This window comes from Eurypyga helias, unplaced genomic scaffold (assembly GCF_000690775.1).
Source record: "Eurypyga helias isolate BGI_N326 unplaced genomic scaffold, ASM69077v1 scaffold10189, whole genome shotgun sequence".
In the NCBI taxonomy this organism is placed as follows: Eukaryota; Metazoa; Chordata; class Aves; order Eurypygiformes; family Eurypygidae; genus Eurypyga; species Eurypyga helias.
In genome coordinates, this window is record NW_010270134.1 from 1825 (window position 1) to 73913 (window position 72089).

Consider the following 72089-nt stretch of genomic DNA (forward strand, 5'->3'; position numbering starts at 1 on the left):
TATCATCTGGTGGTTCTTTGGGAGCCTGTGCAAAGTAAGCTGGTGTCCAGTTTCAGAGACAGAAAGGACGGTGCAGCTCGGTTGTTTTCACAACTGACACTGCTTCTGTGTCTGCTGTTACGGAGCGACATGTTGGAAGTCGTCGTGATATGAACTTGTAGCTTCAGTCAGAGTGCCCCTACCCAATTTAAGCTATTGGAATTTTCCTTTTCTAAGGCAAAGATGGGGGAGCAGACATGGTAGTAAAGCTTTCCTCCCTCCTGTGGAAACAGTCTCAGCAAACTAGGATAGTAGACAATACATGTACTTTATTTCTATTTCTTACGTAAAAAATATACCTTATAATATCTAGTTATAGTATACACTTCTAAGTATTTACTTATATATACTTATATCTACTTCTATCAGCTAAGGTTAGGGGACAGTAAGTTTTTTCTGAAAAGTATGTATTGTGGTACCAAATTCACATTTTTTTTAATGACTACATGAAAGCATCCCCAGTCCCTGCTTTGGAGAGCTGGTCACTCTGCGTGCACAGCAAAGCACGGAACGTAGTGCGAGGTACTTCACTCTCTCGTGGCGGAGGAGCTGAGCTCACAGCTGGCTGCAGTGTGTAATGCCGCAGTGACCTGGACGGCCCTACTGAAGTCTATCCAAGTCTGCGTTTGGCATGGAGGTTTAGTGTTGTTTCACTTTGATTGCTCATTCGTACTTGTTTTCGGTAATTGTTCTCAAGATTTGGTTGTAATAGCATTTTACAGGTTTTATTATTTCCCCCCCGAAGATCTTCAGCCTTGACCTCGGAGGTATATCGGCTATTGTACTGAATGGCTATGATGCGGTAAAAGAATGCCTTCTTCACCAAAGCGAAACCTTTGCAGACAGACCGTCTCTTCCCTTGTTTAAGAAGCTGACAAACATGGGAGGTAAGCGCTAATGCCTTTTATGTAGAAATGTCATTTTCATGCAATAGATGGGTTTGTGATCACAACGAAACATTTGCTTTAGCCGTTTACCTCTTTATCTCCTTTCATAAAATCCTTGATGCTGCTTTAAAGATGTTATTTGGAAAGGATTGTCACTCTGGGACTATGTTCCAGAGCAAGATGTGTGTAATTTTTTTGTCTTGTTTTCTGTCTTGTTAAATAATTTTATTATCTTACAGGGGGAAAATAAAGCACTGCATAAAAAAACTGTGTCAAAATATTTTTTCAGGCTTACTGAACAGTAAATATGGCAGAGGATGGACAGAACATCGCAAATTAGCTGTAAATACCTTTCGAATTTTTGGATATGGTCAAAGGTCCTTTGAACACAAAATTTCAGAAGAAGCTATGTTTTTTCTCGATGCTATTGATACATACAAAGGCAGACCATTTGATCTTAAGCACTTGATAACAAATGCTGTTTCAAACATTACTAATCTGATTCTTTTTGGAGAACGTTTTACTTACGAAGATACTGAATTTCAGCACATGATTGAGATTTTTAGTGAAAATATTGAATTAGCTGCTAGTGCTTCTGTATTTTTATATAATGCTTTTCCTTGGATTGGTATCTTGCCATTTGGGAAACACCAGCAGCTGTTTAAAAATGCAGCTGAAGTCTATGACTTTCTTCATGAGCTTATTGAACGTGTCTCTGAAAACAGGAAGCCTCAGTCCCCTCGACATTTTGTAGATGCATATTTAGATGAGATGGATTGCAATGAAAATGATCCAGAATCTACATATTCAAGAGAAAACCTAATTTTCTCTGTTGGAGAACTCATCATAGCTGGGACAGAAACCACAACAAATGTTTTAAGATGGGCAGTGTTATTTATGGCTCTTTATCCAAACATTCAAGGTAAGAATTTTGACGTTTGGAGGAACTGGTAAGCTTTCCCATTGCAAATTTAAAATGCTTTTTCAAAGTGGTGCAGTGATCTATCTTCATCACCAAAAAGGAAGCTTTACATTCATTATTCTATTATATCATTTACCAATTATACTGTTGACAAATGTAAAAAGCTTGTTTTATATGGATTAAGAGGATATCAAAAGTCAAGTACGATGATAAAATTTTAGCATACTATTTTGTGAATACGTGTTTATGACGCTTTAAATAAAGTGCTGTGATGCATAATATTGGTTGGCAGATGTACAAATCTATATAGTTAATAATAAGCAAATGCAATAAAATATGAAATGAATAAACTAAAAATAGTAAAAAATCAGCAAAAATGTAAATCAGGTCATGGTTAACAGTTTAGGTACAATTTCTTTTTATCCTTACGTGCCTCAATTCACAATAGATTTATGTATTATAGATGTGTATTTATACTTCTGGAATAATAAAAATAGTATTTTAAAATAAAAATGTGTTAGAGTCATTCTGAAGTGAGAGAGCAATAGGTGTTTGAATGTCAGCCCAAACATTTTGCATAGAAGTTTGGATTTTAGAAGTGAACAGTCACAATTCTTGTTCCACTGCCTCCACTTTGCTATCAAAACCTTAGCAGTGCTTAGTTCCACTAGGGACTTAGAGTATTTGGAGAAAGCAGCCTAGGTAACTTGGGAAGTTAGTATTGATACTTTAACCAAAGAGCATTGCTCTAACATCAATTTCACCTTCATCATAACATTGAGTCTAAATTTAAAATCTATGATAATTTATATAGGCTATTTCATGTTTCAGTAGCCTTTTAAAATTAAGTTTTATAGCTTAAATTAAAAAATAAAAGATATTACACAATAAACAGCAGCTTTTTTTCTTCTTCCTAACAGGGCAAGTTCAAAAAGAAATCGATTTAGTCATCGGCCCAAACAGAATGCCTGCCTTAGAAGAGAAATTCAAAATGCCATACACTGAGGCTGTTCTGCATGAAGTTCTGCGATTCTGTAACGTAGCTCCACTAGGTATTTTTCACGCAACTTCCAAAGATACTGTTGTGCGTGGTTACTCTATTCCAGAAGGCACTACAGTCATTACAAACCTCTACTCTGTTCATTTTGATGAAAAATACTGGAGCAACCCAGAAGTGTTTTTCCCTGAGAGATTTCTGGACAGCAGTGGGCAGTTTGTCAAGAAAGATGCATTTATTCCTTTTTCACTAGGTAAAAGTGATTCTTTCCACTGTTCCTTTTCATAAATCTAGAAATGTATTACATATAAGTGATGGCAATAAATCAGGAATGGACCGAATGATCTAAAATATCCACAGTTCTGATGAAACAGCAATTCTAAAGATATTCTGTATAATGCACTCTGGACATAACACACTGTAGCATAATCTCTTTTATATAAATGAGCTCATCATTGTATAAACTCACAGAAAAGACAGCACAATCTTATCTGAAGAGTCTCTACATTCTGTACCATTGCAGTACGTGTTATTCATTTCACAATTAATGCACATGGTCATTTGCTGTTAAAGTCGTTACACACTGGTAATTTACAAAACCAGCTTTCAAATTTCAGCACTGAGATCAGCACCAGAAATTGAAGATTTTATTCAGAACTAGCTTGGGGGTCAGCATGTCGCACTGCATTCTGTCCTGAGGAAATATTCTGGCAGTCCTAAATCATTATCAGTTTGCCTTTTGTTGCCTGTAAGAGGGGATAATTTACTTTACATATGATTATCAACCTAAAAATTAGGTGTTTCGTGTAAGCTAACTTCCAGGGCTACCTCTGCAGTCCATAGAAAGACATTGCCTTGTGCAGAGGGTGACTTAGTTTACGTACCTGGGATACTATTTCTCAAAAAAAGAGGAGCCAAGACAAGGCCATTCCCATGGAATAGATGCACAACTTCTACGTGGCCAAAGTTAGATTTGATGAAGTCCGTCTTTATCGTGTCTTCTATTACGTTTCTTGTTGCCTGTTTGACCTTAGTGGTTCCAGATGTTGTTATCCGTTCATCTGTGTCTTCCACAACCACATTTACTCCCTGTAACTAGTCATACACGGAATGGGAACTAATACTTAAAGGCATTATCCAGACCATATCTTTCTACTTACCAAGTTATAGTAATTATAGTAATTGACTGGAGGTAGATGTAATTAAGAAAACAATAGAGGACAAAGGCTGAAATTCACAGGATCTTTCTTTTTTTAAACATCATCTGCCTAGATTGGCACTTCACGACAATATAAAGTGGCTAATAGCCTATCTAAATAAATTTGACAGAATTAGTTACAATGCCCTTTGTATAGTGAGAAGAACGAATTCTCTAAAATCTGTTTCTTGCCATAAATTATCACCTATCCTCTCTTACAGAATACTGCCACCAAGTTTATCCATCTAAGTTTCCTAGAACACAGAAATGAACATTCTTATTCATAATTAGGTGGAAATGTAATTTAACACATTTTAAGTCTTTTCAAAACCTCTTTTTAATCCAGGAAGAAGACACTGTCTTGGAGAACAACTAGCTCGAATGGAACTGTTTTTGTTTTTCACTTCCTTACTACAACGATTTCACCTGTGTTTTCCTCATGGTGTGATTCCAGAGCTCAAACCAAGATTAGGCATGACATTACAACCACAGCCATACCTCATCTGTGCGGAAAGACGGTGAAGAGAAGTGTCTGGATTGTCATGGGGAGCACAGTGCACCACGTTGCAGCTGAGGATCCACTTTGCCTTCTATTTCTAAGTGTATTCTTGTCAGAAGAACAAAAATTTAAAGGACTTGCAGACAAGTTCTGACTATTTGTGCACAAGTTAATGGTTTCTTTTAACTTTGCTTTCACAAAACCCCCGTGTTCAAAGTTGATGTTTTCACTCCCGAAGTCTGTTTTGAATCTAAATTCTGATTCGGCTTTGAAGTATTTAATTACTTAGCAAGCCATTTTACTTTGAGAGGGTGTTTTTATAAGCATGGCCAGTATGGCTCAAAATGTTTATACTTGGATTCATACACGGAAATCCCATTTACTTTATTCCAGCTAAGCTGTTCTTTGTAATTCTCCATTAAATTTACATAGCTCAAAAGGTTTTAAAGGTATCTATTTAAATTTCTGTAACTCAGAATGAACTATCTTTTCCAGCCTTGACAAACAACTTATCTATTAAAGCATTTTAATCCTTCCTTCCCCTTGCCCTACCTTCCCATTTGGTGATAATTTTAATCAGATAACTGTATAAATTCGCTTTTAAGCTCTTCTGCGGCTTGCTTCTCATCGAGTAACATAAAGCGTTCAATTCTTGCCATACTTCTGACAATTAGACCAATCGTTTTTGCCAGTTCATTGCATTTCCAGACATGTGTCCTCCGTTGCCTCCCAACCCAAAGCATTATGTAATGACTAATTTTTGCCCAGGTAGTCTGGAAAAAACAGTCTTTTTGTTACCAGAGACACATGCAACTGTACACGGATCAAGAAAATGAGCTGCTCATGATCTGACCAGAGACCTTTTTCTTTTTTTTTTGGAGGGGGGATGGAATAGGGTGAGGAGAAAAAGATTTTTAATGGATTTTAAGCAAAAGTTTTAGGCATAACATCTACTCTTGACTTCTGCCAACTTTATTTTTACTCTTGGCAGCTATTGCTTTATGGTTGTTGGTAGATAAAACATTTCTGCTTGCAGGCTTTACAGAACCTGACACTAAATAGGTTCAGTCCCCACCATGTGGGGCCTCAGGGCAGGGTTCAGAACAAAACACACACTGAGCAAACAGCTAAAGGACAGGATTGAATATTAGACCTGGTTCTTTATATATCTTATGCTTTGACTTGGAGCTGCAGGGAAATTCAAAGGCCAGAATTGGTGGTTTTGTGCTGACCTGATGTTTTCAGCTTATGCTGAACAGAAATGCTTCCTTTCTTTTCAAACAGCAAAAGAGAAGGATCAAACAGAGCTAATTCCAGTCCATTTATATAATAGCCTATTGACTTAGGATGCAGCAAGTCCAAATTAAATTACTCTGAGGGTAGGCAGGCCCACATGTCCCACAGAGAGCATCTCAAACACACGTTCCTGGTGCACTGAAGAGGGAAGGCAGGCTACTTCTCTTCCTGAGTAACTGCCTTTCTGTAGAGAAGATTGCAGATTGAAAAAGGAGAGGAAGGAGATAAGCCCGATTGCTGAGCATTGGGAACACCATGAAAGCTGCAAATAAACCACTTCCAAGATATTGGCAAACAGTGGGGCTAAGGAGTCAAGACTGCGACTTTTGGATACCTGCGTAAGCAGATGTTGGGTGCTTGTGAAATGCTTAAGTAAAAATCGTGGAATCTACTGAATTAAGGTGCCTTCAGTATGAAGCAATACCGAAGAGTTCAGTGCTGGACTCCTGGGAATTCTTCCTATATCCCACCCTCTGCTCTTAGGTCAGCCAGAGTTGTGTTAGTATCTAGGCGTGCCTTCCAGGTTGGAAAATCTAGGGCATCCTTTGGTTAAAACATGATCCAAATAATTCTAATTGAAGTGGGGAGAGGATTAAAAAAACCCAAACCAAACCAACAACAACAACAAAAAAACAAACCCCAAACCCACACAAAACCAAACCAAAACAAACAAAAAACCCCCCCCCCAAAAAACCCCCCAAACATCGTTTCTTGCGGGGGCTACATTCAAAATCTCAAAATGCAGCTAGCCGGTGCTAATTCCCCTTTGCTGATGTATTTCGAGATGTAACTCCTGGCTAGTCTTTAATCCATTTAACAAGAACCATATTGATTATGTGTCATTCTGGTTTCTAAATCAAAATGCCTTACAAAAGCCTCAGAATATCAAGCCAAACTTTTACCATTATCTGCCAACTTGTGGTCTCATTTAAGCTATGAAATACATTTGACAAACAGTCTTTTCTTTAAATCTGTATCTGTATTAGTGATGTTTACATGTTTCATTTCATATCAACTTTTTCATTATTTACCCTCAGACTTTGAATTTATCCTAATGATCCAATTTAACAATTTGAAATACTGATATTAGGTTTTTTCCAGTCCTGGAATTTCTCCATTGTGTCAGGTTTGATTAGGAATGAACATCAGTAGCCAGCCAGATGTTCAGAATTTCCCAGCGAGGGTTTTCTACAGCTGAAATACCTAGTGTAGCTGGCTGCTGTTTAACGTTGCTTTGGGATTAAAGGTTGATATATTAACCAGTATATCTTTTTCTGCTGGTAGAACTTAAGGATGAAAAAAGACATTAAGTAATGTGTCAAGGTAAGGTTGTTCCCATTGCCAAAGTTTTTCCTATCTGGCTTTAAACGTCCTAGTAACTTGGGTTAAAACAGCATGTCCAGATACTGATGGAAAGATTTCCTGACACTGAAGTTGTGATGTCTTTGTTTCTGTATATTAATGCCATTTATTGCACACTTGGTTTCACCATTTTCCTAAGTTTTACTCCCTCCAGTATGTATAGTCTTCTCATTTTTGTCTCTGAAGTATGATGACAGTTTAGAACTAGAAGCACTGTTTCCACAGACAGGTGTATCACAACCACAAGAAGCAGCTTTCATGTACCTTCTCTAACTCCACTGCTGTTCCCTAAGGCGGTGTAGGACTTCTAAGCCCTATGTTGTGGCTTAACCCCAGCCAGCAACTGAGCACCACAACACTGCTCGCTCATTCCCCCATGGCGGCATGGGGGGAGAGAATCAGAAAAGGGAGAAAACTTGTGGGTTGAGGTAAAGACAGGTTAATAGGTAAAGCAAAAGCCAGGTGTGCAAGCACAGCACAACAAGGAATTCATTCACCACTTCCCATGGGCAGGCAGGTGTTCAGTCATCTCCAAGGAAGCAGGGCTCCATCATGTGTAATGGTGACTTGGGAAAGTAAATGCCATGACTCTGAACACCCCCTCCTTCCTTCACCTTCCCCCAGCTTTATATCCTGAGCGTGACATCACATGGTATGGAATATCCCTTTGGTCAGTCGGGGTCAGCTGTCCAGGCTGTGTCCCCTCCCAGCTTCTTGTTCTGCCCAGCCTACTTGCTGGGGGGTGTGTGTGTGTGTGTGCAAAGCAGAAAAGATCCTGACTCTGTGTAAGCACTGCTCAGCAGTAACTAAAACATCCCTGTGTCATCAACACTGTTTTTGGCATAAATCCAGAACACAGCCCCACAGTAGCTACTATGAAGAAAATTCATAGTAGGTCTGCAGAGCCAACCACAGTGTAATACCAGTAGGAAGATTAAAAGCTGCTCTATGTTTTTCCTACATCTATTTTCTCCATCTTGGCTCTGGTTCTGTATACCTGCCTTAAACCAGAAACTCCAGAAGTGGTTCTGTGCCTGTGCTCTTTCATACCATTTCTGTACCATGAGAATGGGTGCTTTCTGCCCTGTTTGTCAGACAGTCATTTCCTCTATCTACTCCTGCACTTAAGTTCAGACGGAGGGCAACCCATCTTGCTATCTACCAGGAGATTGCCGCCTTAACACTGATACAAGAGTTGCAGTCAGTACCACCACAATATCTTAAATCCTCCTTTCTAAATCCCTATTCTTGCCCTTAAGTATTTGGGTTAACCTTGGCCATGCCAACACCCACAGAAACTGGAAAGGGAACACTACGAACATGTCATATATGACACTTAATGCCAAAGAAAATCTTACTCTTTAGCACTTACTTTCCTGACCTTCCACCAGTTTCTGTGATACTGGTGAATATAAGCTTAGTGTGAACCTAATAAATGCACGAAGGTTCATTAATTTATGCCTTCAGAAATTAACTATACGAAGTGAGATTTCATAAAAGTTCAGGAAATATTACTGCTTCTCTGAAAGTAAATAGTTTGAATGTAAAGTGATATATTCTCTATATATCCAGTGCATATCCACACTGTGTATATCCACAGTGTATCCAGAATACACTGTGAGAGAAAGACCTAGATAATCATAATGCTATTTAGTTAGTTTGCCAGTACGTAATAGAAACGGTTCAGCTAACTTGGACTACATGCCAGGACATGGCTACATCTTTTTTCAGTGAACAATCTCTCATGTCTTAGATCTCGATTTCTCTTAATAAGAGAATGCTAAAACAGAAACAGGGGAAAAGGAGAACATTATAGCTGGTGGGTTTTAACATAGCTTGTATTTTAATGTTATGCATACACTGTCAATCATGCAGTGTTTTAACTGGAAATTAACAACTGTCCAGAGAATTGGTAGTATCATCTAGAAAGAGAGAGAAAGTGAAATAAAGAAAAAAAATTATAAATAGGGAAGAATATATTGAAAGCAAAAATACAACATGTTCTAATTTTTGCAGATCATTATAAAGATCATTTTACAGATCATTATAAAGCAAATGTGGTTCATCTGGAAAAATAATTAGTTCTTTTCTTGACATTTCTGGATTGGACTGGAAGAATTTTTCAAACTAGAGTACCAGAAATCACTGAATCTGTAGCATCCAAAGTGCTGTTTCAGACTGGAATTTACAAAGAGCCTCCTCCTTTCATCCTTACACTAAGTGTATTGTAGAATTGTGGAAATTTTTAATTCTGTACAGAGTATCACTGCAGAAAACATGAACTGAACCTGCAAGGCAAACTGCTTTTTTATTGGGCAGAACCAATAGTTTCTTCTGCTATGGGGATATGCCACTGTATTACGGGTAGAAGGAAGTGCCATGACCAGAAGCCCTAGAAATCTTTGAAGAGAGCAAAGTGAATCTGTCTGTAGACCCAGAATAATTTAGGTTATGTGGGACTATGACCTCGCATTAGCTGAGGGACCTTGCTTAAAGAGCCCTGGAGATGCATGGCAATGCCATCTTTAGCCTGTGGGTGGCTGGACAACAGCTGATAAATTTTCAGGTGTTTTGTTGAGGATAGCTGTCACCACAGACACATAAATATCTCCCTGTGTAGTTTCTGTGTATGTTGAGAGAACAGACATGTCATTCAAAATACTGTGTTACTGGCCGGCCCAAACCTCCAAAGTTAACTCAGCATGCCAAGGACAAACGAGGTGACTTTGCATGAAGATGCTTAAGGTGAGCTCATTTCTTTGCCGATCATGTTCGACAAGAACTGTTGAACGCTATAGGTAGGATATCGTATCATCTCCTAGTAGTGTCCGAGATGAGATACTGTGGTTAGCTTTAGAGATGTACTGAGCCAGAGCTGGACACGAAGTCATGGATCTTTCTGCATTTGTTTTGGTGATCCCTCCTTAAGCAGCAGCATTGTGCAGGTAAGTTTCCAATACAAGATCACTCTATTTTCTAGTAATGTTGCAATATTTATAAACTGTAATCCTGAAAAGAATTGAGTTGATTTACATTAATTTCATACACTCACAATGTAATTTATTCTTTTCACAGAGTATGTTTTTGACCTCCTGTGGGCCAGATCCAATATCAATAGAAGGAAGGTCTTTCCTTCTGGACTCTGGCCTTTTTGAACATGTCCAAATATAAATTCAGATGTCATGAGCCAACGACACAGAAAACAGGCACAGGATGAGAGAAATCTATATTTAAAAGCTGTAATTCCAAAAGAGCTTGGGGTTCATGGTGGGTTGTCAGTTAAACATGAAGCTTAACTGTGCAGCCAAAAGATCTTGTGTTGACAGAATACTGAGTGAGGATATGGAAGCTATAGATCTATTTGGTGCTGTCACAAGCATTCCTGGAATACTGTGTCCTGTTCTGTTTGTAACTGAAGGAGCATTCATAGAAATTGGTAGTGTTCCTATTAAGCTGTAAAAATTACTAAGAATATGTTTATGCTACATATTCTGGATTGTTGCGAGATACTTCTGATTTATGAGCTGACCAAATAGTCTGTGATCATATCAGGGCAGCACCATGTCCAAGCTAATATGCTTCCATTACAGAGTGATTTATTATTTCAGAGTTGGTGACACACTGCCCCCATTAGAAAGCTCCAAACTGGAGGCTCAAACACGTCTCCAGAATACACACCAGTTTATAAAATTTACTGTTATCCCCAAACTCCAAACCTCTGCTAGCTATTCAAGTATTAATGCAGCCTGAGCTCATGTATCAATCAGGTTTTTTCTGGATTAAGTATGTTGTTCTGCTACACAATTAGATTCTGAATCTAATTCTGAATCAGGCTGTTTGAATAGTGAAAATAAACTACTAATCTGCATTGCTTTAGCCTGAATTGAGCCAAATGGAGTAGAGGAGGTGGGTTATGTTGATAAGATGGCCCATTCACCTGAAAAGTAGCAAGTTCAGAGAGAAGACAATAAAAGATAGTCAAATCACTTTGAAAAAGGGGTGAAAATAAGATTATGTACATTTTGCAATGATACACTGAATGGGAAAATATAAAGATTAAGGATAAACAAAGGGGGAGGGGGAAGATAATCCTAATGGTGAAGATCATAGAATCATTGAATGGTTTGGGTTGGAAGGGACCTTAAAGATCATCTAGTTCCAACCCCCCTGCCATGGGCAGGGACACCTTGCACCAGATCAGAATTTATCTTTGGGTGAGATAGATGGAATGATGAAAACACAAGATAACAGCCAAGTCCAGTGGACAATTCAATAAGAGCTTGAAAGTTAAACTCAGTGTAAATTGGCCTGTGAAGGTACAGACATGCATTTTCATAGCAGCTAGATGTATGAAGTGTTTTTTTGGCATGGGGCCTCATAATTCAAACCCTTTGTCTAATCAAGATCAAATTAAACTTCTGTTCTAGAAATATTATACCTTATTCTGTCCTTTCATACAAAACAATTTAAGGATCAGCAGATTCTTCCATTTCTAGATTATCCCTTTAGATATTTTTTGAAGGCTGTCAACTATCTCGATGTTAGTAGAATTGGGCAGAACCCATACTCAAAGTGGTCATTTCTTAGGAAGACTGCCAGACTTCAGGAGACATTACATTTGTTACATTCTTCTGCATAAGTAACATTACAAATAGATTAAATCCATTAAAATAATGGAGCGTATCAGGAATGTGCAATCTAATCCAATAGTTTACTATTACTGCAGCAGATGGCTGCTTGCCTAAAATTTTACATGTGATATCTACCAGCCTATAGTAATATACCAGAAAACAGAATAAACTATTCCCTGGCTCTTTTCAAGTGCTGACTTACTTTTCTGTGCTCATACTAAAAATCCTAAAAGACATATTTTTAATTTGTATAAAACATGACTTATCAGAAGCATGAAAAAAACCCTGCATATATAAAAGATGAGCTGTTTACATCACAGTTAATTTGTTAAGATGCTTACCCACATTAGTCCCACATGGCGACAACAAGGTCCACACTCTATAACCTCACTGAAATGAAGGAATGAAGTTCTTCATGTCATAAAAATTATTATATATTCAAAGAGACTGTTAAGAATTAATTGTTGATTGCAATAAAACTCAGTGCTAAGAGCTACAACTCATCTGGAAATCATCACCTGCTTAAACTAATCCTCTCTGTGAGTATATGAATTACAGCATCTTCAAAAGCATCCCACACCTCCCAGTGTCTTCAGTAGGCCCTTTCTTAAGATCTAGAGAGAACCATATAGCTTGACAAATATTTAACATATAATAAGCTTTAGCAAATTAACTTTAGACAATCGTACATTTTAGAAACGTTTTGGCTACTGCACTTCCATTTATTCATACATTGACAACTAGTCAGAATCTTAACTCTGTCTGAGCTTCAAACCTTCTCTATTTTTTAAAAGAATTCTAGATCTTTCCCTCAATGAAGACTATTTCTGGTGGGAGATGCATTACCAGTTAAACACTCAGTAAATGAAAATCTTTGAATACTCACTGAAATAGAGATTCACCTGATATGCTGTTCCTGTTGTTTGAATGCTATTATTTGAGTATTTTCTGTTATTGAGCATATATTCATATTGTTATTTAGAGTGATCCATACCAGATCTCAGCTCTAGTCCTAGTGTTTAAAAAAGGTCCAGAAAGGATCTCAGTAAGTTATGCAGTTCACTCACCTGACCCAATGGTAGGTTTTCTGAAAGCTGGTTTTCAGACTTTTTATTTTTAAAGATTTTCTTAACAGTCCAGACAATGTGAGTGAGTCACAGACCTCTCACTCCTGAGACAATTAGACATGTTGAGCCTGACTCTTCCTTCTTGCAATCTAAAACTGTTACTTCTTGTCCTAAACACTATCAACTCTGAAAACATTATTCTGATTACTTTGCTCTTTGAAGCAGCCTTATTAAGCATTTAAAACCTTAGAATGGTTCACTTAAGTCTCATTTTCTCTAGACTCAGAACAATCTCTTGAATTAATTTAATCTTTCTCCTTTTTAGGCCATGTCTCCCTTATTTCTGGTCAGTCTCATTGGTCTGTACTGGAACTCTCAATTTGTCTAATGGGCAGATACTTTTCCTGGGGTCTCACATCTGAAATTAGAAACAGTATTTTGGTAATGCCTTATTTATGATGAATAGAACAAAATTATTACAAATCCATTTTCAAAGATAAATAGGAGGGCTTCTTCATTCACTTCTCTGAATGACAGAAAGCTCAGTTAATATATGAGTCAGACAAACTGGCAATACCACAGAGATTAATAAACTCTAGTAGGATGAATGTCATGATAAAAAAAAAAAGAGGTATGCTAAGTCACATATAGGAGCAAGTTTTCACATCTAACTGGCACAGGTGACAAAGTCTGCAGTCTGTTCCCACGTGTAATAAGGAATGTCAAGCTTACTCTTCAGATTTTAAAGTAAAATACTTACATTTTAAGCTATGTATTAGTCTTTGGCTTATGTGAAAGTAAAATGAAAAGACTTTGATCTCATTCAAGGTGCAAAGGGTTCTGCTGATCTGGAGAGATGAGTCATAAGTGACTCATCACCTGGGTTTTGGCAAGATATTTAGAACATGGACAAACCACAAGGTGAATGGTAGGAATCATTTGAGACACTATGCTCTCTCATCATTATTTAAAGGCTCTATTGGGTTAACGTTATGCATTTCTGCATTTATGAAACTGCACAGATAAAACAAAAGGCAGAAGGCTTCTCCTCTGTTTTTTACCCTCTTTACTTAGATTTCACAGGTGATAACATTCTGCCAGGTAACTCAGCGTCTGTATTAGAACAGACACCTGTTGCTATCAGCTGTGATCTCCTGAAGTACAGAAATCAAAAGATGACTCACAGTGTACAGAAACCTTCCGGCCAAACCTTTCTGATTGTGCTGTGCCCTTTTTAAAGGGTGTCTGTAGTGTCACACAGAACCAAGTAAGTGTCAGTCACTTAAATACGTTAAGCAAGCATTATTCAATACCCTGACTGTATCACAACAATAGCATTTAAAGTCAGCCAATTTCTGGATGGATGTTTCAATTGCAGCACTGAAGGAAAACAGTCCCACCTTTACCGGAACCACTTAATGCTGTTATTAATGAAATAACTTATTACTAGTTACTCTATTTTTTTAGAGTATTGCAAATAACAAAAATGCAACTAACCAGAAGTATTATTTCAAGTCTAAGCCAGAAATATCTTAGAAAAATGAGAGTAACACAACAAAACCACTGAGATTGCTCAGTTAAGAGTTATGCATCTATTAGCTGGATTTATAAGGATGTGGGAGATCTGTGCTATGCCAGAGGGTCACTGCCAATTAGAAACTCAAGTTTACTGGAATGTTTGTGCTACAGCAGCTTAGTCCATAAGCTTTCTTTCTGTTTCCTCTGAAATATAAGACATTATTCCTTCTCATTTAGCTGACAACAAAAGGACTAATTGCTTATGGTTTTATTAAATTAAGAACAGATAGGGACCAGTTAACAGTTGTGTTCTTTTGCCAGCTTCATCTCTTGGGAATCTGCAGTATGATTCCTACAGCAAGTTAAAGGTTTACTTCAGAAGGTAGAGAAAGGAAAATTCTTCACTGCAAAAAGGAAAGCAATTCATTACCTCATTAGCCTTAACACAGATATGAAGAACAATGTCCAGAAACAATTCTGAAGAAAGCTGGAGGGAAAAAAAGGCAAAATAAACCACTGTCTTGATCATAGTTTTTGTACCTCATGTAACCAACTTCGTATATTTATTTTCTCTCATCTAATCTTTATTGGCCACAGAAAACCCAATTTTCTTAAAATTGCATCACAAGTTATGGTAACTCTATTGTTATTAGTAGTACAATTTAATTTTCATTTCATTTCTAACAATCCAAACATTATGACTTCCCAGAGACAACCTGTTTCTGTATTCTTTTGAAGACAATGAACTGGCCTGAAACAAGAAACAGTGTCTCTCTTCCAAATAAGAACATCTTTTGTGTGTGTGTGCATGCCATCCTTTCATCTCATTTCTAATCCTCATCACCTAAACTAATTCCATGCATTTAATCCAAAACATGTCTCCCAGACTGGGATTCCTGATCTCACACTCACCAGCATATGAGACACTTCCAATTCTGCAACTCTCACACCTTCTCAAATGTTTCTTACGTACCTCAAATTCTGTGTATACTTTTAGAGGAACCAGAAGCCCAGCCTCAACTATGCCCGCTCAGGAGGAAGCACCAGAACTAAAAGTGAGCTCTTGAATTCTGCTAACTCCTTTTGTTGATTCGCCTGCCACTGGTGGTGAATTGAACGCTAGAAGTACAGAGAAGAAATGGTTCTGTGCACACAGCAAACCAGGTCTTGCACAAACTTTGTTAATTCGGACTTACCTTAAGCAATGTTGCCCCAGTCCTTTCATTTTGACTCTTAGACTCACCATCTAACTTTGTCATGGAGGAAGAACTCACGGGAAGAGGATCCAGGTAGTTACTTTTGACTAGTTTAGCACCGCCATAATCTCCAGAGGTCTCCAGACGCATGGAGGGAATTGGGTCCTTACAGGAAACTTTGCAGTCTAATTCTGTATGCACTGTATGCATAGGAGCAAGTAATCCAACATACGTTGTAAAAGAAGGCAATAAGGAGACGAGAGACTCTTGACAGGAAAGGGGCTGAAGACTTTACTTAAACCTGAGAATATTATCCAAAAAAGGTATAGCTACTGTAGCAGCATAAACTTAGAGTAGGCTAACTTGGCCTATTTCTTGAGAAAAAGAAATTGGTGAGTGTTGCTTTAGAGTGTGGGGTTTTGTGTACTTTTCTGTGCTCCTCAGCATCCCTTGGTAGTTGTGAATAGAAATGTGATCATAGATTTAAATTGGTTGTAATTTCTCAGTGGGCTGTTACTAGAATAAAAGTTATATGCCTTATATGGAGATATATTACTGTTGATGAGAGCGCAGTCAACATTCAAATGTCCCTCCATCACCAGCTTTGAAAGATTAAGACACCTTCAGTTACAGTTACATCCACTTCCCCAAACATGGCCTGAAACAACCTTGGATGACATTTGTACATTTTTTTACCCTCACTCTTTGAGTAACAATTAGTCACGTGTTATGTATGCATAAATAACAGACATTTTAAAGTGGATTTTGAGTACATTCATAACTAAACATACCTTTGAAGCAAGCTATTGTAACTTGAAAATATCTAATTGGAAATACAAATTAGCATTATAGTTTATTAAACACTGAGGTTTGTTACTTGTTTCTGAATTTAAAAATTGCTTCAGTATTTCTAAAGAATTTAACTAAAACCTGAGATAAAGTTATGGCAATGTTGTCATCAGATATAAATGCTGCCAATGCTTTAGTAAAAGATAAAATGTTATTTTTCTTTCATTATTCTTTCTTTATATTAGTTTTTGAGAATAATGTTTAGAGGAAACTAAATGGAAAACTGTCATATAAAATAATATTATAATAAATTCAGACAAGCTCATTTGCATCTTTTTTCAGGCAAAGCAAAAATGAAACTAAACAGCATTAAAGTGAATTTTTTTATGTACACACAGGCTAAACATAAAAAGTATGCAACTACAGCACACTGAAACAAGTATAATTTCTGTAGCCTTCAAGTTATCTGTTAGGAAAATATATGAACAACATGTAAAATACAAGTGAATGATCAGTAAGTGCCAGCTTCAATAGTGCAACATTTTATTCATGACAGAAATATCTGGTTTTAACACTGCTCATGATACAAAAAATGCAGTGATAGTAATAATGGCAGCAAAGGGGGATTTGGCACTGAATATATAAAACAGCAAAAGCACACCTCAGTGGTCTTCTAAATGGATCACCAAAAACCTTACTTGTGGAAAATAAACAAAAAATCCTTTCAGTTATTTAAACTGGCCAATCAAAGAGCAGAATCAAAATTTGTTTGTGTAAAACAGTGCAACACAATTTACACAAGGTTATCTTAGGAATGTTACCTTTTTTCAAAGTCAACTGGTGCAAATGTAAACACAAATACGTTAAGATACACTGAGCAACTTGCACACCTGTGCATTTGTTTTTATTCAATTAACCTGCACAGCATATAAATGTTTAGTACTAAAAGGTGCACTTTTAAAACTAGTTATAATTGTGGTTTGTTTACACACCTGTAGCCTAATTTACACTCCTCTGAATTTTTTTTTTCCCCAAACTAGACCTACAATGGTCGTGTTCCTAAAAATACACTTGTGTGGAATGTCTAAGTTTCTTATTCAAAAACTCAACAACTAAAATGTAATATAGTACAATGATGTTCATCTTACTATTTGGCTTCACACAAAGTTTTCATGTTCTGCTTTCCATATGTATATTTCCGGATGTACATCAAACTTGAAGGCAATAAAAGCTATGTCTGTGATGGGAGAAAAAATGCGGGGCACATTAAAATACACCAGCCATTTCAAAACAGTAGTTTGTGTCTTTTTCTTCCTTTTTTTTTTTTTTTTTTTAAGAAAAAAATACACTTAGTTCTCCTAAAGTTTTACATACAAAGAATAAATGAAATACGTTCCTATTTCCTTAAAATTTAATACCGGAAATCGGTGCAAGATAAAAATCTCTGATGTGGTTGACTTGTTTTTAAACAGGAACCTGAGTAAGGGCAGGAAATAGAGCATTATGACTAAAAGAATAAAATTCCTTAATAATTTAAGTAGCTGAACAAGTTTTTAATGTTCTACCACAAAACAGCAAGGCAACAGATGATAATGGCCTTGTATTCAAGGAATTATCATGAACACCCACTGCAAACCTGAATATTTTCTGCAAAAATAAAACATCATATTATGCACAATAATAAAAAGCATCAGAAATAGATGCACCTGGATTTTTTTTTTCTTTCAACCACAAATATCAGAATTCAGCATTTATGTCACAGTCCTTGAACGGTTGCTCTGAGATGACTACGTTAAGCACACTACTGCACTAAGTAGACACCCCACAACAGGCTTCGCTGCAACAATAACATAGTTTTCATATAGGCACAGACTGTTTCTTATTCATGTTCAAAAACAACATGAAATAAACAACTCAAGACATTAGGATTCACCCCACATGTCCTTGTTAACAAAAAGTTCTTGCCACTTTGGTAACTGAAGTCACTGTTTTCAGAAATTGCAGGTACCTCAAGGAAAATAAGAGTTCCATATTAGCAAGGCAGCATTATATCAGGATATTTTATACCAACTAAGGCATAAAGAACTTTGCATCAGGGTATACAATACTCAATCTTTGAATAAAGTTTGATATTCTGTGTGGCAAAAGTGCACAGGAGTGGGATTCCACTAGAGCAGAAAGAATCCTCTCACAGTATTAAGGCCTTTCAATTTTATGTGAACTGTGTCAGGCTAAAGTCAGCACAGTGGAGAAAAAAATAGGCTATCCTCATACTAGACACCACTGAATTTTTCTTAGCACGTCTTGTCTTCTCCTAGGTGTCGCTCATCTTCTTCATCAGCTTCCTCAATAACCTGAATTTCATCTGCTTGAGGTAAAGATGAGATCTCAGTCAGCAGTTTAGCTCCTTCAACTTTATTTTTTTCTTCCTCTTCAATCACTTTCTTCCATATTTTGTGATTTTCACTGAGATGGTGTATTAGCTGGCAAAATACTCGTCTACCTTTTTTTCTTCGAGCTTCTGTAAAATTGTAAGCATATTTGTTTCTTTGAGATTCAAAGTAATATTTTACACATACAAAACAAATGGCATGAGAGACAGTTGAGTAAAAAACATGGATGGTTATTCAGAATATTTAAATAGTGACACGACAAAGAATTTGTGTTTCAAATGGCAAGTTTTCTGGTATTAACAAAAATTTTATTAAAAGACTAAAATTTCTGGGGCAGCATAATTGCAAAATCTACAGTATTTGTACGACACAATTTCAACCATCATTACTAAGTCTGAATCTACTAAATGACAACCATATGTTTCAACTGAAATACAGAAACTTACTTAAAATAAGGTCATCTTCCATTTCTTCATCATCACTCTCTAACTGTGCTCCATCATCATCTTCAGTACTTTCTGCATCCTCCTCCTCTTCATCAACCCACTGCCCTGGAAGCAACCCAGCTGCGTTATAGGAATTACAAAGGGGACCGACTATGTGAGTGATGAAAGATTCTTGCAGTTTTGCAAGCTGTGGAGAAGAACGATCCATGAAGGGGCTGATAGGTAATCCAAGACTTGCTTCTTCATCACCCTGAAAAAGAAATGAAAAAAATTACCAGAACTTCTCACAAAATTTACTTTGAATTTTTACTTTAAGGAACCAAGTAAACATCACATGGATTGTGTCTTTTTTTCTAGAGGCAGTAATAGTCTATACTAAGCGAATGAAAATGTAATTAGGCCAACTTAAAATAAAGGCACACTATGGCCCAGACTTGCATAGCCCATTTTCCTCCTTTCAGCTGTGCTGTGAGATATTCTTGTGCATGGATGGAGGCCTAGTTCTGCGGGAGCTGCTATTCCTCTGCCTTTGCAGGAGGGCTTCGGGTTAGGCAAGGATTTGGCTTCAATTGCTGAGCGGATGAACAGAGAAAATAGGAAAGTAATGAGCTAGAGTAAGGCATTCCGGTAAATGTTTTCCCCCAAAAGTCACAGAAGAATGACATGAACTATAACATCCAGAATAAAGTGGTTTGGTTTTGGTTTTTTTTCCCACTTCATAAATTGGAGGGGGAAAACAAACAAAAAAATAAAATGAATCGAACAGTTGCTCATACACAACCCTGAGTTATTATCACATATCTCAGCACCTCTCTGGGCATGATAGTTTTATGAAAAAGCTTTTCATAAAGGAGCAACTTGGAAGCTCATACAGTAAGCGTAAGCACTTCAGATTATTATTGTCATCGCTTACATCTCCCAAGTGATTCTGTTGTTTACTTCTATCTACGTAGTTTGAAAAATATTTTTCAATCCTTGGTTGTTACCTCATAAATAGTTAACTCCTCTCAAGTTGACTACAAAAAAATAAGAGTGGAAATTTAGAATAAATTTTGGGGGACCTACAGAAGCTGTAAATATGAAAATAGGCAACAAATACACTTCCCATACACACCTGTTCATAAAATTCATTAACAATGCCTTCTGTCCATTTCAGATGCAGCTCTCTAACTTTTGCTGGGCCATTAATATCTGCCAGTTTGATGCATATTTGACAGGCCAGCAGGCGATCATTTTCATTGCTCCATTCTATACCATGACTGTTGATATCATTGACCTGGGTTGAGCACACACATTTTTAAGAATGAAGTTAAAACTATTCATCAATGCGGGTTTTTTTTCAGGCTTTGCGCAACGGACACTTGCATTAATTTTTCTATATAATTTTTTGTCTTACATAGTAAAAAAAGTCATTTAGCATCTCAGATGATGGAAATGTGAGATATGTCACATCTGCTAGACTTATTAGGCAATCCACAGAACAATCTACAATTGATTTCCACAAAGGAAATACTCAATTTACATTTTTTTTTAGTAACTTAAATAAAATAATACTTTAAATGAAAGTTACTAATACTAACAACTACTGAGTAACAGCACTAACACCAGTATATCATGACCAGCTTAGAGCAGACACTAAAATGTAACAAACCTTGGCATTAAATTCTGCAAGGAAATCAAAATGCTTCTTGAGATCTGTGGCAAGGATTGCTTCAATCACTAAGAAACGGAAACGCTTGAATTCTACATGATCAAGATTTGATAAGAAGTTGTACTCTGGTCGTGACAAGAAAAGATTCCAGGCAGAAGCAGCATGGTGATTTTCTAAGACTGATCTGTCATTGTAGAGAACAGCCTACCAAGAAAAAAAAAAAAACAAAAACCAACCACCAAGAGAGAAAGAGTCATAAGCTTCAGAATATTTAATTATATTCTAAAATCTTTATTCTGTAATTTAAGGGCTATTCAGAAATAAATCTTAATTAAAAAACCAAAACAAACAAACAAAAAAAACCACACCAAAAAAAACCCCAAAACAAAACAAAACCTCCCCCCCCCCAAAAAATTGGAAATGATGGTTTGCCTGGTTTCTAACCCGCAATCAATTACCAAAGATTTTTCTTTCCTTAAAAGTCCTTAACAATGTCTTAGTGACATCTACATTCACACTGTAGGCACACACACACAGAGACACTTAAAACGTAGACTTTGCACACTTGGCAGTACTTGTGGAGCACACACGCTGACATAAAAAAACCTAAAATAAACCAAACAAAACCAAACCAAAACCCAGATCTAACTATAAGCTTATAATTCCTCTTACTTCTGGTATTGGGGAAAAAAAAAAAAAAGAACAACTCCAAAGAATATACAAACTGTGGTTAATGTGAAATGTTGTAGGGTATCATTAGTTTTCAGTGTGCTATGTTGATGCTGATAAATACATTTTAACTGCAAATGAGTTAACTAAAGTGTTAAAACAGTAAAGCATCCTAGAAAATAATTAATTGACTATAGATTTAACAGGTTTCTGATTTACTATTATTGTTGTTGTTGATGTTGTTATTATTTAAGTTGCTTGTCTCTAACTTATTAAAAGAGATCCAAATAGCCATGGTAAATATTCTTCCCCAGGTAATATTCTCTTTAGATAAAAATATTTCACCATGCAGGTTAGGCATCTTTTCCTCATTATATTTCCTTCCAATTCTTCCCTGCACCCTGGGTTTTTCCTATCTGTTATTTTGTTTAGCTTTACTCTTCTTTACCTCTTTCATCTTGGCCTTTTAGACCTTGCAGAGCATAGCATCTCCTTTGTTTCTACTCTGTTCTACAGCAAAGTCAGACATGGGAGATAAACGCAGGGATGCCTTCCTGATTTTTCACTCGACTCACCCTCCCTTAAAGGTAATGAAACTAATTTGAAACACAGAGATTGGGCAATGCAGTTAATTGGACTATTCTAGGAACCTGGTTTTCTACAGTAATTGCAAACACCAGTATGATTTCAGAGGACCATCAAAATGTAAGGTATCCATGGATTAGCTGCTTAGACAGCCCTAAGGGCAGCTCTCTATGGAATAATCTTTAACCTGTATTGATTTATTTTCAATTTTGTAAATTGAAAATTATTTCTACACACATACACAACCAATATGTACAAAGCACTTCAGAAGTTATTAGGGGAAAAAAAGGTACTACGCAGGTTAAGTACAAATTCATCTCCCTGTTTCTTCAATTGGGCAAATGATCCTAAATAGGCTACAGTAGGGATATAGATGAGAAGAATTTTCATTATTCTGATTTCAGATACAGACGAGTAGTTTTCTGGATAAAGAACTTCTTACCTGAGGTGCATTTGTAGCCACTAGAAAAGCATTTGTACGACCAGGATGATCATAATCGTGCATGGCAGCTGCTACATATAGAGCCATCAGTTCCAAAGCAGGGATATTTGATGCAAGACAACCATAACTGTCATCAGCAATAGAACAACTTTTTGAAGAAATGTAGCTGGCTTGAACAGGGGCAATACCACTGGCTTCATCTAAGAAAATTGAAATACAAAAATAAAATATTTTAGAATGCTATTCATATTTTCAATATATTTTAAGTGACTCAAACCAACAGATACTTTTGCCACTGTAATCTTAATACAGTTATCCTTGTAATTGTGGACCTGAATCATTGGCAAAGACAGACACACCTTAAGAAAAAAAGTCATACTACTGTTTATAGATAAACACGCAGTTTTAAAGAAAAGTTAAAATGCCAGTAAGTCATAAATCCATCATGGCCACACGAGTTGTCCAAAAGGGTAGATGCAGTCTTACAAATACGTAAAAAGCTTCAGCTGTTTCGTGACATTACACAAGGAGGGCAAAATCCTACATGACATTGTGGAGCCCCTAAGAAGTGTCCCGAAACCTGAAAGCAGAATGTTCCTTTTCCCATACCAATTCCTCACCTAGTACTACATACAGATACACCTCAGGAGCCATTTTTTCCAACAAGATTTCCCATTACAATGCTGAGGGATAACTATCATTCACACTAATAGAGATATTCAGAAGAGCTGGGAACAGTCAAAATCAGAAAAAGTATTTTTAATTCACCACAGACAGAGCTCAGTCTTGTAACACATTTGATGAAGAAGTGTAGACTTTACACTTTGGGCACATATCCACACTTACTGCCCTCATCGGAAGCGGAGAGGCCCTCAGCGGAAGAGGAGAGGCAGGAGGAAAAGATTTGTCTTGGTCCTTGAAATGGTAAGATGCCTTAGAAAACATAAAGGGGAGGAAGTTACTCTCTTTGCAGCCAGAGCTCACTCGTGGTGCAGAAGGCTGGTTCAGAGGAATGTTTCAGCATGCACAAAAGGCAGCCGAGTGGGACAAGGGATGCTGGCCATCTAGTCTGTGTCCCTTGACTGCAGTAGAGTTGTCATTCATGTTAGAAAGCAGCCATAACAGTCTAAGCTTTTAACTATTAAAATGCACTTGTAGGCATTTCTTCCATGGGAGGGAATGAAGAGGCAGAGAAAAACTAGCAAAAACGTGTATCTCTGAGTCCAAACTGCAGATCTTGGAAAATCCACATGGATACCAATGGTTACACATTACTGTTAAGGTCTCTGTCACTTCTTCGCCTGCCTCTTACTGTCATGCAGCTAAAGAGCTCATGATGTTATGCAGAATTTCATTCCCTTCGTAAAATGATGGCACTAAAAGAGCATTCAACAGTTTCTCTCCGACCTCATAAGGCCAAGAAAGGATCAATCAGCATCTCCCTTAGTATTTCTATAGTCTGCCCATTTCCTGAACTTGCAGACTAGAGGACTTACAGTTTAAATATTTGGGGGCAGTGGAAACTACTGCAAAGGGAATAAAACCCATCAAGTTAGAAACATGTGCATGATAAGGAGATTCAGATTTTCAGTCTTCTCTTCCCTCAGGACAAAGTCACTACTTTAAAAAAAAAAAAAAAGGCACTAGTACTTATTTTGTCACTGCGTAATAAAAATTGGTGCTTTTGCCTTAATAGAATAAACCAGGATTAAAAATCATAGTAACATTTGTACTGGAAGAGTTCCAAAGCAATAACTTCTTTTTTTTAATTTTATTTTTCTGTAAAGGAAAAAAAAATTATTTTTATCATTTTTCTTTCCTCCAGTCGAGTCTCCAGTCCCAACCCTTTAAAAATAGAGAGAAAGAAAATGCAATAGTGTGCAATCAGTGGATATGGACAAACTTGAAAATAAGAGAAAGGCAACAGCAGAGGGGCTGATTAGTAAGGAAGACATGACATATGCTGTATGATGTTCTGTACAGTTCACAGATTACTTCTTAAAATTACAGCCCTTTAAAAGCCCCATGACTTGCATCTTGTGTTTGTTTTACTGCACATATGAAACAGAGTTCTTGGGGAGTGCTGTATTTCCCCATTTTATTTTTCTTAAAACACATATATTTTGGTAATGAAGTGTATATTTAGAATAATGAGACTTTATTTATAGTATAAATTTCAGTAAATACTACATATTTGGGGAGATCTAGATTGGATTATCAGGAAGAATTTCTTCACGGAGAAGATGGTGAGGCACTGGCACAGGTTGCCCAGAGAAGCTGTGGATGCCCCATCCCTGGAAGTGTCCAAGGCCAGGCTGGATGAGGCTTAGAGCAACCTGGTCTAGTGGAAGGTGTCCCTGCCCATGGCAGGGGGGTTGGAACTAGATGATCTTTAAGGTCCTTTCCAACTCAAACGATTCTATGATTCTATGATATTTACATTTAAAAGTTAATTCCATGAAGTCACAGAGAACACAAATGCAAGTTTCACTACAAGCAATGTCATTCAAAATTTGAAGTTTTTATTTCCCTTTCAGTGATGCTCTTATGCAGTTATTGTTAGGATAGTCACTTCAACGGCTGAAAGTCTGCACATGATACTTAATACAGAATTATGAAACATTCATTTTTACATTAAAAACTTTAAGGAGAATTTCAATTAAGTTAAATACTTAATTGTTGGTATTTGTTCTTTAGTCTACTTGATTTTCCAATAAAGTTAAGATACAGTAGTCCAATGTATTTCAAATGCTAAAAATATGCTGACTGTAGCAGCATACAGAGGTTTCATTCAGCATAGAAAATTTATGAAGTGAACCCATATAGCTAACAAACTAACCACTACTTATCTAATAATTTTTCTAAAAATCTACTGCATGATATTTCTGAATGATGTGTATTAACACTGTGATATCTCTACTGCCTTATATTAAAATACAAAATATATTTGAGTGATAAGAATAATTAGATATTTTCTTCCAGAATAATCTGGTTTGCCTACTGTATGTTGATTAAAACATTTTTAAAGGAAAAGAAAAAAAAATAACCTATGAGGATACATACCCATATCACTTTCCATTATATGCTCATTATGAATTTGCTGAAATCCAGGAATGGGCCGTGTTGTCAGATACCATACTGCATGAAGAACATCTGTGGCATGTATACGGTTGTGATCTGAAAATTATAAAAATATTTTTAAAAATATTATCTAAAATATAATCAAAAGGAACAAAAAGGAAAAAAAAAAAGAAATCTAAAGTACCAAATTTACTGTAAGGGAGATTTTGATTAAATGCAGTGGAAAAAATGAATTCAAGCTCTTAGTAGAGGCTGTAATATCAAACGTTTTTAAGAAACAAGTTAAACATCAAACATCCTCTCAGCATAATTCATCCTACCCGAGAGTCAGGAAGGGATTAAGTAGCCTTTTAAATCAGTGATGGTGAGGCAGTAGCATTGCTTCCGATCTGATACCTGCAAGCACCTGGGTTGGTGCAAACATGCATGACGCAGGGGGCAGGTGGATGTGGGTGTGCGGAGGAGTGAGGTCTCTGTGTGTTGGGGCAGGGTATGTGTTTTGTTTGTCCTGTTTTTCAATTAATTTGGCTGCCTTAAACAGCAAGACAAATAATTACTGTAAAAATTCTATATATTCTTATTATTCTGTTACAGGCCTAAACCAAATTTCTGTTACACCAACAAATATTCTCCCATTTCCTTCAGTATGCCTGATTCAACTACTCATCCAAATTCTTTAAGATTACATTCAACCTACACATTAACAAATTCAGTTTCTGAGTCCACCAATATTTTTCTGCAATTCATTAGATCAGTTTTAAATTCTGACAAACGTATTAAATAAAATGTACTAAGTTTCAACATTGTTCACCTCTTTAGAGTAAATACACCCACTCAGGGAGATATACTAATATAAAAGAAAAACATATGTAATTGGATAGTACTTACAGGGAATATCTCGGTAGCCATTTTCTAGTGCACAGAAGTAATTCATGAATTCTTGAGTAGGGATTTTGAAAATTTCAAACAAACCAGTGTCTTGAAACAAGGTATAAGTTACCTAAATACATATTAAAATTAATTTTAGTCTGAAAAATATACCTAAGCATATTCTGCTCTTTCAAGTTTTAAAATGTTCCTGTTTTTAAAATTTTGCTTGCTGATAGAGCTGGAAACTACTGAAATTCCATTAAAGATTATCTGAAAGCTATTGTCAGAGATATGTTTAATGTTTTTTTAGCACAAAAATATGAATTTTTATCATCCCCTCAAATACAGAATAATAAAAGCTTTTATATCTTTATGGTTAAATTCTATGCACAACTGATTATTTTTAATAATATTCTCCAAGATTTTCATAATATGCTAGAGAACTCATGCTTTATTCCATTAGTGATCTAAAAAGAAGAAATTTATATTCTTTCTTACTATTCAAAAATTCAAATTTATTAACTATAGTAGCAGAGCCATTAATATAAAAAAAAAAACCTCAACATTGTAAGATTTTCTGAGACTTTAGCAAAGAAATCCTGCTTCTTTTATTCAGCATGACTTATCTTAGGAATTTCTAACAAAATTAGCTGGTAAATGAAAAGTATTTCAAAAATGTACCCAGAACACCTACACATGTATACACTGTGCAAATATATTTTGGTTTACAAGCAGAACTTAGTGACTACAAAGACCTAATCCCTCCCAAGACTGCAAATATTAAGAAAGTGTTTCAAAACAAGTCACTGCGCCTCATTTTTTTCACTTCTTTCTCAGACACTTGAGAGAAAGAAGAACTTCTGAGCTGTGGGAGGTGCCCAAAGGAACATGAGAGCAAAATGAGGGAACATCCGTCCTTCCACCTGTCCCAACCATTCCCCTTACACATGCCCAAGCTGAGAACCTTACAAGTGATGATGGTAAAATACAGTTTTTAATTGGCTCTTAATTAAGATACGTATCAGATGCTTACAACACAACAGACAGAAGGACTGGGACGGTAGGAGGAGGACGAGTAATACGTACACGCAAACACACACTATCAAGAAGAACTGATACAGAAATTCTGGTAAAGTAGTAACCTGCACAACTAAGTACTTACAGGTTTGAACTATCCCCACTGAACTATTTGTGTGAACAATTTCACACAACTGAAATCCCAGCTAATGTGGATCACAGACTACTAGCATACTACAGTGAAAACACCACTCTGTAGTGCACTGTGGCATTTTAGTCTATACGTTAACAGTTGTCACTAGCTGAGGTGACAAAAGACCTGAAAACATTTGATCAAACAAGTCTAACTGGAGATTTAAAACAATACCCAGAATATTGTTTATTATGAAAGAAAAGACAGCGTCTAATGACAAAAATGAAGCTATCCCCATTGTTTTTTCCTGTCTTCAGCACAGGTGCAGACCTATGTTTCCAACCGCACCTGAATACTTCTAATTTGTTTCCTTCCCTCCAGCTGCTTGTTCCTAACACTACCCTTGAACAAGAATAACGTGTATGCTACTTCAGGGTAGGAAACCAAGATACTGGCAATAAAAATATTTTGTGGTCAGATCAGAAGTGAATCCAGCACATACTACAGCTCCATTATTTCTAAATCCAGTATGAAGAAAGAGACAGAAGTTTCCAGATGACACTGATGAATGGGAGAGGCTGGGGAAGAGCAAACAGGATCATACTTTTGCACCTGCCATTAAATTGGCTTCAGCACAACATGAAACTGCACGAAAGAGCTTAGTAATAAGTCAGAAAGAGATAAAAGGGATACTACATGCAGAAAGCAGCATGGAAAAAAAATCCCATTGTTTGTAGGATCAAGAGGCAAAAGACTGCCTAAAAGATCACTTCTCTTCCCCCACAGGTGTAGCTCTGGCAGAAATATTTTACTGAAATAAAGAAAAAAGAAATGGTTGACAAACAAAGTAGTAATTCTGAAAGCAGGAGACAATTTTTCATAGGAAATGGCATATTACTACAAAACCTAGCAAGTGTGAATCTAACCTATTTTTACATTGAGAATAAAATTCAGAAAATTTGGAGCAAGTTGTCTATAGATAAATCACTTTTTATGGTTTACAATGAGATGGAGTACATGAGAAATTATATTCCTCCTTTTCAAGTTAGTATTTATATCTATACTGACTGCACAACTTCTTCACCGTTTAAATAAAATACATAAGCTACACCTTTACACATCGTCCCTCATATAATAAGACAGAACAAACCTGGCTAAGGATCCTTCCAGACTGGTCTCCCATTTCTTGTACAAGGTCAAAAATTTGGAAATTCCAATTGTTCATCTTCTCCATTAGTGAATTGTGCTCTAATAACATAGGTTCTAGTGTAGGACTCTCCTCCACCTGTATGAGAGTGAGATACTTTATCATCTCTAAAATAACAATGAAAACTAATTTGTCAGTTACACTGGTAAAAAAAGCCATGAAAATGATAAATCATTATTAAACTTATTGAATGCTGCTGTAACTACAGGTATGAGACAATCACAAATCAATAGTCAGCACAGTTAATGGCTTGATTTTTCTTATTTCGAGGCAGTAGATTCCAGTGCTTCCTAAGATGGCACTAAATTTTCATTCTTATTTCTTTTTAAACAAGATGAGTTAATAAAAGAAAGCAAAAGCATATGTAGGCTAACAAAACAATCCAAAATGTTAGTAAAGCTTAAACTATTTGTCTCCCTGCACTTCCAGTACACTACACTATATGAACATTCATTCCTAAATCTCACTGAAACTGCCACATCTTTCATAAACTTCCATGAGCATACTGTCAACATTAAATGTACACAAATTAATTTTGATCAACAAAAAGATTAATACAAATCACCATCTTGTCATTTGCTAGTGAAAATTAAGCAAGCTGGAAATATGCAATCGGTAAATGAAAACTTGAATTCCAACAATGCATCGCTTCCCTTCAGAAATTACAGTTTTTAGCAATGCAAAGACCTTTTTACAGCATGATAGAAATTATAGAAAAATACTGTATTGATAAAAGTTATTGCAAGGTTTGGGGGTTTTTTTTGCAATTACATGCTTACAAGCAGATTATTTTGTGTTTGATGGATTATTTCCTTCCTTTCATCCTTTTTCTTCTCTGTATGGTGGAAAGATTCTTTTGAAACACTAGCACTTCCAATTTCACCTTAAAGAAAATACATACATAAATACTGGATCAATAATTTATTTGTAAATTACAATGTCTAATAGTTCTTGAACTGATCATACATATTCTTCACAGGAATATAAGTAGTAGTTTGTTTCTAAACAATTTTTATTAAAGAATTTAACAACAAAAGAAATGTAAAGGACAAAATTTATTAGACAAAAATCTATTTAAGACTGAGAAAAGCTAGAAGCATGACTTTTACTTGCAAAATCCAGTGATTAGTTTAGCTAAGATGGCAGAGAACTTATTTGTCACATGGAGTAAAGCTGTGAGTGGAAGCCTATTCTAAAATCCTTACTTTGAAGCAGGTAATATTTTAGATTTGCTTGATTATACTAGCTCTCAAAATAAAATAAAATATATAGATATGAATTACTTAAAGTACAGGAAAAATTTCATGTAGAAATATAAAAATTTTAATTTAATTAGCTTTAAAAAAAAAAGGCAAGTTGATATCAAATATTTGTCTATTTTGAAATCCCACCTGATTTTCTTTCTTTATATTCTGCAAATTCTGGTTCTGGTGTTGGAACAGGATTGAGTGTCTGACGTCCACAGCTTACAGAATACATGAAAAATATTTACAACATTCAGTAATTTTCTTCTTTTGCTACTGCTGTGTTGTATTGAAAAATATCTGTACATTACTTTTCTTTAAAAGGCATGCTTTTGTAGGTTCCTCCACCAAGTGGCCTTAGTATTTTCTCCTAAATTTGGCACATAGAGATTTAGTCTGTACTTAGAAAATAATCAAACATCACCTCCCCTGGATTCATCTCCATCAATTAATAAAGTAGAGCCAATTACATAGGAAGTATTCAGAAATACAGAATTAAATTCCCAGGTAGGAAGTCCTCCTTTTCTACAATTCTGTAAAATACTGTTACTCTACAATAACTGCTGCTTTCAAGGATGAGCCATTGCAAATCAATGGCATACATACAGCATTCTTTAGTCTCCCCTGCATAATATAGTTACAGATTGTTATGATATGCCTTTTTTTTCAATATTAATATATGTATAGGTCTTGTTATATTTTTTCATTTTAATTGTATTCTTTTCAACACACATGAAGTTACTAAAAATGTAACAGAGTTTACAGTACCTGCTACACATATAACCTACAGGTGTTTTAGCTTGCTGATGAAAATCTGGAGAACTAAATGTGTATCCTGGAGGCTTATGTATATTAATGCTTGGTTTTGTAAGAAAATCAGCAGTATCGGGAAATTCTACAGGTGACCAGCTGCTGAAAGCCCCACTGGAGACAGATCCATGACTAGGTGAACCCACAGGACTCAGGCCGGGAGAAGCACCTTCCAAAACAAATATTACATGGGGTTCACATGACAATCAAAACATTATTGTTTGAAAAGACTGAAATTAAATTACAAGAACCTTTATAAATAGTAAAGAATGTGCAAGTTTTCAAAACACAGTGTATAGCTCACACTGCTGAACACACATAAAGTAGTGACATCTAACCCAAGCTTTGAGATCTACAGCTATGCAGCAATCTAGGCTACACATCTGAACGGGCAAACTATGTGATGTGTTACCTCTGGTTTTCAAGGGTTTGGTTTTCTTTCTAGTTTTGGCAAAATTTAAGCAGTAGCTGAAACTTTCCATATTCTTTTCTCATGCAATATTGCTTTTTTAATATTTAAAAAACAAAACAAAACAAAACCCAAAAAAAGCACCAAACCAGTATTACTAACTGACCTAGATAAAAATCTTTTACCTCATTGTTTTGCAATAAGGAAAAAATATGCTTGAGACATTTTTAAAAACAAAGTAAAAAACCAAAATGTTGTAATCATATTTTTTAAGCAAGGAACTAAAGTGAGCAGATACTGGCCTTTTTTGACAATGATGTACCTTTTGTTATTGGGATGACAAACTATCTAAATCTGCCTAACAAGGTATTGAAAAAAAAATATCTAAGGCTTGCTAATTAGAGATATAAACCAACCAAACAACCACTCCATCTTCCTTAGGTCCATGAAATTCCCCATTCCTGTTCTAACAGTGAGCTTGGGTTTACTTCAGGTTTCTCTCTGTGAAATCTAGGAAAGCAAGGTGGTAAATCTGCACTTTGGTGACTTATGTGCTTGACATGATTTTACAGTAAAAAAAGCCAAATAATTTCTTTCCCTTGTGAAAATATACAAAAGACAGGTTATGTATGAGTGCCCAAAGTAAGTTACAGACACTGTAAACATACTTTTATCAGAAAGAATGAAGTCCACATGAACAAAATAATGAGGTATTCTGTGTTCTTCTTAAAGCTGAACCACTTATTCTGCTGTAAACTATGAAGCAAAAACTCCATTCTAGTTTTTATGTCTATACAGAACCTGATAACAAATTGCTAAGAGAATATATGGTATTGCCCTTAAAAAGGGAATGCATAGATTACACACTTCCAACAGTGCCATAAGCTACACTGATTCGACTCACACACCCTAAGAGTAGAATGTAATTACATTTCACTATAGTAAAAGACAAGATTGTTTCAAAGCCCACGTTACTAGGTGCAGAGGCATAAATTTTTGAAAGCAAATGTCACTTCACTGCTGCAAAGAAAGATATGGAAAGTTGAGAAGCGATGTGTAAATGCCCTTTCAGAACTAAAACAGATTAAATGCTGTTTACTTAATTTCCCCCTTTTTACGTGTACACATTCAGCAGGTTTTAAGGCATGTCATTGCGCTCTGCTTTTTCCACAAGATTCAAAGTAGAAAAGTGCAAAAAGCAGCCCAGCTTTCTATGAGTACAGAATGTGCAACAATGTGTTTACATAAGGGTCTGGCCTGATTTTGTAAGTTTCTTGGTGTTCAGAAGAGTGAAAGGGAAAACAACACAAACCAAATCAAATCAAAACAAACAAACAAACCAACACACACAAAAACCCAACCAACCAACCCACTCCAAACCATCAGTAAATAATACAGAGAAAATCTATGAGGTTTGGGTTTTCAACACAAAACTTAAAAAAACTCATTCATATCTATCAATCCAATCTGCATATTTAAAATTTCATAAAACTAAATTATTAGACCAGTTGTTATTATTGAATCATTCTAAAATGGATAGACAGAAGTGTCCAAAGAAGTAGTTTTCAAGTTTTCACTTAATATGGGCAAACAGGCCAGTTAAAATCTCTGAAATACTGATACACACATTATTTCAGCACCACGGTTACAGTGTCTACTAGCTTATTGCACTGAAAAAACAAAATCTACTCCAACTCCTTCCAAAACGTGTTTACATATGCATCTCCGATGGCTATCAGGTATTTAGGAGTGTCTAAGTGACACTGTTCCATTACAAAAAGCATAATTATTGCCATAAAAGTACCTTATTAACGTCTGTGAACTTTGCAGTTTTCAACAGCACCAACCATGCTGAACATCATAATATTTTGCAGTTACATAGCATTAGGTGGACAGCTGAGATCCCCCCAGTTGATGCTAACTGTAATTTTGCGTATTTTTGGAAGCAGATTAACAATAAAATATTTTTTAAATATATGCAACAAGCTGATGTTATATCAGTAGTACATCTACATGAAAACAGACAAGTGGAACGGGATGTACCAACCACTACCTTGACATCCTGCCACTAAGCTAAACAAATCGCACGATCTTACCTGCTCGTCTGGGACCTATATGGTGAGTCAATGGGATAGATGATGACCTTTGTTTTGGTATTGTCAGCAAGTTTGCACCAAAAGACCCATTTGAATGAGTTCCTTGGCTGAAAATAAAACAGTAAAAATTGTTTTCTTTCCTACTTTGTCTTCTATTTTTATTAAATAAAATGCTTAGAAAATGGCCAGACTCCTCTGTTACAGGTCTACTACCATTCAAGCAAAAGAGTACCAGAAAAAAGTCAAATTCAAGACCAGGTAGAAAAGATATGTCAATTATATAGGATAAATCTGCTGGGTACTGGATAAAACCAACAGAAAACTTTATGCAGTCCTAAATTGAGACAATAAGAGTATTCAGACCACGTGCCATAGGTTTTACTAATTCACACAGTATTTACTTTTCTGGAATGTTTTTACAAAGCTGGCCATCTTCTAACAGATCTGAGAACATTTAAAAGATTGGTTACTTTGGAAATGCCATGACAAACTCACACAGCCACGGCTTGCTTTTCAAATCAGTTTTTCATGTTTGATTTATCATTTTATTTATTGTTATCTTAAAGCTAAAGCTGGTTTTGACCTAAAGTCATACTGTACTTCAGTAGCTACTTGTTAAACTCGATTGTTGAATTATGCCACCTGCTGTTTCAAGCATTTAACTGCACTCAGAAATTCCAATTGCCATGTTCCTTTTAGTAAACAAAAATACAGTATGCAATTAAAAATAACTGTATACATGTGCTTTAAAGTGAAAGTGCTCTACAAATGCAGGGCTGCCTCTTTTGGCAGGAGCAGCTTTGCCAGTTCAGCTATTTCATCTAACCTTATCTGTAAGGTAAGCACCCGTGGGGATTTTGAGATTATTATGTGTTAGAAGTTAAAGGGAACCTAATAAGAATGATCCGTGGAAGACGTAAGGAGACAGGGACAGTGCAATTGTTGGCAAGAACTCTGAAGGGCAGGTAACAAACCACAAAAAAGCAAACACATATTCTAGGCCTGTAGGGGGAAGGGGGGGGCGGATAGGAGCAGTGTGGGAGAACCCGACCAACTAAAAGTGCTAGTCATCAGGGTCAAGGGCTAATTTAAAAGTGATGGAGTATGCGCAAGGGTGTTTTCTCTATTGCTACTTTTAATCAGGTGAGCTTGAGCAGGTTCTTTGGTCAGTAGGAGCTGTACGGAAACCCACTGTAAGCATACACTGCGTCTGCACCGGAAGTGCTGAGCCTCAAACTGAAGTCTCACAGTTCCTAAGTTTAAAGTGATTTCTCTGGTCTTTGGTTATTTCTAGCAGATATAACTGGAGACTTTCTTTCAAACACTGATAACCAAATCAGCATGAAAATCCAATCTTTAAGCTACTACTATCTTCAATTATATCTTATACACAAACCACAATTAAGTTTTACTATGTAAAAACTTGAAGACCATATTTTATTCAAGGGGAAAAAGCCACCGACAAGTGCCAATTTACTTAAAATTAAACATAATATTGATAAATTCTTGGACATGTGTATATAAACTTTCAGCCACTACTAGGAATTACCAGTTATCATCATAACTCATATTTTCTTAAAATAAATGCATCTATTATACTTCCTTTATGACTCACATAAAGTCATTAAAGTGTTGAGATACCAAGTATTAAAAAACAAGAAAGCAAAACCACACACATTTTTGCAATTTCAAACACCTGTTGTACTTTTCTCACAAGATATTGAGCAAAGCCATACATATTTACACATTTAAATAACACTACGTGTGAAGTTTCACTCACATACAACATTAAAAAAAAGAAAGAAAATGTACATTTATTTTAATACTAATTCAAAATGTAATCTTAATTCTGTAAATAAGAGTTTTGTTTGCACCATACTGACTAACAAGTAGAGAAGAGATTACTTCCTTAATCTACCTTACTGCTTGCTTGATGACCATAGGAGTGATAAATGTTCCAATACACACAGCGGTGGCTACCAAATTCAAGAAAGTTATATAATCTTTTTAATTACAAAACAAATTTTGGGGCATGTGGAAGTTGGAAAGTGAAGTAAGTAAAAAGGAAAAGGAGAAAGTCAGTTAAGGTTTAGAGGTCAAACTAGTTTGTTTTGCAATTGTGTATCTTGGACTTCTTTTCCATGCCCTACTAAAACTGGTATGCAGGCCTACTTGCTATGATAGAGCGTGCCAGTCAACCTCGGAATGACCTGATTTCTAGCTGAGATCAAACAGACTTACAAAGTATAGCATATAATTAACTTGAAACATTTTCCAGTTTATGCTGGCAGAATTTGGAGACTTAATTCACAAGATTTTACATTAAATACTTCCACTGCCAAGTTCCAGCATTACAGACGTGAACATTTTAGAAAGGCTACATCTATTATTGCCCTTAAAATGTGGTGAAGTGCTTACCCTGATGTGTTATATTCCTGATGAGATCTCTTGCTATTACTCCGTTCCCATCTACATGTTGATTCTATAGGTGGAATGCCAGAAACTCCTGAAGTTCTTCTCAGCTGTGGTGTTGGCAGGCTATTCCTGCTATTTAATCCCTGTTGAGTAATATAACCATGGGTAAAAATCTGCGTAACTACATACAGGCACTAGAATTTTATTCATTGTTTGTGAAGACAATTGTTAATTTTTTATAGTAAAATAGTTAAGCATGTTATTTCATTTACACTTATTCCTCAAGAAAATAAAAAAGATGCAATCAAAATATTTGCTTACTATGAATAATTATTTTTCATATATTTTTTTTCTTTCCCCAAATTAAAATATGTAAAGATACTTGTACCCTGGAAACCATGTGGTTGAACAAGTACTCTTTAGAGCTTTTAAATATTGAGATAGTCAGTTGTGTAGGATTCTGGATCCTTCTTCTACACATCCCAATCATACGACTACACAGCCTGCTCTCCAGCTCTCAGGACAGCCTAAGATTTCTGTAACACAGATGTTACCTATTAACAGTACGAGTGCTGTGGAACTTGTGAAAAGGGTAATGCACGGGGTCAGTTCTGGTCCACCAAGGCTCCCTGTCTGCTTCCACACAGCTCCACAGCACCTGGGAAGTTTCCCAGGCACCTCACCACTCCCGTCCTGGAAGCTGTGTTCTTTAGGCACACAAGAGCCCAAACACTGGGAATCACCGTTGTAACAGAACACCGTACTGGGTTTGTGTGGTGGGGTTTTAGTAGCAGGGGAAGGGCCACAGGGATGGCTCCTGTGAGAAGCTGCTAGAAGCTGGACCTGCCTCTGGCCAAGGCCAAGCCAATTAGCTCCTTTGTGATTAACATTTAAGAGGGGAAAACAAAGACACCTGCAGTGGGGAGAGGAGTGGGATGTGAGGGAGATACCAGGTCAGTGCAGAAAGGCCAGCCATGGAGGGTCACAGCGGAGTCAGGGGAGGACCTAGATTTTTTCTTTGGTGTGTCATAATCTGGAGTTTTTAAATAAGCACTATTTAATGCACTAGGTAAATTAATATACAGAAAATGCCCCAAACTTAAAGGAAGAGTAGCAAATTTTACAAAGGAGGAAAAGAGAATAGCTGTGAAAAACCATAATCTTTCAATCTCACATAATCTTTATAACCAGTCTTCAGCAATGAATATTTTTTCAATTCAAGCTATTCTAACTAGCTACACAGAAATTTTAAAAAATGTAAGTTACATTTTCACATTCACATAAATTATATTTTTCACACTGGTATACCAATCCTTATGAGTGTTCAAGAACATCCACAAATTTAAACATCTGCTGAATGATTGTGATTCCTACCAAACTGATTTCTGCACATGGCCATGTGGCATTCCAAGGAATTTCATACTCCAATGATCCTGCAGGGTCTTCCACACAGTATTCTGTATATACTGAGCCCTTCCCCAAAAGCATTTGTATTGACAATGGTTCCCAACACAAATTTCACAGCCTAAATCTGGCTCGAGGCAGTTTTTCTGGCTCCAAGTTGATCAGTTTGGGCCAAGCTGCCCACTGTCTGGAAATGGAAGCAACAACAGGGCAGGGATGTCCCAGACCAGCCTCTACAATAAAGAGCCTCAGCTGTCAGTACTGAGCTACCCTAGAGTTCTCATATTTTAGTGTTTTTCCACCACATTCCTTAATATGTCATACAGGAGCTGTAGTCCTGCTGTTGTTTATTTACCCCAGATAATGGAGAAGTGACAGTAGATTTACAAACTGGTCCCATAACATACTGTGCTGCACAGAAAGCAGAGGTGTTTTTCCTTTTCCATAGCTGATTTGCTTCTGTCTGATGGCTAATTGGATGTTCACAAGAGTGAAATTCTTTGGATAAAAAGGACAATGAAAAAGCCATGCTGACAGTAATTGTTAGATCAAGAACATAGGATAATCGAGAAGAGCCCTGTTTGTGTCATATCGTGAGAATTTTATATTTGCTTTTAGGTTCTTTAAGCCTGTGTTTAATTTGAGGAAACATGTTCAGAGTGCAGACTAGTGCTTTTACCTGTCTATCCATCAACCACTTGAATTTGTGTTTTGGTACCTACCTACTCTTCGTTCAGTGTGTTTTCACAGCTGCTCTCTTTTGACCTTAAACATAGTTCACAGTTACTCTGCAAAGAAGCTACTATACATACAGGAGCATTCTTCCCAGATAAATTATCCTTAATAATATTTTTAAAATTTGCAACACACACATGAATGAGAATTAAAATTGTTTGACCTTGAGCAGCTTTCGTTCTCCTTTTTCAGTAGGATCCTCTACTTCAGGACAGGGGAAGAAACCAGGAAATGGTGTGAAGGGACTAGCCTTTGGCCTGCATGTGCCTGAGAAAGCACCAATCAAACTATTAACGCTTCGAAGGGAAGAAATCACTTGTGCTGGAAGGGACGGGTCAGTCAGAAGGTCTGTTAGCATGCTCCGAGCCTCGTTTAGTACTGAAAGATCAACTCCATTTCCACTGCCAGCATTCTAGAATAGATGGAAATGTTGCAAACTATTAACATGTCATGACATTTCACAATGTTCTAAGTTTTAAATAAGCATCTTACCCATTATAGATTTTAAAAAATAAATTAAAAAAATCAATGCTATCTATTCTTATTTTAAAGAAAATACATACATACAGACATATTCAGACACTAATTTTTGCATTTCCCCCCCCACACACACACAATGAAAACAGTATTTCAGAATTCAACATTAGCTTTCAGTTTATTCTTCTCTATTTAAGATAAAAATTTGGTGCCAATTTTTTAATCTCAAATTTTCATTACTTTGTTTCGGAATTAAACTTAGTATTCTAGCTCCTCCAATAATATCAACAGAAATTTTAGTGGTCAAACTGCTGTAAGCCTCTAATAGAGGTACAATTTCCACAGCTTCATTGGCATAATTCTCTGAACATGAACAGCACTAGCTGATTAGATGCCACTGCTAATACAAGAGACGGGGGAGGAACAAGCAACCAGGGAAAAAGGTGAGAACTGGGTAGACCTGAGTTTGGTGACATTGCTGGGGAATCACTCCCTAACCTTATGCTAATGGATATTTAAAAAAAAATGAACAGTCCCATCTTAGTCAGGTTTGAGACTGTTCTCAATATACCACAGAAAGTAGATCCCTGTCAGCTTGGTCAGAACTGCTAAATGACAAGTCTCTGCTACACAGAGCTAGAATTTACTAGAATAACTTAGGTGAATTACGACATCAACAGAAAAACTGAAATCTGACAGTTTATAGTGTACTCTGTATTCAATCACATTTCACAGAAGAATAAATAGATTCATAATATACTGACCTGGTAATACGGCTTGTACCACTGCTTCAAATCCCAATCCCAAAGTATCATCTGTAAGAGAAAAGAAAAATAAAATAAAAAAAAAAGTAATAGTTAATATGCTAATGCTGAAAAACAATGGAATATATCTTGATTACGTGATGTAATATAAAATGTTTCTCTGTTCATGTTTTTGTATGTAACTTAAGCCATTTTCTCAGTTAATGCTACCCTAGTAAAAGTGCTAAAGAAGAGTTTGAAGAAATTCCATGCAACAGAAATATCTTGATTACAGAATAATTATATGGCCTTACTTCAATATTTCTGGATTTTTTATAAATCATTTAGTGTATTATACTAAATGAGGTGGTGACAGTGCTTTCCTGCTTCTATTCACCTCAACTTACAAAAGCAAATGTATCCTAAAACATCCAATTTATTTGACAACTCTTTTCTTTACAGAACCATTCGAACAGGAGCAATTTTGTAAATACAGGGCAGAAAGCACTACACTAACATAATTCATTTTTTAAAAGGCAAAAAGCTCCTCAACATCTCAGGTTAAAAATCAGTAATTTTAAAAGCATTTTCTTGCAGTAGATTTTGCTTGAATATGATCACAAATCTACATGTTCTGAATAATTTCAGAAAATGCAAAAAACCCACAAAAGAACATCAGAAAATCTGAAGATAGTATCAGCATCAAGTAGATCAACAACACTCAATTTTTATTCTATACAGACAAAAAATGAAAACAATGTACAAGAAACACAGATGTCTGTTTTGTTTCAGAAGTGTTCGCTCTTCATGACTTCTTGACAGATTCTAATTATTAATTTGCATAACATGCATTCACAAATTAAACAAATACAAAGATAACACTTTTTTCCCCTCTTTTCCCTAGCTACAGAGCACAAATAGAGAGCCAATACCCCACTTGGTAGTTCACATTCTGCAGTACTGTAAGTTTTCCTGCTAATTTTTATATGTGAGAACTGTGTTTGGTTTTGTTCCTCTAAGACTAACAGCCCTTTCAGGTTGAAAACACAATGTTCCAGGCTGGCGCTTGTCCAGCACAAGGTGCAGAAAGTGTTGATAAAGAAACACAGGCTGACGTGTCAGCAGTATCCAAGCAGGGGCGGCACTTAAAGGCACTTTTTCTCTTCTGTTATCTTCATAGAGATATCATTAAACCGTATTTCAAGTTAATAGTTATGACATCCACTTCGTATGGAAAGTAAAGACATCTATTGTTAAGCATGTGCTTAAAATGGAAGTAAGTTACACTGTATTAGAAAGTCCCATTGTGTAAAGCAAACACACATAAATGAAGAACTAAAAATTTAAGAGTTGGAGGTTTGGGGGGTTTTAAGTGATTAATCCAGCTACCATCTCCTCATGCATCAATTGTTAAATTCTTTCATTTAAAACTAAGCATAGGAGATGACTGTTAGCCTGTCACTGACAAGCACTAAGATTATGACCAGCATTATCTGGCCATACCCATTTTGCAAGATGCATTTTGTTTTAGCATAATCATTATAAAGATGAGGGGGGGGGTTTCTGTAACAAATGAGAATGGGCAGGTTGGGGTTTTTTGTGTTTGGTTTGTTGGAGTTTTTTCCTTCATTGTAAGGTTTCACTTTACAGACTGACACTACTGTATCAAACATAAGTAAATCTTTTGGTCTTATGCTGTCCTCCTAAACTCAGACACAGAGACTGCGTTAATCTACTTCACTGACTTTTGGCTCAACCAGCAACAAAGACCAGACGTCCACATGAGTTTTGTTAGTTGTATCAGCAACCTTTGGTACTAATGGTCCAAGAAGTTGCGTAAACTTGCTTGCAAACTTGCAACCCCCATTAAGGGACACAAAGGTTTCCCTTCCCCCAGCTCTTCTGATATTTTATTTTTATTTTAAATATGTGTTGTGTTAACCGAATTTAATTATTTGTTGTAAACGAAATCATAATAAAATACCTATGCTCTTGCTAACTCCAGAACATTTCCGTACCACACCTTTGACTGCAACCTCTTTTACTGATGCAACCTCCTTTATTCATCCTTTAAGCCATTGGGGGGTTTTGCATACGTGTATGTACACACACGTGCATGCTCACGTCAGCTATACTGTTATAATTTTGGGGGTCAATCTATACAACTGAACAAGTTCAAAATCTTCACTGTGGCTTTCACCCTGTTATAGTAAAGAAAGAGGCTCTAAGTTGCAGAGGCAGAAAATATTCAATGTTATTGCTGTATCTTGTGTCCCATACTCACCCAGTATACACAACGTAAAGCAATGGGCACAGCCCATGCAAAACCTACTTGCAACGCAAATAATGTTTTGATATTTTAAATGGCAGGGCAACATTTTATGCACAATTTTGTTTAAATTAAAAATTTCACAGCTTGGATTCATGACTGAAAATTTTCTGTTGTCATTTAAACCAGAAGATTTAAAGCTTCTCCACTGACACCAATTTCACAGCAAAGAAGCAGTTTTGAAATGAACAGATCTTAAGTTTACCTGTAGGTTGGCAATAGATGGGGTTTTTAAAATTTACTATACATTACCATTAATGGGAAGTCATATTTCCTGAGAAGACAGATGTGTATTAACACAGACTGTATTAGCTGTAAAATTAGGGCTCATTCCACGTGCCACAGAATTTTAGGCACTGAGTAGCAATCTTTTCTACTAAGCAGAGTGGAAAAAATGCAGAGCACTATACAATGAATATTTTTCCACGGTAAATACAGCCTGGTCCGTCTCTGTACTAATCAAATCCCCAGGTCACTGGCCGGAGGGCCTTGCTCCCTGCCCGTCGATGCTCCCACGGCAGCACGCGGTGGCGCTCCGAGCCAGAAAGCGCTCCCGAAACAAGTTCGCGAGAGGGAACCGAAACCAGCCGCGTACTCCTTAACGGACCTGCTGCAGGGTTGCAATGGTCTGAGGGACAAGGGGGGTGATAGCTGTAAAGGATAACAGCTGATAAATTCTCTTCCTTACAAAAACTTCTCTGTTTAAAAGAAGAACGTACTCCTCAGCATCCTATTCCGAAACCCACTGTAGGGAACCCGTACCTTGTTTTGCTCTACCAGCCTGTGTTTAATTACCCCGTGCCTTGCAAGTTAAAGCTGGAATACTAAAAAACCCCAGCATTTTTTGGCATAATTTTTGTTGACAGTTTGACAGTTAAAGCTTTAATTAATTACTCTGGATCATCAACAAAAGTCACAAATTACTCCCAGAGTACATTCATCTTATAACAGGAGTAAAAAGGATACAGCCTCTTTTGACTTCATGTGAACGGACCAACAGACCTTAAAATCGGCCTCAGGCAGAGCCTCAGCAATTTTCGATTTTGCAACCATAAGACTTGTTGCAGAAAGATCTGTTCCCTGTAATACCAAGATTTTGTAATCCATTGCACATAACATTCTTCCTCACCTCCTCCAACAAGAAACACCTGATCTAGGAGGGACTTGAGACAAAAGTTCCAAGCTACAACTGACACCGCTGCTTTGCAACTCACACATTTTGGCTTTTGAGCATCCCCTGTCAGTGCCAACATCGCAGCAATCACACAGCTGGGAGCTCCTCTGAAAATAAAACTGCAGTTGGTTCTGACATTGCAGATGAATGTCTGAAAGGTGAGAAACGTACAGCCCACTCCCATTATCAGTCAGCTTGAAGAAGTAGTTCTCCTATTAGCCTGACTCTAACCCGAATCTCCCAGTTCTTCTAAAGAACAATGTCCTTTCTATTAATTTCTATTTCTATTAAATCAGCCTGTCGAGCTGATCAGGGTTTTGAAGGACAGTTAATAAAAAACAAAACAAAACCCCATGCATAACACAGTACTATGCCTTGTTATTTACCAGGCAGGGACTGTATTATGTTCAACTGTAATAACTGAACCTATTTAGCCTATGAAATAAATTTCAACGCAGTTAAAAGAAGACAAGCCACCTTACAAAACCCCTTCAAGTACCAGTGACCTTTTCCAACTCAACCAGTGATGGGTTTAGGTCAAAATGAAACATCCCTCAAAACAGTCTAAGAGTATCAACAGAGAGAATTTCCATCACTGGAAATATATATTTTTAAAAGGCTAAAAAAAGTTGTTAAAGCTCAACAGATTCTCCACACAGTTCCTATTTTGAAGCATGAACTACTATATTCAGTTCTATGAATGTTTAGTCAAATCTAAGGAGATTTTAAATACATATCACTTACTGGAAATATGCAGGAACATTGACAATAGGTACCAGATATTACCCTTTGTTTATATTTTCTCAAACAATGAAAACAGTATTGCCATATACTCCAGAGGAATTGCCATGCAATTTCAACACAAGAACTTTAGAATCAACTTATCTGATGCTATTTATGATCCTCTATTCACTGGGGGAAGTTGGGGAAGAGGCAAAAGCCCTGATTGTTGAATATGTACCCAACAATTACCAAAACTTAAGGATGGCACTTCTGCAAAGCGCATGTTGTTAGCAACATCAGAAACAATTGTTAAAAAAGTCCACAAGGCAACAGTAATAAAGGCCTCCCCTAATACTTATAGTAGCTTATAGTTCAATCAGCAACAGGGACAAGCAATAATAATTTTTACAAAGAAAAAGGAAAAAGTGCTCCTCTGAGAAGCTTATAGTCTAAATAAACTAAAACCAGATGAGAAATGGGAGAAGACAGTCAATGAAAACCGGAAGAGTTTCAGGGTTTTTTGTTCTTATGATTTTTCTATATAAAAAACTGTTTTTCCAATCGTAGCACAGCCAGTGTTTCCAGGGCCTGTGTGTCTTTCAGAAGTGAGTTGATGCCATGGGGTGTCGAATTCTTCTGGATCTTCTTTGCACAAATGCCACAGCTCCATGTGGATAAAGTCATGTTTGAAGAGTACTTTAAACTTCTAAAGGTTTAAGCACGATAATAGTCTATGAGTTTTATTTTTTCAAGTTAGAAGCCACTAGAATTACTCCAAAAGTACATTAAGCATTTTTAAATAATTTTTTAAAAAACCAAAATTTTAATGCTCAGCTCAAACTATATTTGGCTAGATAAATGTGCAATGATATTTCCAGAATAATTTAACTCATAAAATACAAAATCATATCATCTTAGCCATTTGAGAATTACTTGTGATTTTAAATATAGAATATAACTAATTAACATGCCCTGAACCCTAAGCTCAAATGTGCACACCATCTAAGGGCATACACAACGTTAAGGTTTGTAACGCTGATGTTTGATTGCCTAAACTAGGTAACTGGGAAGTTTTAGTTTCAATGACAGTACTATTCAGGAGATTCAGCATGTGCTTTAGTGCTTGTTAACAAAAGAAAACTCACCCTATTTGACACCACTCATTCACATTCCATGCTCCAAAATTTCAATAGAGAAAATATGAGTACAAAAATGAGTTTCTACTTCTGACTGAGTCTTTCATTGATCAAATATAAAAGATTCCTAGTTGCTAGTAGCATCTGCTTGACACTATTTAGGATTTAGCTCCATAAATAAGTATTTCCATAGCAACCAAGCATAGAATTAACTAAACAATGAAACCAACACCATAGCAACTTGATTCAGAAGTCAACTCTGTAAAAAGTCACCTCATTCAAAAGCAAAATTCTACAACCAGATGAGAAACTAATTTATTGTAAAATATGAAAAAGTTTACTTTGCATTTCCATTTCTTTTCATGACTGCCCTTCTAACAAGATTGATGGTAGATTCATTGCTTTTATTTCTAAATTAAGCTTTTGTAACACCTTACAATCAATCAGCTTTTTAAACCCATGTAATTTAATGGTACAAAAACAAACACAGCAGTATACAACCTAGAAGTCTTGTTTTATTTATTAGGATTTTTCCCCTCTCTGTATAGAAAAGGTAGATTTTGAAAAACAGTAAGCTATTAAGTAGTTAAGTTGTATTCAGCATGAGGCTAAAGGTGATGCAACCAAAGGATGACTGTCAAAGTAGAGGTAGCATTATTTAGATAACACAGACAACATTCTGTTGTGAAATCTTGCAGGCCAAAACAACAGCCACTTGAGTACATTCTTATAATCAAGACAAAACACAGCACTTGGAAAAGCATTCACTGCGATAGTTCAGGCAGTTAGAGTCATGATGGTATTTCTCCACCCACTAAACCTTCCCATGAAAATAAACTGGACAGGAAAAAAACTAGGATATTTTTGGAATCCTAACACTTACCACTCTATACAATTTATTTATCCAAGGTTGTAAAATGGCTAATAGGTTGCGAAGTCTGCAGCTAGGCACAATCTTTGAGCAGAAACTGAGTGTGCTCTCATGGTTCTAAGGTTTGGATACATGTACTGAAGGGAACAGTCACATTCCCTATTCTAGACTGTCACTGACTCGACGAAACCCTTTCATAAAAAGCATTAGCTTTGCTTTTTTAAGAAACCTAAAATCTTCCTTCAATGGAAAGAGACTTGCTTCTACTTAATTGCTTTAGTAAATACTACTCTATAAATTAAACAGTGCCCACAACACATGTAGCTGGACACATAACAACAACACTGGAACATACAGGTGTCTGGCCACCGTAATGTTTTCACCAGACCCCACAGTACACTGATCTTCCCTGCAAATACAAACCTTCAACAAGACCTGTACCTAAGTAAACTTTAACAAGTCACTTAAGAGCCTTCACGTGTTTAGTTACTGTTTTCAGTAACTTTGTCCTCAGCACAGATTCAAAAACAGAGCAAAAATACTCCACTGTTATGCTAAAGTTTCAAATAAGCCTTCAGCAGGCTTAGTCTTAAAGTTAATATTACTCCCTGCAAGGGGAAAAGTATTTTTTGTTTGCTTGGGTTTTTGTTTCTTTTGTGTGTGTGTGTGTGTGGTTTTTTCGTTTGTTTGTTTTTAAAAAGACGTGCTACTTCTGCTTTTGTAACCAGCAGGTCAGTTTCTACTTGGCTGTAGAAAGTTTAGTTTTCTGTTTGTTACGTTTGCTCCGATCTTCCTTTGAATATCATTTGAAGATCTTTAAATGCTTCTAAAAGGTTCTGAAAGGTGTTTTGTCTATCAAGGGAAAGTAGGGGCTTTTTTTCTTCTTATGTAGGTAATGAAAAAAAACTGGCTAAAACCACACTTAGGTCATTTCCTGTTCCTTCTAGGTTTTGTCAGACTTGCACGTCAGACTAAAGGCCAAGCAGTAATTTATGGCAACTGGGGGAGGGAGGGCAGAGGAAAAAAGCCTGCTATGTGCAGATCCTTTAATCGCCCATTATAAGCATTTTCCTTTAGAGCATGTGGTTCTAATCACCATCAAAGAAAAGAAAAAGTGCTAGGTGGATTACTGCTCTGATCCCCTACAGTTGCTTCCGTGTTCTGGCATTCTGTGCTTCTTTTACTGTCATCCAAAACCTAAAACCATTTTTTTAAGTTGTGTGTGTTTTACAAAAAGCAAAATCTAGAAATTGTTCCCAAAACATCCTTTTCACATTTACTGACTGGCATTATTTTACAATTATACATAGTAAAAGCCTTTACTGCTGTGCTGACACACTGTTAATGTATTGGGTTGGAACAGACGGAGAGATCAACTTTGAATTTAATCTTTCCACAACAGAAGGATGTGCACAAATCTTATACTGAAGCATTTTACTGTATGCTGATATATTCTTAATGTAGTACCTAAAGACACTTACTAGGGATGAACCAATTTCCCCTTCTATGGACCTGAATTTTTTAATTATGTGGGGTTTTTCACCCATTAGACTAGAGAGATGAGAATGAATCTCAGATGTTTTTCTTTGCAGCAAACTAAGAGAAACTATTTCAAATTACCATAATGTTTTTCAGCAATGAGCTGAAGAAAAGGAAATACTGCATTTTCCACAAAGATGTTTTAACACTTTATCTTTAAACTCTCATTGAAATACTTAAATTTTTCCTCTCTCCCCAAGTCCTCCTTTAAAACAAGCAGCATGAAATTAAGCTGTAAAACTCTGTCAGCCAAAAGTTAACATGAATGTTGATTCTATAATTCTATGAATGTGAGAATGTTCTTATCAAATTAATTAGACCAAATGATTACCTAGTGCAGTATCTCACCACTGACAAAAGCAGCCACCTCAACATAGGAATATTCTAAATTAAGCAGCACTAATTCTCAGAGTATTGTTCCAGCCTCAGCAACACAGCTCAAGGAGCCACATGTTGTCTACTTTCATGTATTACAAATGTCTATTTATTTTTCACCTTGCAGTTCTCTAATGAACTTTTCAGAATCCACATACACTTCTGACAGATCCAGTATCATATACAAAGGCATTTCACAAGTTAAATACCCAAAAAGCAGTATTACAGGGACTGAAGTTAAGGAAATAAGCTGAAAGAAAATAGTCAAAAAGCCAAAGAAGATACTATGTCATAAAAGAAAGCAAATATTGCTGCAGTGCTGTGGTTGGAAGTTATACACAGGGATTGAACTAACTAAATTCTCAGTAGTTCAAGCTGAAGAATTAAAAGTAATAAATTAAAAACAGATGAGTATGAGTCTGATTATATGAGCAATTGTGTCAGCGAAAGTTAAATCAGTATTTAAAAAACATCTTAATGGAAAAGTTTCTGGTCGAATTGCCAGGAAATAGATTAGATCTCTTGGGGGAAAAATACTGAAAGTCTGAAGAACGTAATACAGATTGCTGTCAGAAACAGAAGAAAAAGGGAATGCAAATTGCTGCATTCTACTGAAAGTGCCAATTTACTTTTCTGTAATGTATTCATTTTAAATAGAAATTCAATTGGCAACTTTGTAAGCACCTGAGAAAAAACTCAAATGACAGCAGATTTGAAAAAACGTAGTTTTTTTTTTCCCATGTAGTAATGTTGTGATACTCTTCTAAATGAAAAAGAAAGCTCAGTGATGCCTTCCCACTTGTAACATTAGATGATGACTAGATTAAACAAAACTACGTGGGGAGATCCACTTTGTCGCCCAAATTGCGAGTCTTGCATAGAGAGCTGTTTAAGTTTATCTTGCACCTGCAAAGTGAACAAAGGAATCGCCACTAGCAGTCTGGGGAGGGCCACACGCCTTCTGCTAAACACATCCCTCTAGGAAGAGAGTATGAAGTCAGACACCTCAGATGGTTGTTACTAATATTGCTGTGAAGAAGTTCTCCATGGAAAGATTCAGGGATGAACAAACTCAGATTTCAGTTAAAAGATGGGGGGTGGGGGGAGGAGGTAGGAGGGGGAGGGAAATCCCCAACATCCAAAACCTCCAGAAGTTGTGACATGCTATGTTTTTTATAATGTTTAATAGCACATCTTCCTGAAATGGATCCACTCTATGTAGATGTAAGTTGAATTTCACACATTGCTAATATGGTAACTAAAGGTACACTTACAGGAAAGAAAAATCATCTTTGTCCCGCAATCAATATCTCCAAAACTACAGGTTCTTTTCTTCACTGGCCTTTCCATAAATTATGTTCCATTCTGCTGTTCAAATTATCACAGGACTATCTCATACCTGAAAACTAACTGTACAGCCAACTATACACAAAGGTAATGGAAAATCCTAACCAAAGGCATATTTTCACTCTAGTGTTCTGAATTCCTCCCTACTAGCCACTTCGCTACCCTGGTCATAGAGTGTAAGTCACCGTTATATACAACAACATTTTTATTGCAAAGGTTTCTGAATACAGGCATATGAAACTCTAGCACAAAACAGAATTGTGAAAAATATTGAAGTTGATCTGTATCTTGGGCTGTATCCAGAGCGGCGTGGCCAACAGGTCATGGGGGGCGATTCTCCCTATCTACTCTGCTCTTGTGGAGACCCCATCTGGAGTACTGCATCCGGTTCTGGGGCCCCAAACAAAAGAAGGGCATGGACCTGTTGGAGCAAGTCCAGAGGAGGCCATGAAGATGATCAGAGCACTGGAGAACCTCTGCTGTGAAGAAAGGCTGATTTAACTGGGCTTGTTCAGCCTGGAGAAGAGAAAGCTCCAGGGAAACCTGATAGCACCTTCCAGTACCTGAAGGGGCTACAGGAAGTTGGTGGGGGGACTTTTTGCAAGGGCCTGTAGTGACAGGACAAGGGTAACAGATTTAAATTGAAAATGTAGATTTAGATTAGATATCAGGAAAAATTTCACCACAGAGAGGGTGGTAAGGAACCGGGACAGGTTGCCCAGAGAAGCTGTGGATGCCCCATCCTTGGAAGTGTTCAAGGCCAGGCTGGATGAGGCTTGGAGCAACCTGGTCTAGTGGAAGGTGTCCCTGCCCATGGCAGGGGGATTGGAACTGGATGATCTTTAAGGTCCCTTCCAACCCAAACCATTCTATGATTCTATGATTTCTTATTCTAAGCAACCTACTTAGGAAAACATAGAAACATAGTATTTTAATGAGTGAAATTAACAGCCTTCCCTCTCCACCCCCCCCCAAAAAAAATTCAAACCTTGCAGTATCAGGTTCAATCGATCTTAAAAATACCCAGACTTAATACTTTTTGTTTTTTCTTTCATTTTGATAGTATGACTCAGTTGAAGAAATATATATAAAAGAAGGAGATTAAGATGGGTCAAGCATCTTCTTGTGACTGTAAGATAATAAGAACAGCTCACCAGCCTTTTTTATAGAAACAGAAGAGTATTGGAATATTCTTTTAAACCGCAAGACGTTTTTAGCAAAATCATCACAATAGTGAAAATTACACAAATGGCTACAGAGAACAACACTGGCAGTGAGAATATCATTTGCCATTTGGGACAAGTATGATTTACAAAAAAGTTGCAGTGTAGCGTGCCCAATAAATCCATCAAATATTTTAACTTTTCCTTGGGGAACACCACAATTTTTTTCATTTCTCAGCCTTTTCTAATAGCCTTGAATGTGCTTGCGATGAAGACTCTTTCAGACTATGTTTTTACAATAGTTATTAATGAAATGAACCTAACAAAAAGTATACACTCATCTGTGACTACTTCTATGTTCTATCAACAAACTAAACTCTCAACTAGCATCTCCTAGAATCTGCATATATTTTGATCTTTTTTTTAAGAAGCAAAAGGGAAAATACCTGGAATTTAAAACTAATAGCAACCATGGAAAACTATGGTGTGCCAAGATCCCCAGCAGTATCTGACTTAGAAAAATACTGTCCCAATTAGGCAAGCAGGAAAGCTTTTATAACACCTGTCAGATCACTGCAACTGGCTATTCCATTTTTAAAACCCCTCATAATCTTTATGAAATGAAACAGATAGTTGCATAGTTATTTATTTTATTTAGCTGAAAGCTATAGCCTTTATGCTTTAAAAGCAGAGTTTTTCCGTTGCACAAATTATAGATGTCTTTCTAAAATTAATACATATAGCAAATATCTTCTACAGAATTTTGTTACAATCTCTACACTGAAACATAACAATTGGAATGTTTTCTGTATTTGAGTATTTTTAATGTATCAGTTAACTTGTGACAGTCAAAATATGTATATTAATCAAATATCCTTGTAAAGCACATACAAATTAAACTAGGACATAGACTGGCCAAAATAAATAATCAAATATTTAATCATGCCTGATACAACACATGAAAGATAAGATTTTATTATAGTAACCTTTAAAGGAGTAAAATTTCTACCATGTAGTATAACAAATTGTGTCTTGTACCACAGGACGAGGAACCAGCAGCTGTAACATCAGCTTTTAAAGGTATCCAAAGAATGTGGTGAAATTGTCAGAGGAAATGGACAAAAACTGGGGTTTCTTTTCCCCTCCCCCACAAAATGAATTTATAGATGCACCATTTAAGCAAAACATTGACAGAAATCAGTAGGACTTTCATACAGAGAATACCATGCCCAAGAAGTTCACTGGACTCTCTGAAACAGACTGCACACCCCAATCAGAGTGAACCAGTCAGCTAGTGTACTTGGATCTAAAAAACCAACAACTTTAACATGTTCTCCCATTAATGCTCCTGAAGAAATCACATTTACACAGGAAGAAAGGGAACGCCTCTCATCTGGATTAGCAATTTGTGAACACAGAGAATGTAAAGAGTAAGAGTAGAAAGTTCACAGAAAAAGAAAGTACTGCCAGTAGAAACTTCCTCAAAGATTCAAGCTGGGATCTCTCTTAATCAACCCACCCAAAATTAATTGAAAACGCAATAGAAGGCTGAGGTGTCAACATGCACAGATGACACGAAATTCCTGAGGACAGTCAGAAATAGAGTTGATTGTGAAAAATCAACAAAATATCTTTATATAGAGAGTAAATAAGCAATAAGACATTGCTGAAATTCAGTACTATCTAATGAATAAATGCTGAGAACAAAAGTAATAAATTTTAACTATTTATATAGAAAGTTAGGCTCCTATTACATCAACAGCAACCAGGAAAGAGATCTTGAAGTCTTCTGCATTAGCCCAATTCTCAAAGATGTTGAATGAAATATTAGAAACAGAACATCAAACAATACAGATAAAACACTGTACTGCATAAATCCATTCTCCCCCTCAACTCTGAGTGCTGCATGTAGATACAGAATTAAAAAAAAAAAAAGGACAGGTTAATAAAAGACATCAAAGATGCAGAGCAGCTTCTACTGTGAGGAGCTACACAGTGTGAGGAAAACAGAGGGTTATACCAACACCCTGTAGTTACCAACGTTATGGAAAAGGTAAATACAGAATGGTTAGTCAGTACCTGTTCACAAGCACATGAATGAGGGCCGTGTAATTAGATCATCTTAAAACAAGCCAAAGGAGGTATTTCTCACAAACTTCATAATTAAATTATTGCAGTCATTACTCCAGGACTTTACAGAAACTAAATGTAACCGAAGATGTTAAAAGAAGTTCAGAGAGACTGACCAACCCATGGCTACTCACCACAGCCCAAACATAGCCTCTAGCTAAGGATGGCCCAAACTGTAATTTGACAGAACATGGCAGAAAACCCCAGAGGGGGGAAAAAACCCACTTCTGAAACAAATGCTACTACTGACTATTATTAAAGATAAAAAGCCTGGGTTGGGTAGACCAGTTTGATATCATCTCTAATTAATTTAAAATGAGTAATTATAAAAATTGAGCCATTTTAGCAATTTTCCTGGTTGCATCAAACTGTGCTATCCTTTTATACCCTTGGGAAGTTTCCTTCTGAGGCCTGGTTATGGAGTTGCTCCACTCATCTATCTCTGTCTTTGAACTACAGGTCTACAGCTTCTTTCTGTAAACCTCATTCTTCCTCCACTCTTGTAGTCTGGAAGCTTCTTCTCTTCCTCTCCTCCCCAACCTCTCCCAATGAAGCAACACACTAAAACATCATCCTGCATAATGCTCAGAAAATCCATCAAAAAGGTAAGTTACAGAACTTTTGCTTTTTCATTTAATGCAAATGCCATGATGTATGTTAAACTACTTTAGTTCTCAAATTCAAAAAAAAATTTTGAAATAAATCTAAATAACCAGTATCTTATTCCCTTGAAAAGTAGGGGTAAGTAGGTACAAAATATTTCTGCCTTCACTACAACTATATTATACCAAATAATTTGTATTTATTAATATTTAATTTATATTTCTATTTCTCAAATGCATGTGTTATTGCGAAGATGTACAGAGAGACATGAATTTCAGAGGCAGTCTCTATAGTAAAGGTGGTTCTTAAAACCCACTAGAGGATCACAAGCATGGTCAACAGCAAAGAAACTTTGAGGCACAAACTAGAAAAGACCAACAGTAATTTGCTTTAACAAAACACAGCTGTACAGGAACAAAAGAATAAACAGACAGCAAAAGTAGTAAATTGCTCTGGCTTAAAATTGCCACGTAGTATTAAGAAGTGATTCTAGGATGAGATTTTGGCTTTACACTGGTGTGGAGACACACAGAAAGACAACACTGTGCGTGTGTGTCCATGGACCCTGCTCATGCAAGAAATTTTCCAGTCTCCAAAGCAGTAGTATGCCTACACCTTCGGAATGAACATATGGATGGAAAAGCACAATGATAGAAGGAACTACAAGGAAGTTGCACAAATCTCATACTGTTTCTTAGCAGTAGTTTTCTAGAAGTCTAGCTATTCAGTTTCTACATGGGGACTGTGAGCATGCAGTCCAGAAGAAAAATGCTACAAACAAATATGTCTAAACACTTGAGTAGACCACTGAAGTTTTCATATCACACACTATTCTATTTCCTCTCTAGCTACAGCCCTTAAAAATGCTCTTACTCTCATTATATAAAGGCTATTAAGGTTCTTTCATCTTTAGGATACACATTCTTTTTTTGGAACCTTCTTCCATAAAGAAAACATCACTGATGGGTCGTAATATAATTTAACATTTTGATGCTGACTACATAGTAGGGTCAGTACTGCCCTAAAATTATTTTAAAATATAGAGGTGACTGTAAAATGTGTTATTTAGACACTTAAAAAAAGTATAGCAGGGTGTACAAAACCCACTTTGAAACATCATCTCATCAGGTTCCCTCTCACAAAACGGTTTGAAAAAAGTAGCAATGCCCTAATTTATGGGTGCTTCTCTTACAAACCATCTGCCTCAAGCAAAACAGCTGCCAGTGATGCAAGCTGGGAAAGTAGCCAATCTGGCTCACATGCAACTATATACCCAAGAGAGCAATTAATAAGTCACAAAACAGTACCCAATTATGCAAGCATTTTTGAATCTTGGGGATCAGAACAGGGCTGAGAGCATATGAGACAGCCTGAAGGAACTCTCGGCATTGAACTACAGTGTAGGGATGCTGCAGCACCACCTGATCTTTCCTTCTTAATCAGGTTTTACACAAGATAAAGGGAGAAATTAAATTTCACCTAAAAGCCAGCAAGCTTTTTTAAAAAACATGAAACCAAATGACAATATTTAAATTGCAAGGAAGATACCTTAAATAATTGCTTAAGGCCTAAGACTCCTGCAGTGTTATATTTTATTCAAAAAAGCACAGGGTACTTATTCAACAAGAGAGTCAATAATTATTTACACAAGTGACACGATTTTACCCTGTGTATGTTAGGGAATTCAAACAAACATTATTTCTATTATCTTCTTTCAAACATTGCGATCTGAGTTTCACATAATTGGTTCTTTTAAAAAAATTAAAATGTAAGAATGTCATAAAGACATCCTGTGCAGCCATGAATTGAAATGCAGCCAGGGATGTTTTTGTGGCAGGTAGCAAGATTGAAGCAAAGCACATCTGAGTAAGTTTTGACAGTTGTATCATATCAACTTAATTTTTTCCATGCTCTTTTGTTCACATAAGTTTTCACTAATTGTCAAAATACATGAAAATTAATGTCTGTGCATGTTTCAATCTCTGGGGGGCCTTCTCTTCACCAGGAAAAGGTCAGACTACGTTAGAGCTAAAAACATTAGTCAGCACTATTTTGACAGTTTAGCTTGAACTCTGTATTAGACGATAATTCCAGGTTTATAAAAAGAACACACACCAACTTGCATGCATAATAGAAAAATCAAAACAGAATCATTATTAAACATGTAATATGCTTTATTTGGTGGTGGTTTTTCTGTTTTGTTTCCTAACATAGGAGGAATAGTTGCTTGCCAAAACATTATTACAGTATCACTGCTTGGCAAATATCGCTACAGTAAAAGATAGTCTAAAATGAAGAATACAACTATACTTCTGTTACAAGCCCCATCCTAACAAAACTTCCCCAAATAAGTGTATAAAAGTTATGTTTTGGATTCAAAACTAGAAAAACTGAGGAAAAAAATCAGTCATATCTCTACCTTCTTGCTTTCTCCCCAGAATAAAATTATTCATAAAGCCTAGTAATTTGTTCACACTTGTCGCAAAAATAAAAGGAGATTCATTATAACTATATTTAATAAAGCAGTATATTAGAAATTATAAGATCAAAATTAGTTTGGTAAATTTTAATTCCAACAATGTAAACAGTTTGAAAGACGTGCACAACAGTCACACAGCTATTCAAACAAGCTACTCGGTAAAAGACACGCTTAGAATACACAAGGAGCAGCTGGAGTAAGACAGAACCTTAAAGATCTCCACATCTTTAGAAACTTCAGGATGACAAGGCAGAAGGGAAACTCCTGCTTGATTACCTGGTACCTGCAATGTTGTCAAAGATTTACAGAAAGGAACTCTGCTCCTCATAATTTTAGCAAATCTTTTGGAAAGGGCTCACCGTTGAACCAAGAAAGTTAAAACACAGAAATGAGGATAAATGCTCCAAAATTAATTTAATAAAATATTGCATGGTAAAAAATGTAAAAGGGAACAGTCAAAAAAAAAAAAAACCCACCAAAAATTTTAATTGAAACTGAAAATGCCACACATTTAAAATGTCTGTGAGATCTTTCTCCCACAAATAATCTCTATCAAGTAGAGCTCACACAGAGGCTTACAATGAAATCCTTAATACCTACAATCCCAAAATTTACAGGAACTGGATCATCAGTAAATGATGCAACAGGTTCAAAAGCTAGGAGGCAAGAGTGGACGGATGTGCAGGAAAATACAGATAGCACAAACACTCTCCTGCAAATTTCTGCCTGCAAGACAGAATCATATAAGCTTCAATTCCTTTGGAAACTGAGCTAAAATACATATTATACCCCAAATACTATTTACTGAATAGACATATTTCTTCCTCTGCATAAATGTTTTTTCAGCTCTGCTAACTTCCAAAACATGAAATATAACAGTTTAAATCTTTCTATTGCATGAACCTAGAATGTCAAAACTGTGAATGACATGATAAAGTGCCAGGCAACCTCCCCAGGAACATTTAAGGGATGTAAAGGAGATGGAGTCTCTCCCCTGCCACTGCACCGTCTTATTCTGTGCCATAGCGCACAGAAACGCTGAGGCCATGCAGCTACCCCCAAGATCCAGTTAAGGACAATAGCCATCTCTGACCTCAACTATAGCACCGTTTTGTTACTTGTACCATCCTAAATTTAGCTTTGTAAGGCTTAATGCATTTTGATTCAAGCTGCACTGTCCATATGTTTGCCACATATAAGTAATGAAACAAAACCAATCAAAACCTTTAAAAAAAAATTTAGATGGATAACTACTCTACAAACTTTTATGACACAAGATTTACCCAACTAATAACTGACTTTAGAAAAACCTCCTACAGGCACGGTTACTTCATTATTTATATAGATAGTATAAACACTTGCCAGGAATGGCAAGTGAACCCGACAGGACAGAAATGCATATATTGAGGCCTATCATGTACTTAAGGGTGGTAACAAAATCATGACACATAAGCTGAAAAATGACCATTTTAGATCATCTAACAAGAAGCCATTTGTCAGGCACTAATAAACTATAAGCACTGGAAGGGCCACATGAACATTTTTAGGCAGCCTTACTAGGGCACAGCTATGAAATTTCCATTCCACTTCACAGTACTTCTTATTTTATGGCCAGTTTAAACCCAAAAATAATCATTTTGTACAATAACAAAAGAAAATAAAATGGATTTTTATGCATTATAAATGTGGTTTCTATAATCTGTAAAAAGAGTAAGGTTTCAGGTTTTTTAATAAAGTCGATTTCATGGAAGTTTAAATGAAAAGTAGAAACAAAGTAACATTATTTAGATGTAACAATACAACTTAAGTGTACAAAATGACTGAAGAATTACCTTCCAATTTTTCTCTCTATGATACCAAGATCCTTTGTTTTGGTTGTGGTGGTTTTTTTTGTTTGAATGGCTCCCCCTACCCCCAGTGTGTACTTGTATGTTTAAAGAAGTTAAAACAATGACAAAGACATTTGCAGGAAAATTAAAGTACTACAAACTGAGGAAGATCAAAAGTATTACATCAGAAATTAACTTTATTCTACAATGACCCCTTTTAAACCTCACAGTCACATTTCAATAGAAACCAGTTGAATAAATTTTATCAGTTAGTTTTTCAATGTAATTGACAACATATTTTTTTAAATACTGCAAGTTTAGTTACATATTTTGTATGTTTAGAGTTGCACAATCTTCCTCAAATCAAGCACCAACAAAAAACTACTAATTCTTAAAATAAAGATTGAAAATATTTAGTAATTCTGCTAACTTTTCTAGCTATGTTATGTTTAACCTTCATAAGAAATAATGAGCAGAATAAAAGCTTTAGCCTATTATAGGCTAATTTATAGGCTAATTTTCTTGTGGAAAAATCCACAAGAACAGCTTTCCAATTATTATTTTTCCCAGACACAAAGCTACACTCAAATTCAGGCCACTGTTTGCTGTCTGGGAATAGTCCTGGGCAACTGGCACTAGTGGCCCTGCTTGAGCAGGGGAGATGGAGCAGATAACCTCCATAGGTCCCGTCCAACCTCAACCACTGTGTGATGCTCGAAACCGCACAATTAAGATTGGTGCACATCAGTTCTATAGTCCCAAACAAGAGCAAACAGATTTTAAAAATTTTGAGCCAGTTCCAATATTTTTCCCCTTCATCATATAATTTTGTGGAAAGTTATAATAATTTGCTTGTATATCCACATGTGAACACACTGAATCACTTTAGAAGTAGGATAGAAATTGATTTCTTAGTTAGGATCTTTTGGGGGGATAGTGACACACCACTTAAGAGGTCACACCACTGATATGTATGTATACATTGCTTGAATAAGAGCTTTTTGCCTTGTTTGCTTTTCTGCATCAGGCATTACATTTTGAAATAAAAAAGGGAATATATAAATACTCACTATTAAAACACAAACCAAATGCAACCAATAGATATTTCCAGTGGTATAAAAATATATAGAAAAAGCCTAGAGGCCAACTTCTCCATCATCAATTTCTTAATTTTAGTAAAAAATCCCAATAGCTCCATCCACCTTTCCTCTTCCACTATTTGTTGCATTGATTCAAAATAACTCTTAAAAAAAAAAAATACTTAATGTCTTATAGTTATTAGATCCACACAGATTATAGTTATTACACTCACACTTTGGCTTTCTCATCATTGAATGAACTTTTTTGGAAGCAGGCTTATAATGACCTTTCTGAAGAAGTTCCTGAAAAGCTTTCCTACTTCAAAATAGTCAGAACATGATATTACTGTGGCTAGTACCATTCTGTAATATCCATGCTGGTCATAATCTTATATACCACTACTAAACACTAAATTCAAACAGCATTATAATTTGAAATTTCTAAAGGTCTGAGGATGTATTCTGACAAACTAACTGCGATACTAGAAATCAAATAATTCAAGTAGCTTAATGCTCTCTCTGGACTCATCAGTAACGTGCTAAGGCTACTGCACTGGCAGATGATGCCCGCAGGAACCTGCTGCTGCTGCTGCCTTCACTCCAGCTCAGATAACAGCAGATTATGAGCCAGCCCTCATTTTCTGCAGCAGAAAAAACTAAGTGCATTTAAAACCTTTTACTGCAACTCTGTCATTTCATACATACATCACCATGGCCATTAGGTAATTTAAAAGCACCTTAAGTCTCTCAAATCTGTATGTACCACAGTTTTACACTGAACTGTAACATAAAATGCCTTGAATTTGGAAAGTGGTAAGTCCCATATCCAAACAGTAATTCACACCTGTGGGAATGTTTTAGGGGGCATGAGGACACAATGCTTGGTTTATTCATCAGCCAAGGGCCAATGATCTCATTCCTCAACCATATATTCAGTGATTCCTCTTTATGACATTATTCTGGACTGATTATGTATAATGCCTGTCAAATATAATGTATTTGTTCAGAGAAACTACAAGACTGGCCAGTAATTATGGAAAAAGTTTATGTACTCCATCAGTTTGACATATGGGATATGGAAGAAAAATAACTCCTGCATACATTAAAAGAAGAAAACTATTTTGTCTGGACAATACTTTCTAGAAAGAACCCACCACCAAGTCCCTTGGCTGTGGTGTTTTTTGTGGCAATAATATAAACTTTTTGTCCTCCTGAGTTGCTAAATTTTTTTTAAAACAACCTGTGTTAAAAAAAAAAAAAAGGTCACTTTCTCTGAAGAGTTTACATCCCAAGGCAGCTCCCCTAAAATCCAGTATTAAACTGAGAAGCTGAAAAGAATCACGTAAGCACCACCCTTTTTGGAACTTGCAGTTTTGTGTTTCTGGGTTTTTTTCTCCACTCAGAGGCAATTTGTGTGTTGCATTTTGTATAAAGACTACTTAAGTGGACAGATTGACAGATAAAAGAAAACAAAAATATTTTGTCTTTGAGAAGATACCAGTCTGCACTTGGACAATACTGAAAGCCATTGCCAAGCAGAAACAAGTTTAGAGGCCAACACCAAGTGCCAGTAGTGCTATCCTGAACAATAATCACTGTATCCCAAGAATGCTTCTGCTGATGTATTAATATTTCTTCTGTGATGAGGGAAAAATGCAGACTGAAACTCATAGGATTACCAGATGTCCTGTATAATTAAGATGTTATGTTGTATTGGTCAAATCCAATGCCGTATGAAAAGCATATAGGGTATGGCTTTTCCTGTAGTTCTGCAGCAACTGCTGTTTTTCCAAACATACAGAAATCAAGGCTACAGGGCATCCAGAAAAAGTTGTTATTAGGCAGATAAATTGTACTTTCCATGCACAGTTAATCTATGTACCCACAATTTAGTTCTCTGTCATTGTCCCAGATTTTAGCATCTAAACTCTAGCAACCCTAAACCACTGCCAGATTTCTGCAGACAAAGAAAGAGTCTGTTTCAGCTCCAGATGTGATTGTGACTAAGGAGCTACTTCTGACCTCCCTCCTCTTTCCCGCTGACCTTGGCAAAATACTTATAAAATGGGACTATTTACATTCATGAGTTGCCCTCTCATAACTGGTTCATTACGGCATCTTCAGTCTGTACAGAAAACGATTACTGGTGGTAAAAGATGCAAATTTGACTTTTTTTATACTATCAACATGCAAATGTTTGAATCAAATAGCTACAGGCTGGTGGGAAAGGAAAAGATGTGAAACTGCTGAGAAATCGGCAAACCACACAGTGAGCTGATAAAATCTGTTGTTCTGAATAGCGTATTTACACCTACATAGTCAGTGAAAGGCTGGGAGAGTGTTTTTCACTCACAACTTTAAAAACTTGGATCACTGGAGTAAATGACATAAACTGCCTGTCACAGCAGTGGAAACAGCTCTCCAACTACATATTAGTTGGACATCAGCAATTTTAGCCTAAATCTAGAATATGTATTAAATGTGAAATATTCTAAAGAAAAAAAAAATAAACAGCTCAAGAGACTTTTATCATCAGTTTAAAACTGTGGGTCAGCATGTGAAAATATTGGGTTAAATCAGGGGGATAGAAATTATGTTAACTGAACCTGTAGTCAAACCAAAGACAAATGCTGAGATTCCTAATATTAATGTTGTAATAAATTAAATCAACTCATTTAACATTCTTACATCTTCTGTGAAAGCAGTAGCCCAAATTTCTTTGTTGTATTGTAAAGAAAGTGCAAAGTAAACTCTTGGAAGTTATGAATAAAGTAACAAAAGCATCAAAATTATTATAATATTTTGAAGCAATCCGATAAACCTGAAGCTTTCAATATATATGCCTCAACTCCAGGAAATGAGAATTACCTAGTTTCTCAACTGGTAGATATAGGTTGATAATGCATGACTCAAGACAGGAGAATTGCTGCAGTTTCAGTAGAGTTGCATCTGCCCTGGTGAAGTTGGACATTTTTCTAACCATTAGGCCCTCTCAGACCCATCCATTAGGCAATTAGTGTAGTGCAAGCTGCTACTTTTCAGCTGCTCCATTTGAAGCCTTTTGCTGTTTCTAAAAAACAAAATACTTCAAGTTATCACCCCTCAGAGAAAATACACTGGGAATGTATTACTACCCTAGAAATAAAAGCAAATCCATCAGCAATTATTGCAGAAGAGCTGATGTACCATAAGCCAGCCGTGCCATAGTAACAGACCCACCCACACGTCTAAATGATTATGGGGTAGAAGGTTAACTTAGGTCATTTTCAGTAAGGAAACAATTCACTATTTCTTTCTATTCCACACATTTAGTGTGACCTCATACGTTCTTTACCGTAAACCTTCCAAACTGTGAGTAGAATACAAATCAATTTTCTAATTAGTTTTCTATAATATTATTTAAAAAAAAACCTTCTCCATCTTCTCCAAGACAGATGAAAGCATTATGATAAATATTTTAAAGACAGACCAAGACAGAAATACAACTGAAACAGACTTATCAGCATAATAACACTGGATCAGACAAAGGATCTTTGTTATTCAGCTATTACAACCCCAAAATGATCCTTTCTCGTCATACTTTCAACACTGAAACAAAATAAGGTATAGCTCTTAAAATTCCTATCAACTATAAAATTTATTGCCTATCTCTAATTACCTGCACTGATTATTTTCTCTGAACACATTCAGCCTGCACCTGGAGAAAAGATAGATGACTGCTGGAGAAAGAAAGGCTTTATCATAATCACGTAGACCGGAAGTGAATTGAGGGCTGTTAGTATTGTTACATTTCAAGCAAAACTGCAAAGCATAAATGCAGGTTTGTTAAAAGCATCACAGTGCTTTACTGTACATAAAACTCCAATACCTGAATTGAAATATATGAAAATCTGCTATACAGTAATGCATAGCATAATATACATATATTTATAGTAGAGTTGTATAGTGTATAAGCAGCACGCAACAGAGTTTTAAACATTAAAAATATTGTGGTTAATGTTTGAGGATCACAGTACCACTGCCACGTGCTGATGCATTATAAAAAAAATTCAATTAATGACTGACAGAACTTCTTGTATTGCAGAAGAACAATTAATTAGCCGTCACATTCCTTTTTGGTGATGCATGTAAGTAGTTCATCATCACTGATTCAAGTGAATGGAAAGCAGTTTTCAAAGTTCGGTGTAGAAAATATATCTCAAATTCTGTCTCATAAGGTAGCCTCAAGTTTGATGCAATATTTCTGTTTAGAAAATTATGTGTATAAACAGAAAAAGAAGCAAAAACACAATCATTGTCAATATACTAAGACGACTGAGTTTTAAGGGATTTACAGATAGGTAAATGAGATTATCCATCAATAAGGAATACAGCAAGTGTGAGTCGCTACACTTGAACGACAACAGATCAGGTCCACAGAAAGAGCACAGTACTCTGCTTCTTTACGGTTTAGCATATGGCCCCATGCTTGTTGAACACAGTTCAAAACCAACCTTTTTCTTTTTTTACTTCCTCTGGCATCGATATAGTGCTTACCACATAACACCTGAATATTCACAACCATTCTTACAAAAGTAGTTACCAAAAGCTTGTAAAATATTGGTGTACTTTACTGATTAGTAACACAGATTAAAAAAAAATTAAAATTAATCTTGGTGAATTTGGATGTCTAACTGAATATTCAGTTTCCTTCACCACTTACACAGATTTTAGGCATTCAAAGTACAGTTAATAGCTTTTGGCTACAGCAGAGTGTTTACCATTACTGCAAACCACATCCATAGTCTCGGGGTGGGGGGGGGTGAGGGAGAAGAACAAACTGAAACCATACATTAAATTAGTAACCAATTGGGAAAAGTTAGATTTTGGTGGCTTACCAAGGATCTCAGACACAGAAATTTCAATGACACAAGTCAGAAAAAACTCTTGTCCACTGCAATGTTCAACTGCCTCAAGCCTAAGCCCATCTCTTCTTTTTTCTAACCTCTGACTCATTCTTTACACTTATTTGGGGGCATGGGCAGCTGGGAACTACACTGAGAAAACAAAACAAAAAACCTTCTCATTATTCACTGTGATGCACCACAAATTTCAGGTTTTGGGGGCCAGGGTGGGGACAGGAGAGCTGTATGGAGGTATGTAATTAGAACCTGCAAAATCATAGGCACTTTTATTTCCAGAATTATTTATTTGTTACATTCCTTCAGAAGCACAGCCCATTCTAGCTATTTTTATTGCTACTCCCTAATTATTCTCAAGAAGGCAAACCAAAACCCCCAAATTCCATCATATGCCATCACACTGATGGAGTGACAGCCACCAGTAGACCTGTCCCACTGGAAAAAGCAATGGTACAAGTCGGGATAATATAGGTAACTTTAGACAGTTTATAAAGATTTAATCTGAGCAGCTCACCTTCATGCAAAATCTAAACAATCAAGATAAACATATATTTAATTATTGTAGTCTTAAAATTCTTAAGGTACCACAAAATGCAAGATCTCTGAAAGGAGAGTCTCAGAGAAGGTCTTGTTGAAACATTTGAAAAAATTCTTAGCTATTTATCTGACTTCTTAGCTGATGGCAGAGGAACAGACAAGTGCCTGCAAGAGTTTCCATAATTATTCAAATGTATACTCAGTTGAAGACATATTCATATTATCTGCACAAAATTATTATTGTTTTAACTCAAATAAGCCATCTACTTCAACATCGGTTAGTAACTGACATTATTGACATTGCACAGCACAGCTTTGAGATACTCATTCTAGCTTTCAAGATATTTTTTTACTGTCATGTTACTCATTCTTTATATAGCAGTTAAAATTAATACGGACATTAACTCCAACTCACTCACAATATCCAACAATTTACAATTATCTGGATTCTTTAGACTTGTGAGATTGTCATTGATCTTAAACACATACATGACAACTTGTAAAAAACAGCAATATTGGGTTTTCTTTTGTTCAGACTGGTTTGTAAGATAGTTTTGGAAAACTTTTCTACTGTATTATTTCTACCCATAATACAACCCTTAATTTCTAACTTTCTTAATAAAGCCTGGTGAATGGGACTACCCGATTTTTAAAGTTCTATGGCATAAATCAAGTATACTAATGATGCCATGAGGAATTCTTGTAGACCTTAGAAGCACATTTTTCTGTTACAGAATATTTAGTAATGGTTCCTTAGTGGTCCAGTAAATCAAACAGCTGTTTTAACACATATAATAGTTAATGAAACTATTAAGAAGCTTCAAAATCAGTCTCAATAGAGAATGTAGCACCTCAGTTTAAGGGAGAGTGCCAACTAGAAAGGCCTTACCAGATGCTAGCCTGTTTAAGCACTGAACCTCAGCTTGCTGTGTGATCCAGAACCTTTCCTCTAGGTTACCTCTACTGCATGGTTCATTGCTCACAGAAAGTCCCAAGATTCACTAATTAATTGGGGAAATATGCATCAAATCTTTCTTCAGGAACAGGTCTACAGATGAACTTTAGAATTATTTCTTTAGCTCAAGTACTAGCAGTTAAACTAAGGATCAGTTGGTTGTAAATCTACCTGTAATCTCTTTATGAAAGACAACAAATTTAATATGATTCACAAACTGAGAATTTTAAACTAGATTTTGTGCTTACAGAGTAAACAGTCTAAAAATTCATAGATGAATCATGTATGTAGTTCATTCATTATATATTACATACTTTACTGATGTAATCCAATGAAGGGAAAAAAACATGTGGTGTCACTTCTTTCCCCAGTTTAAGAGGTGCAAATTTCTGATAATTCTCCCCCACAGAACATGGTTTTTAAAATGAAGATATGGACTTAATGCTTTTAAGCAAAATATACTTCAAAATTCATTCTATCATGGATTATTTCAGCAGCATTAAACAGCAGCATCCAAAATCAACAAAGCTTTTGTACCAGTGTGGGGACAGGAGAACTAAATTAAAATATCAACAAAAGGTTTTAATTTTTGAAGAGTTCTGTCACTGACATTAAAGGCAACTAATGCTGCATTCAGAAAGCATTGTAACATATTGTTAAAGCACATGAACAGTTTTCTCCAAAATTCACAAGATTTAACCATAATGCTAAGTTAAACATCAGTGCAACTTAAGATTCATAACATGTTAAAAGAATTTTTCAAGTTTCAATGACAATTAAAGGCATAATATGATTTGAACACGCAGTACCCGACTGCTATGCTATACAGTGTGAACATAGTACAGGCATCTAAAATGCATGTTTCAGAACAATAAACATTTAGTCTGCTCCCACCACCTTTTGAAACGTAGATTTAATACGTGCGGATAGGTTTACATTAACACAGCAGGCTAACAGACTGAGGTACTGGTTATAGTAATGGGGATCTCTAGTGTTCTGCAAGTTTAAATCCCAAGAAAAGAAAGATGGGACATATGAAGTTGTATAGCCTATTTCTACAGTGATATAAGAGTTATGAATAGTACTCAAAAGTACAGATATTTCTAGTTCATTCATACAAGCTAACAAGGAGTACATTAGAGAAATCCTAGAGAACTACAAGCTAAAAAAAACTTAGGTAGAACTAGCCCAACAGCACAGTGGCTGGAGTTCAACATTGACTCAGTACTTAAATATTTGCTTAGCTCCTTTCCCAGGATTCACAGCCTCAGAAGAATTATGTGCTATTGCAAACATGCCCTCAGCAGTACCTGAACTAGTTAGCTATGTCTACATAAAATTTCACACCAACAGGTACATAGTCTTCTAGGATAATTCCGTTTGAAAGGAACCTCAGAAGGTCAGAGAGTCACAGTATGTCAACAGTAGATGTTTTCTATGAAAGAATAAATGTATCCTGTATCCCCATCTTACCTTTATACCAGAAAAAAGAGCTTCCAATTTTATTTTCCTTGTTGTGATAATTTCCATTTCAAGCCTCATATCTGCTAGGGTTAGAAGCCCAAATCTTAACAAGCAGTTAAGTTTTACATCCGGGATGGAATTCCCTTGCAACTGCTGTAACCCAAAGTGGGATGATAACCACTAGCTATCCCAAGTAGTGTAGTGGGAACCACTGCTGTACAATGTGCAAGAGAACCATTTATTTGGCCACAAAGAACAGTCAGTTTCTGAAATAAGGCAATGAGGCAAAGCTACCAAGAGCAGAAACAGAATAATTAATATTTCACAAAATATGCTATGAATCCACTTGAGGAACAGCATATTAAAGTGGTTGCCTCCAAAAAAGAACAACTCAAAAGCAAATAATAAAATAAAGCCTATATGACCAAACTGCCACCCAAGACTATATTATTAATTACCATATTTGAGATGAAACTAATTCTTTCAAGCATCATGTCCAGCTTACCTACAAACCTTTCTTCTTTTTTTGGAGCCATGTGTGGAGCCAACTATCCCTCAGAAGTGTTTATTCAGAGACAAAAAGCATCTCCACTGCTTATACACAAATATATTGGATTTGTAACTTTATAAATGAACCTTATTAGCCAAATTTCCTATTAATTGTTGTATAACACATGCTAACTAAAATCAAGCTGTATCTGTTGAAGTCTCCTGGCCTTTCAGGAAAAGAAACTGAAGACACTGGCTTTATACATGTTTAATTGTATATCTGGAATAAAAGCAAAAGTCAAATGAGAAAAGTACGAAGAAGAAATTTAGAGAATCAAAGTATATCAAATTTATATTTTCGGAATTTTTTACATAAAACAAAGAGCAAAACAAAGTCTTACTGTGAGCAGTTATCAGTGAAAGATTACTCCTATTGCAGCATCTCATACTAACATTACACATTTTCCCAATTTATTCCATTTCCTTATTAAAACTTAATTTTCCTATGGAAATGAGCAAAAATTCTAAGAAGTTCTGTTCACTCTACACTGTTTCAAAATTTTAAATTGTGATTGCCAGTTTAAAATGTATTGAAAGCCTATAATGAAAGTCTAGATGATGAAATAATGCAACTTCAATATATTGCCATACTGCACTGAAAATTTAACTTTTTGGAAAGTAACACTGGACTCAAAATAATCCAGCAAATAGTTTATCAAAAAGTTCTAAAGAACTAGCATGGGCATTTCTTGGAAGTCTAGAGAAGTGCTTCTCAGTTGGTCAATTAGGAATTTACAGAGAGTTTATGAACCGGAGCCCAGTTGTGGTTTCACAAACTAACAGAACATACAGGATGGTAACTAAGACACCTGAGACAAGAATGGTTGCTACAGGTTATGCTGTAATTAAGAAATGTAATAAGAACCTGTTGCTTTGTCTCAATTTAAGATAATTATGGTTAACCCACAGGTGTTCTTGAAAATTTCATTTTAATATTTTATACCCTTAAGTCAAGAAGAGATTAAGTAACTGTTTAAACAGTTTAACAAATTAAACAGGTTCATTTTTAAATAAAATCATGATAGCAATGCAATGTATTTTTAATAGTAACCCAGAGCAACAGCTTTTAAAATTTGAAATAGGATTGTTATAACATCGTAAGTCATAAACAATAAGTTACTTTAAATTTGTTTGTTCGTTTTTTAATTTTGTTTGTTACTGTTAAGACCTGACCTAACAAAGAGTGACCTTTTCTCTGTCTATATGTATTTTGGGATCTCTGCTATGGCTGCCTTTTGAAGTCAGTGACAGTGAAAGGATATTTTTTTGAATAATCCATTTATCTACAGAAATATACACAGTTTGCTCTCTGTGAACAAGAGCAGAACCTGCAGAAGGAATACTGGTAAAAATGCAAACCACATGTCCAAGACACAGCTATTTCTCTGTAAGTATGCAAAGATAGTTATAATAATTCCAACTGATCTCACACAACACAGAATCAACAACTTTCCCGTGCAAAAGGAAATTAATGTGATAGAATGGTATAATTTCTCAGTGAGCAGATTTTTCTGCTGTTCATGTGTCTCCAGGTGTTTTGCACAAAAACATCTGCTATAGCTGGGCAGAACTTTTGAGTTGCATCATCCTGCAACAAAAAATCCTAATGGTGGACAGTTATCAACCTCCAGGAGACAGCAAAATTATATATTACTGCAAAATAGTCAGTCTAAATATACAAAGTCATGAACTTTGACATATCAAGCTAGTTTCTAAAAATTACCTTAAAATAATTTTAAACAAATTAGTTATTGTCACTGCTACATCACGCGTGTTATTGCTACACTGAACTTAACGATTCTCGCAAATTCTGCCCAAGGAACTGGTCAGTAGAAAGTTAAAACTCAATAGACTACTACTTCACAGCACAAGAACCAGAAGTCATTAGAAAGATCTAGGACGAACCAGGTCCAAAACAGAAAGAGGCAGTTCTTCACTAAAAGGTAGTAAGTAACCTGCTTTATCAGAGGAAGTTGTGGGTGCAAGAACTTTAAATAAGTTCAAGGGGAAACCGGGCAAAGGAGGAAGTGCCCGCAAGTTGAAGGGGAGAGTAAACAGGCACTTTTAACTAAATAGCTAAAGCACATTAGGAAGTCCCCTGAGCTGAAAACTGGTGGAAGCTGGGAGAGTGTAGGATGGTGGGTCTGGAGAGAAAGAGTATCATAAGCTACTGTCTTTTTATCCTTCTATCAGCCTCTGACTATGGCTACTTCCCCTCCCACCCCCCACCCCCATGATCTTTAATGCATTTAATTGCACATTAGCCCTTGTAATGGACAGGAAGATGATAAGCAGCAACTTACAATTACTGCTTTTATTGATTTTTCCCTTGGTGTGCTGCTTCTGGAGACACTGCAATAACAGGCAGATGCATAGGATAGATAGAAAAAGTTCTAACCCATCTGTTGGTCCCAAAAATCTGTTTAATATCACATCCTCAAGTCCAGGATGTAAAAGATATTAAACGGATAAGAAGAGATGTTAAACTTGACCTTAGAAAGAGATCGGAGATTACAGACAGAATATTAAGCTAAATGAACTCTTAACTAGAGCCATTTTTATGCTTTTATACTAATGAAACTCACAGGTAACTTCAACATTTGTTTAAGAACAATTTACTGAATTAAATGTCATTTCCTAACTACCTTTTCTATTGAAAGCTGGAGAAAGGAGTCTAACCATATTTTCTTATTATAAGGGAATGAAAATTAAATGAAGAACTAGGAGCAGTAAGGGCAAATGAGTAATAGCACCTGCAGCTACTTAACTTTTATTAACCTGAATTAAACCCCACTATGTTCTCTGAACAATGAAGTTTCCAAGACAGGCTAACAGGTGATACCAAACCGGGGGAACCATGCAGTACATGCAGGGGAAGGGCTGCCATCCAGAGGGACCTAGACAGGCTGGAATAATGAGTGAACAGGAGTCTCACAAAACTCAGGAGCAACGTAGGTGAGGCCCTGCACCTGGGAAGGAATAGACCCCTGCAACAGTACAGGCTGAGAGCTGCTCTTCTGCCAAGGGTGAAGGGCTGAACATGAGCCTGTAGAGTGCCCTGAATCTTTGTGCTTGCTAATGTCCTCCTATGTCCCACAAGCATTTTCTTTAATTTTAATCTAATTGAAGATAATTTAGAGCAATTGTTCTCAGCTTTTATTAGTTTTCAAAGTTGCTGTTTCTATTCTTCAACTTTTGAAGAAGAGATTCTATGCTTGTCACTTTTCTTCCTACATTATTAAACCATCCAGTACTGCTACTTCCTATAAACTTTTAGCTTCACTCTTTGGCCTACCATAACTGCAGTCCCACTACTATTTCCTTTACTTTCATAAAAAGAGTTTAATAAAAAAAATTTTTGCTACAGGTAATTTTTATTCAGTGTGGGTGTGCTGCAAGTATAATCAGGGACAAGAAAAAAATTCACAAAGGTCATTAAGCCAGCTGCACTCCAACTCTGTTTGACACAAAGGCATGCAGTAAAATATTCCAAGAGTATCATTCCAGTTTTTCCAAATGCGTAGACTCTGGCCAAAAACCTCTAAGTAAATATGTTTCGCTTGAACTGGAAATTGTATGCCTGCTTTCATTTCTAATAGTCCCGTTTCTAACCTTGAGATCAGGTATGTCAAATCTTTACACTACAACATGTACTTCTTTTAAATTCTCATTCTAACGAAAAGAAGAAAAAAAGCTGTCCCTTTAAAGCAACAGCAAAGAGAATATATACCCCTCCCTATCGCCTCCTGCAAGCTACATACTGTGGCATATGGAACAGAAAAACACAACTGCTAATCGAAATAAAATACAGAAAAAAATAACGTATGACACTGCAAACAGTATGTATGTTTATTTAAAGCAGCAATCGCTTTGGCCTAATCTAGTTACATACTTTCGTCTTTTCTAAGAGTCTGCCCACAGCAGATAAACACACAAACCTTCTTGTGCTGCACCAACTGACGTCAGCAGTCGCTTAGGAACAGCATTTGGTGCAAAAGTGGTAGTACCGAAACTGTGTTTACAATTGAAAAAGAATGACAGTATGCAGGGCTCACCATAGCTTCAGGAAAAGAGATACAAACTTATAAATAAAATCTACAAAAGATCCTTTCTAAAACTTCATGGGATTTTCAAAGAAAGTTTATCTGCTTAAGTATCCTGCAGTGAATATGAAGAGTAATAGACTTATTTTTCTATATTTTAAATGGTACAATTTCCACCCACGCTCCCCCACCCAAAAAAAAAAAAAAAAAAGTCAGTTTTGGAATGCAAGCTTTGAGCTTCTTTCACTTCTGTTTAATCTGTAAACAAAAATTCAAATCCAGTAACAACTTCATTGGGTAACTGTTTACAGGGACAAAGCCCTGTTGTTCCCAAAGCAGGAATAAAAAATAATCTCGCAAAACAACCTGCACCAGTAGAAATAATCATCCCATCACTATTTTCTGAATAGTCAAACGTTTAGAAAGTCTAGCATTTAAGGAACTTAGAAGTGCTCGACTTTAAGTAACTAAATATAAAAATTATTCTGAAGACCCTCAAGAACAAACAACATAAAACTATACAGCTGAAAAGCTGTTTGTGACAGCTTCCCAAATGGACTTAATTTTACAGTTACAGAATTTTAATTCAGAAAGAATGCGTGTGAAAACTGTATGCACAGATCTGTTTATTGGTCCAGAGTAATTTACAAATAAAGCCCAAATTTTGACTAGCCCGATACTTTCCATTCTGTAACAACATATACCTACAAGACAGACATTGAGGTGCTGGAGTGTGTCCAGAGAAGGGTAACGTAGCAGGTGAAGGGTCTGGAACACACATCTTACAAGGAGTGGCTGAGAGAACTGGGGTTAAATCTGGAGAAAAGAGAGTTTCAGGGGAGACCTTATCGCCCTCTACAACCACCTGAAGGCAGCTTGAAGAGAGGTGGGGCTTGGTCTCTTCTCCCAAGTGAGAAGCAATAGGAAATAGCCTCAAGTTGCACCAGGGGAGGTTTAGGTTGGATATTAGGAATAATTTCTTCACCGAAAGGGCTGTCAAGCACTGAACAGGATGCCCAGGGAAAAGGTTGAGTCACCATCCCTGGAGGTATTTAAAAGACATGTAGTCATGGTGCTTAGGGACATGGTTTAGTGGCGGACTTGGCAGTGCTAGTTTAAGGGTTGGACTCCATGATCATAAAAGTTTTTTCCAATCTAAACAATTCTATGATGCTAACATATTATAAAGTTTCTAACCACTTGTTACACTTTTGGAAATCTACTGAAGAAAAAAATTGCATAGTTTGCACAATTTCAAAGAATGTTATTTAAAGTTAAGTGTCTACTAGAGGTATAATACCTAAATCTAGCATTCTCCAGCTTCAGGCTATGGAATTTAGGCAGTTTTCTGATCCGAGCTAGGCCCAACAGGAATGACCTGTGAAGTTAGACATCATACCAGAGAGTCTGTATCTTGTGTGCTCACATTCCTCCTGTTGGCTCTGAGAAAACATAAAGAAGCTAAAACAGAATGGCAAAAAAAAGGGCATTGCAGAGAAGAAAATTGACTGAGTCAATATTACAAAATCCAAAATGCTTATTTTCATATTCTTTTGACAGATTTCCAATATGAAACCTCACATTTGAGTCACTCTCGACACCTGAACTATCATCAGTTATTCAGACACAAGAAGC

At 36.2% G+C, this 72089-nt stretch overlaps 2 protein-coding genes across 2 annotated transcripts in view; one reads left to right on the forward strand and one right to left on the reverse strand.

Moving 5' to 3' along the window:
- The window catches only part of LOC104504787 (vitamin D 25-hydroxylase), a gene marked incomplete at its 5' end in the record, with an annotated part of 5918 nt that extends 1353 nt beyond the window's left edge, over nucleotides 1-4565 (forward strand). Inside the window, 5 exons of the mRNA XM_010158335.1 lie at nucleotides 1-34; nucleotides 785-926; nucleotides 1216-1848; nucleotides 2769-3098; nucleotides 4390-4565. The exon at nucleotides 1-34 is cut by the window's left edge and continues 112 nt beyond it. Coding sequence (XP_010156637.1) covers nucleotides 1-34; nucleotides 785-926; nucleotides 1216-1848; nucleotides 2769-3098; nucleotides 4390-4565 — 1315 coding nt within the window. The remainder of the gene's footprint in view (nucleotides 35-784; nucleotides 927-1215; nucleotides 1849-2768; nucleotides 3099-4389) is intronic.
- A 13533-nt stretch (nucleotides 4566-18098) lies between these two features.
- PDE3B (phosphodiesterase 3B, cGMP-inhibited) lies at nucleotides 18099-42810 on the reverse strand. Its single transcript, XM_010158337.1, has 17 exons — nucleotides 42687-42810; nucleotides 42034-42185; nucleotides 39250-39300; nucleotides 38172-38420; nucleotides 35873-36012; nucleotides 33455-33561; nucleotides 30908-31118; nucleotides 30287-30360; nucleotides 29675-29778; nucleotides 28839-28973; nucleotides 26557-26668; nucleotides 25651-25764; nucleotides 22588-22787; nucleotides 20892-21095; nucleotides 20355-20516; nucleotides 19241-19490; nucleotides 18099-18922 (listed from the first exon to the last, which is right to left on the reverse strand). The coding sequence occupies exons 1-17, from the start codon at nucleotides 42808-42810 to the stop codon at nucleotides 18696-18698; spliced, it is 2616 nt and encodes an 871-aa protein (XP_010156639.1). The 3' UTR covers nucleotides 18099-18695.
- Between the last annotated feature and the right edge of the window lie 29279 nt (nucleotides 42811-72089).

Coding starts and splice junctions, on each gene's coding strand:
- PDE3B (XM_010158337.1), bottom strand. CDS start 42,810: ATGTTGGCACTGACAGGGGATGCTCAAAAGCCAAAATGTGTGAGTTGC. Junction 38,421..39,249: donor GGTACAAGCCGTATTACCAG/GTCAGTATATTA, acceptor CATCTATTCTAG/AATGCTGGCAGTGGAAATGG. Junction 33,562..35,872: donor CAGGAATATAACACATCAGG/GTAAGCACTTCA, acceptor TTTTATTTTCAG/CCAAGGAACTCATTCAAATG.